The sequence below is a fragment of the Rattus norvegicus genome, chromosome 13 (assembly GCF_021556685.1).
Source record: "Rattus norvegicus strain SHRSP/BbbUtx chromosome 13, alternate assembly SHRSP_T2T, whole genome shotgun sequence".
Classification (NCBI taxonomy): domain Eukaryota; kingdom Metazoa; phylum Chordata; class Mammalia; order Rodentia; family Muridae; genus Rattus; species Rattus norvegicus.
The window spans coordinates 27,280,910-27,352,998 of record NC_141546.1 but is presented as its reverse complement, the minus strand read 5'-3'; the positions used below and the strand labels follow the sequence as shown (position 1 = coordinate 27,352,998).

At 38.5% G+C, this 72,089-nt stretch overlaps 1 pseudogene; it reads right to left on the bottom strand.

The window, feature by feature from the left end:
- Positions 1-39,289: 39,289 nt before the first annotated feature.
- LOC108352615 (40S ribosomal protein S28 pseudogene) lies at positions 39,290-69,290 on the bottom strand (annotated as a pseudogene).
- Positions 69,291-72,089: the final 2,799 nt, after the last annotated feature.

Below are 72,089 nucleotides of genomic sequence, written 5' to 3'. Positions count from 1 at the left end.
CACCTAGAAAATACAACAAATTCAACATAGATAGGAAATATTTTCTCTAGTTTTAGGCAGTCTCTGAGGGAGAAACTGTTTTTGCTTTGGTAGCAGAGATTAGATTTGAAATGTACAACCTAGCTTTTAGAAACAGAGCTTATTCTGGGAAAGATAAACATTAGCCTCTGTTCTTGTCAGTAATAGTTGTTGAAAAAAAATTTACAAATGATGCAATATACTGGGTATTGGCATTACTATACACTTATTGATGTGAGCTAACAGATGTATGGCAAATTATTTCCCACAAACATTATCATAGATTCGGGGAATAAAATGAAGGAAACAACTTTTACTTGTGTTTCTGCTTTATGAGATATGGTTAATCTGCGTATCAGACTATCCTGGATCTTACATTGTAGAACAGGCTTGTCATAAACTGACAGAGATCTTCAAGCAAACAACATCCCAAGTGCTGTGATTACATGTGTGTTTCATCATGTCCACCAAGGAAACTTGCCCTAGAAGTCAAGGTATAATGAAAATTCAACTATATATAAATAAAATTAAAAATGGGAAAAATTCAAGGTAAAATAAAAATATATAAGTGGTCTTCCAGACAAAAAATAAACTAAAAAAATAAAACAATAAAGGAAATACTCAATAAAATGATTCCTAATGATAGCCTTACATACCGATAGATTAGTTACTTGTCCTGTCTTCATCAAAGACGTTTACTCTGGCAGCAGAGGAGAATGGACCCAAAGACCACAATCAGATATTATATAGATACAGTGTAAATGGGAGGTCTCCATTGGCTCCCTTCCCTTGGAGATTGGGAACCCTGATGGGGACAGGATGGAATGGTTGAAGGAAACAGAGGGGATGGAGGACACCATGAAAAGATGGCCCACCTAATCAACTATGCAAAACTCACATGAGTTCACATGGACTGAAGTGGAAACTACAGGGCCTGCAGAATCTGTTCCAGGTCCTCACATATATGTTATGAATATACACTTGGTGTTTGTGGAATTATTAACAATGGGAACAAATGTATTTCAATTCTTTTTCTTGCTCTTGAGACTCTTTCCTATTGAATTTCCTACTTCAGCCTAAATAAAATCATTTCACCTAATCTTATTGTATATGGTTTTGTCATTTTTGGAATCTCTCTTCAGGTTTGGAATACCTCCTCTTATCTAGAATGAAAAAGAATGGAAAATGGATCTGGGGAATAGTGTTGGTAAGGAATATAAGGTAAGCAGAGAGATGAGAATATGGGTTGGGAGGTATTGTATGAGAGAAATATATATATATATATATATATATATATATATATATATATATATATTTAATATTGCAATATAAGTAATAACAATTTTAATGCTGATAATACTAAAATTCATCCCATAACCTAGTTTGATTTTGATGCTATCTTTATCTTTTTTTGTTTTTTGTTTTTTTGTTTATTTTCTTTATTAACTTGAGTATTTCTTATTTACATTTCTTTTTTTTTAATAACTTGGGTATTTCTTATATACATTTCAAGTGTTATTCCCTTTCCCGTTTTCCGGGCAAACATCACCCTCCCCCTTCCCATTCCTTATAGTTGTTCCCCTCCCAACCCTCCCCCCATTGCAGCCCTCCCCCCAACAGTCTAGTTCACTGGGGGTTCAGTCTTAGCAGGACCCAGGGCTTCCCTTTCCACTGGTGCTCTTACTAGGATATTCATTGCTACCTATGAGGTCAGAGTCCAGGGTCAGTCCATGTATAGTCTTTAGGTAGTGGATTAGTCCCTGGAAGTTCTGGTTGCTTGGCATTGTTGTACATATGGGGTCTCGAGCCCCTTCAAGCTCTTCCAGTTCTTTCTCTGATTCCTTCAACGGGGGTCCTATTCTCAGTTCAGTGGTTTGTGCTGGCATTCGCCTATGTATTTGCTGTATTCTGGCTGTGTCTCTCAGGAGCGATCTACATCCAGCTCCTGTCAGTCTGCACTTCTTTGCTTCATCCGTCTTGTCTAATTGGGTGGCTCTATATGTATGGGCCACATGTGGGGCAGGCTCTGAATGGGTGTTCCTTCTGTCTCTGTTTTAATCTTTGCCTCTCTATTCCCTGCCAAGGGTATTCTTGTTCCCCTTTTAAAGAAGGAGTGAAGCATTCACATTTTGATCATCCGTCTTGAGTTTCATTTGTTCTAGGCATCTAGGGTAATTCAAACATTTGGGCTAGTAGCCACTTATCAATGAGTCCATACCATGTGTGTTTTTCTTTGATTGGGGTACCTCACTCAGGATGACATTTTCAGTTCCAACCATTTGCCTATGAATTTCATAAAGTCATTGTTTTTGATAGCTGAGTAATATTCCATTGTGTAGATGTACCACATTTTTCTTTATTGATTCCTCTGTTGAAGGAATCTAGGTTCTTTCCAGTTTCTAGCTATTATAAATAAGGCTGCGATGAACATAGTGGAGCACGTGTCTTTTTTATATGTTGGGGCATCTTTTGGGTATATGCCCAAGAGCGGTATAGCTGGATGCTCAGGCAGTTCAATGTCCAATTTTCTGAGGAACCTCCAGACTGACTTCCAGAATGGTTGTACCAGTCTGCAACCCCATCAACAATGGAGGAGTGTTCCTCTTTCTCCGCATCCTCGCCAGCATTTGCTGTCACCTGAGTTTTTGATCTTAGCTATTCTCACTGTTGTGAGGTGAAATCTCAGGGTCATTTTGATTTGCATTTCCCTTATGATTAAAGATGTTGAACATTTCTTTAGGAGTTTCTCAGCCATTCAGCATTCCTCAGCTGTGAATTGTTTGTTTAGCTCTGAACCCCATTTTTGATAGGGTTATTTGACTCCCTGCAGTCTAAGTTCTTGAGTTCTTTGTATATTTTGGATAAAAGGCCTCTATCTGTTGTAGGATTGGTAAAGATCTTTTGCCAATCTGTTGGTTGCCATTTTGTCCTAAACACAGTGTCCTTTGCCTTATAGAAGCTTTGCAGTTTTATGAGATCCCATTTGTCGATTCTTGATCTTAGAGCATAAGCCATTGGTCTTTTGTTCAGGAAATTTTTTCCAGTGCCCATGTGTTCCAGATACTTCCCTAGTTTTTCTTCTATTAGTTTGAGTGTGTCTCGTTTGATGTGGAGGTCCTTGATACACTTGGACTTAAGCTTTGTAGAGGGTGATAAGGATGGATCGATCTGCATTCTTCTATATGTTGACCTCCAGTTGAACCAGCACCATTTGCTGAAAATGCTATCTTTTTTCCATTGGATGGTTTTGGCTCCTTTGTCAAAAATCAAGTGCCCATAGGTGTGTGGGTTCATTTCTGGGTCTTCAATTCTATTCCATTGGTCTATCTGTCTGTCTCTGTACCAATATCATGCAGTTTTTATCACTATTGCTCTGTAATACTGCTTGAGTTCAGGGATAGTGATTCCCCCTGAACTCCTTTTATGGTTGAGGATAGTTTTAGCTATCCTGTGTTTTTTGTTATTCCAGAAGTATTTGCATATTGTTCTGTCTAACTCTTTGAAAAATTGGATTGGTATTTTGATGGGGATTGCATTGAATCTGTAGATCGATTTTGGTAAAATGGCCATTTATACTATATTAATCCTGCCTATCCATGAGCATGGGAGATCTTTCCATTTCCAGAGGTTTTCTTCTTTCATTGTGTCCCATAAGTTTGGGTATGTTGTACCTTAATTTTCATTAAATTCTAAAAAGTCTTTAATTTCTTTCTTTATTTCTTCCTTGACCAGGTTATCATTGAGTAGAGCATTGTTCAATTGCCACGTACATGTGGGCATTCTTCCCTTATTGTTATTGAAAACCAGTTTTAGGCTGTGGCGGTCTGATAGCACGCATGGTATAATTTCTATCTTTCTGTACCTTTTGAGGCCCGTTTTTTGACCAATTATATGGTCAGTTTTGGAGAAAGTACCATGAGGAGCTGAGAAGAAGGTATATCCTTTTGCTTTAGGATAGAATGTTCTATAAATATCTGTTAAGTCCATTTGGCTCATGACTTCTCTTAGTGTGTCTACGTCTCTGTTTAATTTCTGTTTCCATGATCTGTCCATTGATGAGAGTGGGGTGTTGAAATCTCCTACTATTATTGTGTTAGGTGCAATGTGTATTTTGAGCTTTATTAAGGTTTCTTTTACGTATGTAGGCGCCCTTGTATTTGGGGCATACATATTTAGGATTGAGAGTTCATCTTGGTGGATTTTTCCTTTGATGAATATGAAGTGTCTTTCCTTATCTTTTTTGATGACTTTTAGTTGAAAATTGATTTTATTTGATATTAGAATGGCTACTTCAGCTTGCTTCTTCTGACCATTTGCTTAGAAAGTTGTTTTCCAGCCTTTCACTCTGAGGTAGTGTCTGTCTTTTTCTCTGAGGTGTGTTTCCTGTAGGCAGCAGAATGCAAGGTCCTCACTATGTATCCAGTTTGTTAATCTAAGTCTTTTTATTGGGGAGTTGAGGCCATTGGTGTTGAGAGATATTAAGGAATAGTGATTATTGCTTCCTGTTATATTCATATTTGGATGTGAGGTTATGTTTGTGTGCTTTTCTTCTCTTTGTTTTGTTGCCAAGACGATTACTTTCTTGCTTCTTCTGGGGTATAGCTTGCCTCCTTATGTTGGGCTTTACCATTTATTATGCTTTGTAGTGCTGGATTTTTAGAAAGATATTGTGTAAATTTGGTTTTGTCATGGAATACCTTGGTTTCTCCATCTATGTTAATTGAGAGTTTTGCAGGATACAGTAACCTGGGCTGGCATTTGTGTTCTCTTAGGCTCTGTATGACATCAGTCCTGGATCTTGTGGCCTTCATACTTTCTGGCGAAAAGTCTGGTGTGATTCTCATAGGTCTGCCTTTATATGTTACTTGACCTTTTTCCCTTACTGCTTTTAATATTTTTTCTTTATTTTTTGCGTTTGGTGTTTTGATTATTATGTGACGGGAGGTGTTTCTTTTCTGGTCCAATCTATTTGGAGTTCTGTAGGCTTCTTGTATGCCTATGGGTATCTCTTTTTTTAGGTTAGGGAAGTTTTCTTCTATGATTTTGTTGAAGATATTTACTGGTCCTTTGAGCTGGGAGTCGTCACTCTCTTCTATACCTATTATCCTTAGGTTTGATCTTCTCATTGAGTCCTGGATTTCCTGTATGTTTTGGACCAGCAGCTTTTTCCGCTTTACATTATACTTGACAGTTGAGTCAATGATTTCTATGGAATCTTCTGCTCCTGAGATTCTCTCTTCCATCTCTTGTATTCTGTTGGTGAAGCTCGTATCTACAGCTCCTTGTCTCTTCTTTTGGTTTTCTATATCCAGGGTTGTTTCCGTGTGTTCTTTCTTGATTGCTTCTATTTCCATTTTTAATTCCTTCAACTGTTTGATTGTGTTTTCCTGGAATTATTTCAGGGACTTTTGTGATTCCTCTCTATGGGCTTCTACTTGTTTATTTATATTTTCATGGAATTCTCTTAGGGATTTTTGTGATTCCTCTCTGTAGGCTTCTACTTGTTCTCTAAGGGAGTTCTTCACGTCTTTCTTGAAGTCCTCCAGCATCATGATCAAATATGATTTTGAAACTAAATCTTGCTTTTCTGGTGTGTTTGGATATTCCATGTTTGTTTTGATGGGAGAATTGGGCTCCGATGGTGCTATGTACTCTTGGTTTCTGTAGCTTGGGTTCCTATGCTTGCCTCTCGCCATCAGAATATCTCTAGTGTTACTTTGTTCTGCTATTTCTGACAGTGGCTAGACTGTCTTATTAGCCTGTGTGTCAGGAGTGCTGTAGACCTGTTTTCCTGTTTTCTTACAGTCAGTTATGCGGACAGAGTGTTCTGCCTTCGGCTGTGTAGTTTTTCCTCTCTACAGGTCTTCAGCTGTTTCTGTGGGCCTGTTTCTTGTGTTCACCAGGAAGGTCACTTGCAGCACAATAGTTGGTCTTACCTGTGGTCCCGAGGCTCAAGTTCGCTCTCGGGGTGCTGCCCTCGAGCTCTCTGTGGTGGCAGCAACCAGGAAGATCTGTGCCGCCGTTTCTGGGAGCTTCAGTGCACCAGGGATCCAGATGGCGTTTGGTGTTTTCCTCTGTGGTCCGAGATGTGTGCAGAGTGCAGTCTCTTCTGTTTTCCCAGGCCTGTCTGCCTCTCTGAAGGTTTAGCTCTCCCTCCCACGGGATTTGGGTGCAGAGAACTGTTTAACCAGTCTGTTCCTTCAGGTTCCGTTGGTATCTCAGGCACATGGGTCCTGCCGCTCCTGGGCCCTCCCCCAGGGGAACCCAGAGGCCTTATACAGTTTCCTCTTGGGCCAGGGATGTGGGCAAGGGTGGGCAGTGTTGGTTGTCTCTTCCGCTCTGCAGCCTCAGGAGTGCCCACCTGACCAGGCTGTGAGGTCTCTCTCCCATGGGGTCTGGGAGCAGAGAGCTGCGGAGGGCCGAGATCCGCGGGTGTGGGTCTTATTTCCATTTCAATTGTTATTCCTTTTCCCAGTTTCCAGGCAAACATCCCCTTAACCCCTCCCCCTCCCTTCGTTATAGGTGTTCCCTTCCCCATCCTTCCCCCATTACCGGCCTCCCGCCAATAGTCATCTTTACTGGTGGTTCAGACTTAGCAGGACCAAGGGCTTCCCCTTCCACTGGTGCTCTTACTAGGCTATTCATTGCTACCTATGAGGATGGAGTTCAGGGTCAATGCATGTACAGTCTTTGGGTAGTGGCTTAGTCCCTGGAAGTTCTGGTTGTTTGGCATTTTTGTTCATATGGGTCTCAAGCCCCTTAAAGCTCTTCCAGCCCTTTCTCTGATTCCTTCAATGGGGGTCCTGTTCTCAGTTCAGTGGTTTGCTGCTGGCATTCACCAATGTATTTGCGGTATTCTGGCTGTGTCTCTCAGGAGAGATCTACATCCGGTTCCTGTCTGCCTGCACGTCTTTGCTTCATCCATCTTGTCTAATTGGGTGGCTGTATATGTATGGGTCACATTTGGGGCAGGCTCTGAATGGGTGTTCCCTCAGCCTCTGTTTTAATCTTTGCCAACCTATTCCCTGCCAAGGGTAGTCTTCTTCTCTATTTAAAGAAGGAGTGAAGCGTTCACATTTTGGTCATACTTCTTGAGGGTCATGTGTTCTGTGGATCTAAGTTAATTCAAGAATTTGGACTAATAGCCACTTATCAATGAGTGCATATCAACTCTGTTTCCTGTGATTGGGTTACCTCACTTAGGATGATATTTTCCAGTTCTATCCATTCGCCTATGAATTTCATAAAGTCATTGTTTTTGATAGCTGATTAATATTCCGTTGTGTAGATGTACCACATTCTCTGTATCCATTCCTCTGTTGAATGGCATCTGGGTTCTTTCCAGTTTCTGGCTATTATAAATAAGGCTGTGATGAACATACTGGGATCTGTGTCCTTGTTATATGTTGGGTCATCAATTGGGTATGAGCAAGAGAGGTATAGCTGGGTCCTCAGGTAGTTAAATGTCCAATTTTCTGAGGAAACTCTAGACTGATTTCCAGAATGGTTGTACCAGTCTGCATTCCTACCAACAATGGAGGAGTGTTCCTCTTTCTCCACATCCCCAACAGCATTTGCTGTCACCTGAGTTTTTGATCTTAACCATTCTCACTTGTGTGAGGTCAAATCTCAGGGTTGGTTTGATTTGCATTTCCCTTATGACTTAAGATGTTGAACATTTCTTTAGGTGTTTCTCAGCCATTCGACATTCCTCAGCTGTGAATTCTTTGTTTAGCTCTGAACCACATTTTTTTTTGGGTCTCTTTTTTTCGGAGCTGGGGACCGAACCCAGGGCCTTGTGCTTCCTAGGTAAGCGCTAAACCACTGAGCTAAATCCCCAGCCCCTGAACCACATTTTTTAATAGGGTTATTTGTCTCCCTGTGGTCTAACTTCCTGTGTTCTTGGTATATTTTGGACATAAGCCCTCTATCTGTTGCAGGATTGGTAAAGATCTTTTACCAATCTATTGGTTGCCGTTTTGTCTGAACAACAATGTCCTTTGCCTTACAGGAACTTTGCAGTTTTATGAGATCCCATTTGTCGATTCTTGATCTTAGACCATAAGCCATTGGTGCTTTGTTGAGGAAATTTTCTCCAGTGCTCATGTGTTCCAGATGCTTCCCCAGTTTTTCTTCTATTAGTTTGAGTGTATCTGGTTTGATGTGGGGGTCCTTGATACACTTGGACTTAAGCTTTGTACAGGGTGATAAGCATGGATCGATCTGCATTCTTCTACATGTTGCCCTCCAGTTGAACCAGCACCATTTGCTGAAAATGCTATCTTTTTTCCATTGGATGGTTTTGGCTCCTTTGTCAAAAATCAAGTGACCATAGGTGTGTGCGTTCATTTCTGTGTCTTCAATTCTATTCCACTGGTCTATCTGTCTGTCTCTGTACCAATACCATGCAGTTTTTATCACTATTGCTCTGTAATACTGCTTGAGTTCAGAGATATTGATTCCCCCAGAAGTCCTTTTATCGTTGAGGATATTTTTAGGTATCCTGGGTTTTTTGTTATTCCAGATGAATTTGCAAATTGTTCTGTCTAACTCTTTGAAGAATTGGATTGGTATTTTGATGGGGGATTGCATTGAATCTGTAGATCATTTTGGTAAAATGGCCATTTTTACTATATTAATCCTGCCAATCCATGAGCATGGGAGATCTTTCCATCTTATGAAGTCTTCTTCAATTTCTTTCTTCAGAGGCTTGAAGTTCTTATTGTACAAATCTTTTACTTGCTTGGTTAAAGTCACACCGAGTTACTTTATATTATTTCGGTCTATTATGAAGGGTGTCGTTTCCCTAATTTCTTTCTCCGCTTGTTTCTCTTTTGTGTAGAGGAAGGCTACTGATTTATTTGAGTTAATTTTATACCCAGCCACTTTGCTGAAGTTGTTTATCAGCTTTAGTAGTTCTCTGGTGGAACTCTTGGGATCACTTAAATATACGATCATATCATCTGCAAATAGTGATACTTTGACTTCTTCCTTTCTGATCTGTATCCCCTTGACCTCCTTTTGTTGTCTGATTGCTCTGGCTAGAACTTCAAGAACTATATTGAATAAGTAGGGAGAGAGTGGGCAGTCTTGTCTAGTCCCTGATTTTAGTGGGATTGCTTCAAGTTTCTCTCCATTTAGTTTAATGTTAGCAACTGGTTTGCTGTATATGGCTTTTACTATGTTTAGGTATGGGTCTTGAATTCCTATTCTTTTCAGGACTTTAATCTTGAAGGGGTGTTGATTTTTGTCAAATGCTTTCTCAGCATCTAATGAAATGATCATGTGGTTTTGTTCTTTCAATTTGTTTATATAATGGATTCCTTTGATGATTTACCATATATTAAACCATCCTTGCATGCTAGTGATGAAGCCTACTTGATCATGGTGTATGATAGTTTTGATGTGCTCTGGATTCGGTGTGCCAGAATTTTATTGAGTTTTCTGCATCAATACTCCTAAGGGAAATTGGACTGAAGTTCTCTTTCTTTGTTGGTTCTTTGTGTGGTTTAGGTATAAGAGTAATTGTGGCTTCATAGAAGGAATTCGGTAGTGCTCCATCTGTTTCAATTTTCTAGAATAATTTGGATAGTATTGGTTTGAGATCTTCTGGGAAGGTGTGATAGAATTCTGCACTAAACCCCTCTGAACCTGGGCTTTTTTTGATTGGGAGATCTTTAATGACTGATTCTAATTCATTAGGAATTATGGGGTTGTTTAAATGGTTTATCTGTTCTTGATTTAACTTCGGTACCTGGTATATGTCTAGGAAATTGTCCATTTCCTGCAGATTTTTAAGTTTTGTTGAATATAGGCTTGTGTAGTAGCATCTGATGATGTTTTTAATTTCCTCTGATTCTGTAGTTATGTCTCCCTTTTCATTTCTGACTTTGTTAATTTGTCCATACTCTCTGTGTCCTCTCGTTACTCTAAGGGTTTATCTATCTCGTTGATTTTCTCAAAGAATCAACTTTTTGTTCTGTTGATTCTTTCTATGGTCCTTTTTGTTTCTATTTGGTTGATTTCAGCTCTGAGTTTGATTATTTCCTGCCTTCTACTCCTCCTGGGTGTATTTTCCTCTTTTTGTTCTACCACTTTTAGGAGTGCTGTCAAGCTGCTGACATATGCTCTTTCCTGTTTCTTTCTGCTGGACCCTCAGAGCTATTTGTTTTCCTCTTAGCACAGCTTACATTGTGTCTCATAAGTTTGGATATGTTGTACCATCATTTTCATTAAATTCTAAGGAGTCTTTAATTTCTTTCTTTATTTCTTCCTCGACCATATTATCATTGAGTAGAGCATTGTTCAACTTCCATGTATATGTTGGCATTCTTCCCTTATTGTTGTTGAAGACCAGCTTTAGCCCATCGTGGTCTGATAGGATGCATGGGATTATTTCTATCTTTCTGTATCTGTTAAGGTCTGTTTTATGACTAATTATATTCAATTATTGAGAAAGTTCGTGAGGTGCTGAGAAATATGTATATCCTTTTGCTTTAGGATAGAATGTTCTATAAATATCTGTTAAGTCTATTTGGTTTATGGCTTCTCTTAATCTGTCTACGTCTCTGTTTAATTTCTGTTTCCATGACCTGTCCATTGATGAGAGTGGAATGTTGAAATCTCCCACTATTATTGTGTGAGGTGCAATGTGTAATTTGAGCTTTAGTAAGGTTTCTTTTATGTATGTATGTGCCCTTTTATTTGGAGCATAGATATTTAGGTTGAGAGTTCATCTTGGTGCATTTATCCTTTGATGAATATGAATTGTCCTTCCTTATCTTTTTTGATGACTTTTAAAAGAAAATCAATTGTATTCAATATTGGAATGGCTAATACAGCTTTCTTCTTCTGACCATTTGCTTGGAATATTGTTTTCTAGCATTTCACTCTGAGGCAGTGTCTGTCTTTGTCTCTGAGGTTTGTTTCCTGTAGGCAGCAGAATTCAGGGTCCTCACTATGTATCCAATTTGTTAATCTAAGTCTTTTTATTGGGGAGTGGAGACCATTGGTGTTGAGAGATATTAAGGAATAGTGATTATTGCTTCCTGTTATATTCATATTTGGATGTGAGGTTATGTTTGTGTGCTTTTCTTCTCTTAGTTTTCTTGCCGAGAGAATTACTTTCTTGCTTTTTCTAGGGTGTAGCTTCCCTCCTTATGTTGGGCTTTAACATTTATTATCCTTTGTTGCGCTGGATTTGTAGAAAACGATTGTGTAAATTTGTTTGTATCATGGTATATCTTGGTTTCTCCATCTATGTTAATTGAGAGTTTTGCAGGATACAGTAACCTGGGCTGCCATTTGTGTTCTCTAAGGGTCTGTATGACATCTTTCCAGGATCTTCTGGCTCTCATAGTCTCTGGTGAGAAGTCTAGTGTGATTCTGATAGGTCTGCCTTTATATGTTACTTGACCTTTTTCCCTTACTGCTTTTAATATTCTTTCTTTATTGTGTGCATTTGGGGTTTGACTATTATGTGATGGGAGGAGTTTCTTTTCTGCTCCAATATATTTGGAGTTCTGTAGGCTTCTTGTATGTTTATGGGCATCTCTTTCTTTAGGTTAGGGAAGTTTTCTTTTGTTAATTTGTTTTAGATATTTACTGGTCCTTTGAGCTGGGAGTCTTCATTCTCTTCAATAACTAATATTCTTAGGTTTGATCTTCTCATTGAGTCCTGGATTTCCTGTATGTTTGGACCAGTAGCTTGTTCCGTTTTACATTATCTTTGTCAGCTGTATTGATGATATCTATGGAATTTTCTGCTTCTGAGATTCTGTCTTCTAACTCTTGTATTCTGTTGGTGATGCTTTTATCTACAGATCCATGTCTCTTCCTTTGGTTTTCTGTATTCAGGGTTGTTTCCCTGTGTTCTTTCTTCATTACTCCTATTTCCATTTTTAATTCCTTCATCTCTTTGATTGTGGTTTCCTGGAATTCTTTGAGGGATTTTTGTAATTCCTCTCTATATGCTTCCACTTGTTTTTTATGTTTTCCTGCGTTTCTCTAAAGGAGTTCTTCATGTCTTTTTTGAAGTCCTCCAGCATCATGTTCAAACATGATTTTAAATCTAAATCTTGCTTTTCTTGTGTGTTTGGATATTCATTGTTTGCTTTGGTGGGAGAATTGTGCTCTGATGATGACATGTAGTCTTGGTTTCTGTTGCTTGAGTTCCTGTGCTTGCCTCTTGCCATCAGATTATCTGACAGTGGCTAGACTGTCCTATAGGCCTGTGTGTCTGGAGTGCTGTAGACCTGTTTTCCTGTTTTCTTTCAGCCAGTTATGGGAACAGAGTGTTCTGCTTTTGGGCGTGTAGTTTTTTCTGTCTACTGGTCTTCAGCTTTTCCTGTTGGCCTGTGTCCTGAGTTCACCAGGCAGGTTGCTTGGAGCAGAAAAGTTGGTCTTACCTCTGGTCCTTCTGCTCATTTGCTCATGGGGTGTTGCTTTTGAGCTCTCTCCGAGGGCAGAAACCAGGAGGTCCTGTGCTGCCTTTTCTGGGTGTCCCCGTGCCCCTGTGTCCCAGATGGCATTAAATGTTTTCCTCTGGAGTTAGAAATGTGGGCAGAGTTTAGCCTCTTCAGCCTTCACAGTTGTGTCTGCCTCTCTGAAGGTTTATCTCCCTCTCCCACGGGATTTGGATGCAGAGAACTGTTGATCTGGTCCCTTCATGTCCCAGCAGTGACTCTAAGGATACTTTCAATAGGACAAATCAACAACCTGTCATCACTTCTCACCCTCTCCACGTCCTCTCTCCACTGTCTTTATCTTTTAACACTATATTTTTATTGCTTGTCAACATGACTTCTTAATAGGCAGATGTCTTATACCAGGAAGTATGTGTATCTTAATGTCTTCATCTACCTCCACCTACATCTATCTAGAAATTTTATTATATTTGTATTTATACCTATACCTATATGTATATTTCACCATGAATCACTTCTTTTTTTCATGTTTTATGATTTTTATGATATTGAAAATTAGAATCCAGTGGGGAAGAAAGTGGACCACCCAGGAGTGCAGACATCCCAAGGCCGTAGGACAGACTGCTACCTCTGCACATCTCGACCCACATCCCTGGTTCAAGGGGAAGCTACATGGTGCCTCTGGACAGAGGGATATAGGAACAGACAACCACATGTACCTGCAGTTCTGGTCTGCACCCAGGACTGAACTGATCCCGCCAAACAGCTCCCTGCACCCAAATCCCATGGGGGAGAGTGCTGGAACCTCAGAAGTGTGGATATGCCTGAGAAGTCAGTGGAGAATACCCTCTGCCCACAGTCCAGACATAAGAGGGACTTGCATAGTGCTAACTGTGCCTGCTGGGTGCAAAGACTTACACTAGCAATGTGGAGCAGGACCCTTTGTCTCATGCCTGCGCCTAGAGCTGGAACACAGTCTCTAGGAGTACTGCCACAGCTGAGAGCAGAGCACCTGCTCTCAGGAAAGGGTGAAAGAAAACAGGAAAACAGGTCTACATGAGTGCTGACACAGAGGCCTAGAGCAGGGCCAAGCTACTCCCAGAAATAGAAAGACAAGCAAATACCAGAGACAACCCAAAGGCTAGAGTAGAGGCAACCATAGGAACCTAATCAACAGAAACCAAGACTACTTGACATCATCAGAGCCCAGTTCTCCCACCAAAGAAAATAATGAATATCCAAACACACCAGAAGAGCAAGATTTAAATTTGAAATCACATTTTTTGATAATGATGGAGGACATTAAAGAAGACATAAAGAACTCCCTTAGAGAAATGCAGGAAAGCACAAGTAAACCAGTAGCAGCCCTTAGGAAACACAAAAATCACTGAAAGAATTACAGGAAAACACAAACAAACAGGTGAAGGAATTGAAAGCGGAAATAGAAACAATAAAAAAACACAAAGGAGATAACCCTGGATATAGAAAACCAGAGGAAGAGACAAGAAGCAATAGAAACAAGCATCACCAACAGAACACAAAAGATAGAAGAGAGAATCTCATAGGCAGAAGATACCATAGAAAACATCGACACAACTGTCAAAGATAATGTAAAACGCAAAAAGCTCCTAGCTCAAAACGTTCAGGAAATCCAGGACACAATGTGAAGATCACATCTAAGGATAATGGGTATAGAAGAAAGTGAAGACTCACAACTTAAAGGACTAGTAAATATATTCAACAAAATAATAGAAGAAAAGTTCCCTAATCTAAAGAAAGAGATACCCATAAACATACAAATGCCTACAGAACTCCAAGTAGATTGGACCAGAAGAGAAATTCCTCCCATCACATAATAGTTAAAACAGAAAATGCAAAAAACAAAGAAAGAATATTAAAAGCAGTAAGGGAAAAAGGTCAATTAACATATAAAGGCCAACCTAGAAGAATTACACCAGACTTCTCACTGGAGACTATGAAAGCCATAAGATCCTGGAGAGATGTCACACAGACAAAAGAGAACATAAATGCCAGCCCAAATTACTGTATCCAGCAAAACTTTCAATTAACATAGATGGAGACACCAAAATATTCCATGACAAAACCAAATTTATACAATATCTTCCTAAAAATCCAGCCCTATGAAGGATAATATGGAAAACTCAAACAAAAGGAGAGACAATATACCATATAGAAAGCAAGAATATAATTTCCTAGCAATTAAACCAAAAGAGAGACAAGCAAACATAATTGCACCTCTAACAATGAAAATAACAGGAAGTGAAATCACTATTCCTTAATATCTCTCAATGTCAACGGACTCATTTCCCCAATAAAAAGATATAGACTAACGGACTGGATACATACATAGGACCCAGCATTTTGCTGCATGCAGGAAACACACCTGAGAGACAAAGATAGAGACTACCTCTGAGCAAATGGCTGGAAAACAATTTTCCAAGCAAATGGCCTGAAGAAAAAAGCTGGAGTTGCCATTCTAATATCAAATAAAATTGACTTTCAACTAAGAGTCATTAAAAAGATAAGGAAGGGCACATTATATTCATCAAAGGAAAAATCCAAATGCAAGGGCACCTACATTCATAAGAGCTCAGAGCACACATTGCACCTCACTGAATAATAGGAGAAGATTTCAACATCCCACTCTCATCACTGGACAGAACATGGAAACAGAAATTAAACAGAGGTGTAGAGAAACTAACTGATGTAATGAACCAATTGGATTTAAGAAATATTTATAGAACATTCCATCCTAAATCAAAAGGATATACCTCCTTCTCAGCACTTCATGGAACCTTCTCCAAAATTGACCATATAATCAGTCACAAAACAGGTCTCAAAAGATACAGGAAGATAGAAATAATACCATACATCCTATCAGATCATCACGCACTAAGACTAGTCTTGAATAACAAAATAATGACAGAAACCAGACATATACATGGAAGTAGAACAATGCTCTACTCAATGACAACTTGGTCAAGGAAGAAATAAAGAAAGAAATTAAAGACTTCTCAGAATTTAATGAAAATGAAGATACAACATTCCCAAACTTATGGGACACAATGAAAGCAATACTAAGAGGAAAACTCATAGCTCTGAATGCCTGCAAAAGAAATAGGAGAGAGCCTATGTCAGCAGCTTGACAGCAAACCTTTAAGCTCTAGAACAAAAAGAAAGAAATAGACCCAAGAGAAGTAGAAGGCAGGAAATAATCAAACTCAAAGCTGAAATCAACCAAGTAGTAACGGAAAGGACTATACAAAGAATCACCAAAAACAGGAGCTGGCTCTTTGAGAAAATCAACAAGATAGAAAAACCTTTAGCCAGACTAACCAGAGGTCAAAGAGAGTGTATCCAAATTAAGAAAATAAGAAATGAAAAGGGAGACATAACAACAGAATCTGAAGAAATTAAAAAAAAATCAACAGATCATACTACAAAAGACAGGAAAATCTGGAGGAAATGGATGATATTCTAGACAGATACCAGGTATCAATGTTGAATTAGGAAAAAAATAAATCATCTAAACAATACAATAAAGAAATAGAAGCAGTTATTAAAAGTCTCCAAAAAAAAAAAAAAAAAGATCCCAGGTCCAGATGGGTTCAGTGAAGAATTCTATCAGACCGTCATAGAAAACCTCATACCAATACTGTCCAAACTATTCCACAAATTTGAAACAGACAGAGCTCTACCAAATTCTTTCTATGAAGCAACAATTACTCTTAAACCAAAACCACACAAAGACTCAACAAAGAAATAGAATTTCAGACCGATTTCCCTTATGAATATTGATGTAAAAATAATCAATTAAATTCTTCCAAACCGAATCAAGAACACATCAAAATGACTATCCATCATGACCAAGTAGGCTTCATCCCAGGGATGCAGGTATGGTTTAATATACAATAATCCATCAATGTAATCCACTATATGAACAAACTCCACATGGTCATTTCATTAGATGCTGAGAAAGCATTTGACAAAATTCAACACTCCTTCATGATAAAAGTCCAGGAAACAATAGGAATTCAAGGCCCATACTTAAATATAGTAAAAGCCATATACAGCAAATCAGTCGCTAACATTATACTAAATGTAGAGAAACTTGAAGCAATCCCACTAAATCAGGGACTAGACAAGGCTGCCCAATCCCTACTTATTCAATATAGTATTTAAAGCCCTAGCCAGAGCAATCAGACAGCGAAAGGAGGTCAAAGGGATACAAACTGGAAGAGAAGAAATCAAATTATGACTAGTTGCAGATAATATTATACTGTACTTAAGCGACCCCAAAAGTTCCACCAGAGAACTCTTAAACCTGATAAACAACTTCAGCAAAGTGTCCAGGTATAAAATTAACTCAAACAAATCAGTAGCCTTCTTCTACTCAAAGGATAAACAGGCTGAGAAAGAAATTAAGGAAATGACACCCTTCACAATAGTCCCAAATAACATAAAATATATGGTGTGAATTTAATCAAGCAAGTGAAAGATCTATATAAAAACTTCAGGCCACTGAAGAAAGAAATTAAGGAAGATCTCAGAAGGTGGATTTCATTGATTGGCAGGATTAATATAGTAAAAATGCCCATTTTACCTAAAGAAATTTACAGATTCAATGCAATCCCCATCAAAATTCCTACTCCATTATTTATAGAGATAGAAAGAGCAACTCGCAATTCATTTGGAATAACAAAGAAACCCAGGATAGCATAAAGTATCATCAACAATAAAAGAACTTCTGGGGTAATCACCATCCCTGACTTCAAGCAGTATTACAGAGGAATAGTCGTAAAAACTGGATGGTATTTGGTATAGAGAGAGGCAGGTAGATAAGTGGAACAGAATTGTAGACCCAGAAATGAACCCACACACCTATAGCCACTTGATCTTTGACAAACTAGCTAAAACCACCCAATGAAAGAAAGATAGCATTTTCAACAAATGGTGCTGGTTTAACTGGAGGTCAGAATGTAGAAGAATGCAAATCAATCCATTCTTATCACCATGTACAAACTTAAGTCCAACTGGATCAAAGACATACACATTAGACCAGATACACTCAAACTAATAGAAGAAAAATTGGGGAAGAGTCTCAAACACATGGGCAGGGGGGGGGAATTTTCTGAACAAAAAAACAATGGCTCATGCTATAAGATCAAGAATCGACAAATGGGACCTCAGAAAATTGTAGAGCAAAAGACACTGTCATTAGAAACAAAATAGCAACCGACAGATTGTGAAAAGATATTTACCAATCCTATATCTGATAGAGGGCTAATACCCAAAATATACAAAGAACTCAAGAAGTTAGACCCAAGAGAGCCAAATAGCCCTATTCAAAATGGTGTACACACATGTGGCTCATACATATACAGCCACCAAACTAGATATGATGGATGAAGTAAAGAAGTGCAGGCCGACAGGAACGGGATGTAGAACTCTCCTGAGAGACACAGTCAGAATACAGCAAATACATAGGCAAATGCCATCATTAAAACACTGAAGTGAGAACAGGACCCCAATGAAGGAACCTTAGAAAGGACTGAAAGAACTTGAAGGGGCTTGAGACCCCATATGAACAACAATGCCAACCAACCAGAGCTTCCAGGGACTAAGCCACTACCCAAAGACTACACATGGACTGACCCTGGGCTCCAACCTCATAGGTAGCAGGGAATAGCCTAGTAAGAGCACCAGTGGAAGGGTCCTGCCACTACTGAACCCCCAGTGAACGTGATTGTTGGGGGGAGGGTGATAATGGGGGGAGGATGGGGAGGGGAACACCCATAAAGAAAGGAGACGGTGTTAGGGGGATGTTAGCCCAGAAACCCGGAAAGGAATAACAATCGAAATGTAAATAAGAAATACCCAAGTTAATAAAGATGGAAAAAAAAAACAAAAAAACGCAGATGTTTTTAATCAGCCGGTGGGTGAAGTCAAGGGCAGTACCACACGATGATCCCTGTGCACCAATTTTCATTCTGCTAGAGAACTCTGCATGGACACAGACTCAGGCAAGCAATCAACACCGCTTACATATTGGACATACTTGCCCTCTTTTTCATCCCATGAGTTGGCCAATGTCTTATAAGCAGTAGCACTTGGGAAAGAGGACCCTGAACTTCGATTGGGCAGCACAATGGTGCTCACCTTACACCTGGGTGCAGGTGAGCAGGCCCTGAGCAAAGGAGAGCAGGAAAGTTATCCCTGACTCTTGTTGATGGCAACACTGGGTGGCCTACTCAGAGCAGTGCTGGAGAGCTGACCCTGGTGGTTTGGATAAGGGAGAGCCTATGGCTGATCCATTCAGCTACCAGCCAGACACAGATCTATGTCTCTGAATTGGCCCACACCCAAAACTACACCACCTGTGAATCGTTGGGTCTTGTGAAAGGAACAGCTCTGCTCTTCCGGACCTGCAGAATCTCCATGACACAGGACAGCAAAAGGATAAAAGCAAAGGAGTGTCACTGAAGGCAGAGAATGTCTCATTGCAATGAACATTTGCAAGTGAAGATGTGTGGACAGAGAGCTATCCTGTGGGACTCACTGTGACACACTACAGATTCTATAATGAAATGTTTTTTATGGATTTTTGTTTTGACTTGTATGATGGCTTATATGTTTTATTTGTAGAGGAAGTTGAAAGGGACAAGGGCAGATATGAAGAAATGAGTCAATGAGTGCGACTGGGGTGCATGATATAAAACTCAAAGAATCAATAAAAAGTTAAAAAAATGGGGTATGGAGCTAAACAAAACATTCTCAGCTGAGGATTTTCAAATGGCCAAAAAGTACCTAAGGAAATGTACAACATCAGGGAAATGCAAATCAAAACAATTCTGAGATTCCACCTCATACCAGTCCGAATAGTTAAGATAAAAATCTCAGGTGACAGCAGATGCTGGTGAGGATGTCGAGAAAGAGGAACACTCCTCCATTTTTGGTAGGAATGCAGACTGGTACAACCATTCTGGAAATCAGTCTGGAGTTTCCTCAGAAAATTGGACATTCCACTACCTGAGGACCCAGCTTGGGACCTCTCTTGGGCACATACCTAAAAGATGCTCCAACATACAACAAAGACCCATGCTCCACTATGTTCATTGCAGCCTTATTTATAATAGTCAGAAGCTATAAAGAACCCAGATGCCCTTCAACAGAAGAATGGATTCAAAAAATGTGGGACATCAACACAATGGAATACTACTCAGCTATAAAAAAACAATGACTTTATGAAATTAATAGGCAATTGGAATGAACAAATAAATATCATCCTTAGTGAGGTTCCTCAATCACAGAAAAACATACTCAGTATTCACTCATTGGTAAGTAGATATTAGCCAAAAAGCTCAAATTACCCAAGATGTAATCTGCAGACCACAGGAGGCTCCAGAAAAAGGATTGCCAGAGTGCAGATGCTCCCATTCCTTCTTAAAAGGGGGAAAGTATTCAGAAGACGGGGTATGGAATCAAAATTTAGAGCAGTGATTAAATGAATGGCCATTCAGAGCCTGACACACATATGGCCCATGTAGATATATACAGCCACCTAAACTAGATAAGATTGATACAACTATAAATGCATGTGGAAAGGGACTGAATATAAATCTCTCCTGAGAGACACATCCAGAGCATGTCCAATACAGAGGTCAATGCTAGCAGCAAACCACCAAACTGAGAATAGGACCCGATTGGGGGTAACTAGAGGAAGTATTGAAAGAGTTGAAGGTGCTTGCAACCCCCATAAAAACAACAATGCCAACTAACCAGAGCTTCCAGGGACTAAACCAGTACTGAAAGACTATACATGGACTGACCCAGGGCTCCAACTGAATATAGCAGAGAATAGCCTTGTTGTTGCACCAGTGGAAGGGAAAGCCCTTGGTCTTGCCAAGGTTGGAACCCCAATGCAGGGGAATATGGGGGAAGGCAATAAGGAGGATTTATATGTGGAATACCCATGAGTGAGGGGTAGGGGAGGACATGTGCGCTTATGGACAGGAAACCGGGAAGGGGAATAACCTTTGAAATGTAATTAAAGAAATTTATAATAAAAAATTAATAAAAAAGAAAACATTAGTCCTGAGTAAAATAAATAAAAATATATCTGCTATAAGACATATTGAAATTTCATAGTGTTCAAAATAAAAGTCTCTGTTAAGTAACTTCTTCCACATAGCTATCATTCAGGATTCAAATTTGGTTATTTTGTTTTGAGAAGGCCTTGCTATGTAGCATATGATAGCTTTAAACTTTTAATCTTTTTTCTACCTCAGCCTCACTGGTGGTTTAATAAACATGCTCTACTATGTGTAGCAAATTTAATCCTTTTAATTAGTATTACCATATCAACTAACTCTGATAACTCATTTACAGATAGAGCAATTGATGGCAGAGATTTTCTTTAGAATTTTATGAATGACCTCTTTACCTAAGAGATGGCAGAGTCCCACTGTTATAATAATAGAAGCCATGATGTATTTTAAAAAAGTAATTCCTGGATTGTGGACTGTTTCTAGAATTGTCAGTGAGTAGTTAACAAGAACATACACTTACACAGTGCTTATTTTCTCAAATATACTGCTCTAAGTTCATTTTGTTCATAACCATTTAATTCTTGGGCTAACTCAATGAGTAAATTACTTGTACTTTAGCTTTTCAGATGAAGAGTTTAAGATACCCAAAGAATGTAAATGGTTTGACAAAGTTATAAAGCTAGCAATAGAAGAGCCACAATTTGTACAGTATATAGTTTGAAGGCAGAGACTTTCATATTTACACTGCAATATCTGACATCGATACTAAATAAACACAACAAAAAAGAAAGAAAATTAGAGATAAAGCAAAATAAGACATAAAAATAAGGAAAGAGGAAGAAAAAAATATATTAAAAGATGAAGAAAGTAAAATAAATTCAAGAATTAGAAAATTATTGATGCATTTTTCAAGGATTATTATTATTTCTTATTCAGTATCTAAAGAACTCCTCCATGAAAGTATATGTGTTGGCCTGTGCTTGGAGCTGAACCTGTGCCACAGCTCTCTGTACCTAGAGCCCATTGGTAGAGAGCTATATTGTCAGAAGTGCTGATACACCTGAGAGCACATGTAAGACTACTATTTCTTTTTTTAATTTTTTTATTTTTTATTTTTATTCTTTTTTTTATATTTATTAACTTGAGTATTTCTTATTTACATTTCGATTGTTATTCTCCTTCCCGGTTTCCAGACCAACATCCCCCTAAACCCTACACTCCCCTTCTATATGGGCTTCCCCTCCCCATCCTCCCCCCATTACCACCCTCCCCCCAACAATCACGTTCACTGGGGGTTCAGTCTTGGCAGGACCAAAGGCTTCCCCTTCCACTGGTGCTCTTACTAGGCTATTCATTGCTACCTATGAGGTTGGAGCCCAGGGTCAATCCATGTATAGTCTTTGGGTAGTGGCTTAGTTAAAGGAAGCTCCGGTTGCTTGGCATTGTCTTTCATATGGGGTCTCAAGCCCCTTCAAGCTCTTCCAGTCCTTTCTCTGATTCCTTCAATGGGGGTGGGGGGGTCCCGTTTTCAGTTCAGTGGTTTGCTGCTGGCATTCACCTATGTATTTGCTGTACTCTGGCTGTGTCTCTCAGGAGAGATCTACATCCGGTTCCTGTCAGCCTGCACTTCTTTGCTTCATTCATCTTATCTAATTTGGTGGCTGTATATGTATGGGCCACATAAGACCACCATTTTTACTCACATTCCTGATTCAAGAGAAACCTGACAAGAGCTCTCAGAAGACAGGAACTGAGGAGCAGTTTGGGATAAGATTCTTCTGGTTTCTGCCTACGCTGGGAGCTGACCCTGTGCTCTCTGTACCCAGATCCCACTGGGAGAAAGCTAGACTCCCAGGAGTGCTGACACAACTGATAGCACAGGTAAAAACTCTACTTCTGAGTTGAGGAACCTTCCCAGATCACTCAGAACACAGGAAACAAGGAGCAATCTGGGACAGGATCCTTCCAATTTCCACCTGCACCCAGAGATGACCCACAGCTCTCTATACTCAGATCCTGCTGGCAGAGAGCTGGATTCTCAGAGTGCTAACAATCCTGAGAGCACAGGTGAGACCACAACATTTGCTCACATTCCTGGTCCAAGATGAACATGATTAGGGCCCTCAAGAAACAGGATCTGAGGAACAGTCTGGGAGAGAATACTTCCAGTTTCTATCTGAACTCTGAGCTGACCATGTGCCACAGCTCTATGTACCCAAATCTCCCAGGTAGAGAGGTGGTCTCTCAGCAGTGTTGACATACTGGAACATCAAGCATCTGTCAGAGACAGTAAGACCACCTGACATCAGACAAATGCAGATGGATAGAAACAAGGGCAAGAACCTAAGCCACAAAAACCAGTGCCACTTAGCATCATCAGAATCCAGATCCCCTACCAGAAAAAGCCCTGGAAATCCCAACACACAAGAAAAGCAAGATTTTGATTTAAAATCACTACTCATGATGATGTTAGAGGACTTTAAGAAGGACATAAACAACTCCCTTAAAGAAATACAGGACAACACAAGTAAATGGGTAGAAGCCATTAAAGAGGAAACACAAAGTCTTTTAAGAATTAAATAAAAATATGACCAAACACATGAAGGAATTGAACAAAGCCATCCAGGATATAAAAATGTAAATAGAAACAAAAAAGAAATTACAAAACAAGATAACCCTGGAGATAGAAAACCTAGGGAAGAGATCAGGAGTCATTGATTCGAGCACTACCATCAGAATACAAGACATAGAAGAGAGAATCTCAGGGGCAGAGATACCATAGAAAACATTGAGAGAACAGTCAAACAAAATAAAAAACACAAAAAGCTCCTGACCCAAAACATATAGAAGAGGGCTAAGATAGCCAACTTAAAGGGCCGGTAAATAACTTCAACAAAATTATTAGAAAAAATCACACCTAACTTAAAGAAATAGATGTCCATAAACATACAAGAAACCTACAGAACTTCAAAGAGATTGGACTAGAAATGAAAGTCCTGTCACATGATAATCAAAACACCAAATCCACAAAACAAAGACAGAATGTTAAAAGCAGTGAGGAAAAGAGAATAAGTAACAGATAAAATCAAACCTATCAGAATTACACCAGACTTCTCACCTGAGACTATGAAAGCCAGAAGATCCTGGAAAGATGTCATATAGATCCTAAGACAACATAAATGACAGCCCAGGGTATTATATTCAGCAAAACACTCAGTTAAAATAGATGGAGAAACCAAGATATTCCATGACAAAACCAAATTTACAGAACTTCTTTTTATGAATCCAGCCCTACGAAGGATAAGAAATGGAAAACTCCAATACAAGGAGGGAAACTACACCCTAGATAAAGGAAGAAAGGAAAACCATTTAAAAGTCCTATAACTCCTGAAGAAATAGAAGTAGTCATTACAACAAAAGGAGATCAAAGTGATACAGATTGGAAAGGAAGAAGTCAAAATATCACTATTTGCAGAGGATATGATAGTATATTTAAGGGATCCCAAAAGTTCCATCAGAGAAATACTAAACCTCATAAACACCTTCAGCAAAGTGGCTGGGTATAAAATTAACTCAAATAAATCAGTAGCCTTCCTCTACACAAAACAGAAACAAGCAGAGATAGAGATTAGGGAAAAGACATCCTTCATAATAGTCCCAAATAATATAAAATACCTCAGTGTGACTTTAACCAAGCAACTGAAAGATCTGTATGATAAGAACTTCAGGCCTCTGAAGAAAGAAATTGAAGAAGATCTCAGAACATGGAAAGATCTCCCATGCTCATGGATTGGCAGGATTAATATAGTAAAAATGACCATTTTACCAAAAGTGATCTATAGTTTCAGTGCAATCCCCATCAAAATACCAATCCAATTCTTCAGAGAGTTAGACAGAACAACTTGCAAATTCATCTGGAAAAACAAAAATTCCAGGATAGCTAAAACTATCCTCAACAATAAAAGGACTTCTGGGAGAATCATTATCCCTGAACTCAAGCAATAGTGATAAAAACTGCATGGCATTGGTACAGAGACAGACAGATAGACCAATGGAATAGAATTGAACACTCAGAAATGAACCAACACACTTAAGGTCACTTGATTTTTGACAAAGGAGCCAAAACCATCCAATGGAAAAAAGATAGCAATTTCAGCAAATGGTGCTGGTTCATCTGGAGGTCAGCATTAGAATAATGCAGATCGATCCATGCTTATCACCCTGTACAAAGCTTAAGTCCAAGTGGATCAAGGACCTCCACATACTCAACCTAAGAGAAGAAAAATTGGGGGAAGAATGTCGAACACATGGGCACTGGAGAAAATTTCCTGAACAAAACACCAATGGCTTATGCTCTAAGATCAAGAATCGACAAATGGGATCTCATAAAACTACAAAGCTTCTGTAAGGCAAAGGACACTGTTGTTAGGAGGAAACGGCAACCAACAGATTGGAAAAATATCTTTACCAATCCTACAACAGATAGAGGACTAATATCCAAAATATGAAAAGAACTCAAGGAGTTAAACTGCAAGGATACAATTAACCCGACTAAAGAATGGGGTTCAGAGCTAAACATAGAATTCACAGCTGAGGAATGCCAAATGGCTGAGAAACACCTAAAGAAACATTCAACATCTTTAGTCATGAGGGAAATGCAAATCAAAACAACCCTGTGATTTCACCTCACACCAGTGAGAATGGCTAAGGTCAAAAACTCAGGTGACAGCAAATGCTGGCAAGGATGTGGAGAAAGAAGAACACTCCTCCATTGTTGGTGGGATTGCAGACTGGTACAACCATTCTGGAAATCAGTAAGGAGGTTCCTCAGAAAGTTGGACATTGAACTACCAGAGGACCCAGCTATACCTCTCTTGGGCATATGCCCACAAGATGCCCCAACATATAACAAAGACACACATTCCACTATGTTCATAGAAGCCTTATTTATAATAGTCAGAGGCTGGAAAGTACCCAGATGCCGTTCAACAGAAGAATGGATACAGGAGTACATCTGCACAATGGAATATTACTCAGCTATCAAAAACAATGACCTTATGAAATTCATAGGCAAATGGATGGAACAGGAAAATATCATCCTGAGTGAGGTAACCCAATCACAGAAAACACACATGGTATGCACTGATTAATAAGTGGATATTAGCCCAAATGCTAATTAGTCTAGGTGCACAGAACACATGAAACTCAAGAAGAATGACCAAAATGCGAATGCTTCACTCCTTCTTTAAAAAAAGAACAAGAATACCTTTGGGAGATTGTAGGGTGGCAAAATTTAAAACAGAGGCAGAAGGAACACCCATTCAGAGCCTTGCCCACATGTGGCTCATACATATACAGCCACCAAACTAGATAAGATGGATGAAGCAAAGAAGTGCAGGCCGACAGGAACTGGAAGTAGATCTCTTCTTAGAGACACAGCCTGAATATAGCAAATACATATGTGAATGCCATCATTAAAACACCGAACTGAGAACAGGACCCCCATTGAAGGAATCAGAGAAAGGACTGAAAGAGCATGAAGGGGTTTGAGACCCCATATGAACAACAATGCCAAGCAACCAGAGCTTCCAGGGACTAAGCCACTCCTCAAAGGCTATACATGGACTGACCCTGGGCTCCATCCTCATAGGTAGCAATGGATAGCCTAGTAAGAGTACCACTGGAAGGGGAAGCCCTTGGTCCTGCCAAGTCTGAACCCCAGTGAACGTTGCTGGGAGGGTGGTAATGGGGGTAAGATGGGGAGGGGAACACCCATAGATAAGAGGAGGGGCCGGGGTTAGGGGGATTTTGGCCTGGAAACCGGGAAAGGGAATAGCAATCGAAATGTAAATTGGAAGTACCAATTTAATGAAGATGGAAAAAAAATAAAAAAGAAAAGAAATTGTCATTAAAAGACATGTAAACAAAAAAAAACCCCAGGACCAGATAGGTTTATTGCGGAATTCTATCATACCTTTACAGAAGATCTAATACCAATACTGTCTAAAATATACCAAAAGTAGAAACATAAGGAACACTACCCAATCCTTCTAATAAGTCACAGGCATGCTCATAACTAATCCACACAAAAACCCAACAAATAAAGATTACTTGAGAGCAATTTCATGTACTAATATCAATGCAAAAATACTCTATAAAATTCTCACAAACTATTAAAGAACTAAAGAACACATCAAAACGATCATCCATCATTTTCAAGTAGACTTCATCCCAGGGATTCAGGATTGGTTCGATATATGGATATCCATCAATGTAATCCAATATATAAACAAACTGAAAGAAAAAAAAACTATATAACCATCTCATTAGATGTTGAGAAAGAATTTGATAAAAAATCAACAACCTTATATGTTAATTAATTTGGAAGATTGGGAATTCATGTCCCATACCTAAACAAATTAAGAGCAATATACAATAAAGCAAGAGTCAACATCAAACTAAATGGAGAGAAACATAAATCAGTCCCACTAAAATCAGGGACTAGACAAGCCTACCCACACTCCCCCTACCTGTTCAATTTAATACTCAAAGTCCTAGTCAGAGCATTCAGACAACAAACAGACGTCAAATGGATACAAATTGGGGAAAAAGAAATCAAAATATTTTGCCTTTTGCAGCTGATATGACAGTACACTTAAGTGACCCCATAAATTTCACCAGAGACCTCCTAAACCTAATAAACAATTTCATCAAAGTGTCTGGATATAAGTTTAACACAACCAAATCAATAGCCTTCCTCTACTCAAAGTATCAACAGGCTAAGAAAGACATTAGGGAAATGTCACACTTATCAATACTCATAGTTAATATCATGTTCCTTGTTATTAGTATAACCAGGCAAGTAAAAGATCAGAGTGAAAAAAAATGTCAAGACTCTGAAGATAGAGATAAATAAAATGGAAAGATGTACGATGCTCATGGGTTGAAAAGATTAATATTGTAAAAATGTCCATCTTGCCAAATGCAATCTACAGATGCAATTCAAACCCCATCAAAATTCCAACTTATTTCCTCATAGATTAAGAAAGAGCAATCTGCAACCTCATTGGGAATAACAAAAAACCCAGGATAGCAAAAACTATCCTCAACAACTCAAGAATGTCAGGAGGAACCACCATCCCTGACCTCAAACTGCATTAGAGAGCAATAAGGGTAAAATTGCATAGGATTGGTACACAAACAGCAGATAGATCAACAGAATAGAAACAAATACCCAGAAATGAACCCACACACCTATGGTCACTTGATTTTTGACAAAGAAATTAAAACCATCCAGTGGAAAAAAGATAGCATTTTCAAAAAATGGTGCTGGTTTAACTGGTGGTCAGCATGTATAAGAATGCAAATTGATACTTTCTTATTGCCCTGTAGAAAGCTCAAGTCCAAATGGATCATGGACCTCCACATAACACCAGGTACCTTGAACACATGGGCACTGGGGAATTTTTCCTGAATAGAACACCAATGGCTTATGCTCTGAGATCAAGAATCAACAAATGTGACTTCATTAAATTGCAAATCTTCTGTAATGCAAAAGACATTGTCAGTCCAAAACTGCAACCAATAGATTGGGAAAAGATTTTTACTAATACTATATCCTGTAGAGGGATAGTACCCAATATATACTAAGAACTCAATAAGTTCTAGAAAAATGGGGTGCAGAGCTAAAGAATTCTCAACTGTGGAATATCAATGGCTGAAAGAACCTAAAGAAATGTTCAACATCCTCAGTCATCAGGAAAATGTTAATAAAAACATTCCTGAGATTCCACCTCACATCAGTCAGAAGGTCATGATTAAAAACAAAACAAAACAAAACAACAAAACAAAACAAAACAAAACAAAAAAAAATCTCATGTGACAACAGGTGCTGGTTAGGATCTGGAGAAATGGGGACACTCCTCCATTGTTGGTGGAATTGCAAGCTGGTATAGCCACTCTGGAAATCAGTCTGGAGTTTCCTCGGAAAATTGGGCATTGCGCTACCTGAGGACCCAGCTATAACATTCCTGAGTATATACCCAAATAATGCTTCAACAAGGACACATGTTCTACTATGTTCCTAGCAGCCTTACTTATACTAGCCAGACCATGGAAAGAACCCAGATTTCCCTCAACAGAGGAATAGATACAGAAAATGTGTTGTGTTTACACAATGGAGTACTACTCAGCTATTAAAATCAATGACTATGAAATTCATAGGCAAATGGATGGAACTAGAAAATATCATCCTGAGTGAGGAAAGCCAATCACTGATATATGGATAGAGCCAAAAGGCTCAGATTATCCAAGAAACAATCCACAGATCACATGAAGCTCAAGAAGGACAACCAAGAGGTGGGCATTTGGTTATTGTTAGAAGGGGGAAGAAAAATATTCATAGGAGGAAATATGGAGACAATGTTTAGGACAAAGACTAAAGAAAAGGACATCTAGTAACTCTCCCACCTTTGGATCCAGGTCACATCCATACAACCACTGAACACAGACAATATTGCTGATGTCAAGAAGTGCATGTTGAGAGGAGCATGATGCAGTTGTCTCTTGGTAGGCTCTGCCAGAGCATGACAAATACAGAGTGGATGCTAGCAGCCTCCTATTGAATTGAGGAAGGGGTCACCAATGATGAATTTAGAGAAATGATTTAAAGAGCGTTGCCGTTCCATAAGAACAACAATGCCAGTCATCCAGAGCTTCCAAGGACTAATCCACTGTCCAGTGTACAAGTAGACCAACCATGGCTCCACCTGTACAGACAGCATAGGATGGCATTATTGGGTATCAATGAGAGGATTTGGTCCTGCCAAGGCTTGATGCCCCAGTGAAGGGGAATGTCAGAGCAGGATGGTAGGAAGGGGCAGGTGAGTGGGTGGGAGACTACCCTCATAGAAGTAGCAAGAGGGTGGTGGTATAGGGGGCTTGTCTTATGGACAGGAACCCAGGAAAGGGGATAACATTAGAAATGTAAATAAAAAATCCAATAATAAAAAGAAAGTATATGTGTCAAAAGTCAGATTTCGGTACATCACAGGATGAGTTGAAGTCACAAAATGGAGATGCAGTCATGAGCTAACAGAGAGGAAAATAGGTCAAAGGAAAAGAAAACTTTATGCATGAAGTTTTCAAAGGAAAATAGAAATCCTTAAATACCTTTCTTCCTGCTTTCATGTTTGGTGACCATGCCACTACAGTCACCATTTTTTTTTTCTCTGTGAAAATAAGGTGTCTCAGTACCTTTCAGGCAGAATGCAAGATAACATATTTGGTATTCTGTATCTTAATCTTTTAGGCTGACGTGACGTTTTGCTGATATTTTTTTCTCACCTCCATCCACAAATCTTTCTGCAACTAGGGTTTGATGCACAGTACAAAATATTTCACCGACTCTTTTCAACTACAAGCAATTACATTGCTTTCCTCTTTAGCTTTCGTACTTATGATTTGCTTCTTTTATATCATTTTAAATTGCTCTGCAGTTCTAGGAAGTTTTTTGTACAACTTTTGTGCTTGTGTTTTAGGTGGCCTTTCAGGTTGGCTGATTTCTCTGTTCGTTTCTTTAAACACACTTGACATTTCATGACTGTGCAACACATTCTTAAGAGAACAGTGAACTCAAACTCATTCTTTGTTGCAGCATATATTCAGGTTCTAAATATCGCATTAATTTTTTTCACCTACTGATTATTTAGGATTTTATGCTGCCTTTATCTCTTACAACTATATTTTTTTCTTGCTTGTGACACGTATCTTATTAAAAGTCAAATATAGTATAATGGAAACTAAATAGGTCAAGTGGCTCTTCGTATGAGTTTCTGTTAGAGTTATTTGGATATATTTAATATTAAAAATTTCTGGGGGTTGGGGATTTAGCTCAGTGGTAGAACGCTTGCCTAGGAAGTGCAAGGCCCTGGGTTCGGTCCCCAGCTCTGAAAAAAAGAACCAAAAAAAATTTTTTTCTGCTGATTATGTCCTTCTGAAAATCCTCTATCATCATCATAAATTGTGATTTTAAACTAAAATCTTGCTTTCCTGATGTGTTGGAGTATCCCCTATTTGCTACGGTGGGAACCTGGGTTCTGGTCCAAGCCCCTACTGTATGTGAATGTCAGGACAGGGAGGCAGGAAGGGGTGGGTGGGGAAACATCCACATAGAAGAAGGGAGAGAAGGGATGTGATGGGTGTTTATGGACAGGAAACAGGGATAAAATTTAAAATGCAAATAAAAATGAAAGAAATTTCTGTTGAGTCAGTCTACAATTTCTTATTCTTTGTTTTCTATTACTTCTGTTAATAATTGTCACATTAAGAGAAGTGCAAAAATTATGAGATTCTCCATTAGGTACAGCACTATATCTTCTACAAATTTCTCAAACTTTTGGACACCCACAGTCACCTCTCAAAATTACTTTGTAGAGTGTTTTTATTTATTCTGCAGGGGCTTCTGAGTCAGGTAAACTTACTTTATCTGTGACTCTTTCATCTGCTTGCCTTTGAATGTTCAGGGGGGTACCCTGTGACATCATGCTATTGATTTTTCTGAGAAAAATCATTGATTTTCTGCATATTGTGTTGTGGTCTTTCTTTCATTTCTAGTAAGAAGAGCATCAAAGACCACAGCTATTACACTTCTATTCATTAGAGAGACCTGTGTGGCACTGAAAAACAAACTGATTTCATAAAATATAACAGAACCATCTGATACTCCCACATACACACTTTTGAGATCTGAAGATTATTAACTGTCTTACTTTTCTATTGCTGGGAAAAGACATTCTAATCAAGATAACATACAAAAATAATTTAATTTGTAGGTATTTTTCCATTTTGAGAGGATTAGTTCATGGCCTTCACAGCTGGAGCAAACAGTCATGGGACGGGACCAGCAGATAGAACTTTTTTTTTTTAATCACAAGCAAGAGATATAGAGTCACTGGGCTTCGAGTGGAATTTGAAAACCTTAAAGAAACCCCCAGTGAAAGAATTTTTTCAATAAGACCACACCTGATAATCTTTCCTAATATAATATTATCAATAAAGGACATTCAAATATATAAACTTACTTTGGTAAAATAACTAAAAGTCAAATAGGTACATGGAATTATCTTTATGAGGGAGCACTGAAAGGAAAATTTTATTAAAATTCTACTAAAGTTCTAACAATTAAAATACTGGTATTTTATGATGAAAACCAGAAAGACCATGTGTAGGATGATTTCATAATGCAGCAATGCAGGTCCAGGATAAGGTGAAGCCTATCATTGGATGAGAAGGAAAGTTAGGTGGGGAAAAATTCTCAGAAGGAGAAAGGAGGAAGAGAAATGAAAATAATCAAGATGGAGACAGAGAAGGATGACCCAGATCTGGGTGGTCTAGAATTAACAAGATAACTGGGATGGATTTCTGTAGGAAAATTTGTCTTATCTAGGTGGGCAGTTTATATCCTTATCAACTGGTTGTAAGTTCATTGTGTGGTTGTATTATGGACTGATAATTTAACATATAAATCTGATCCTTGGGTTTCAGTTTGTTGAGTTTTGATTTTACCGGGTAGTTGGGAATTTATACTTTAACTAGCAGGGGATGGTTGCTGGGAGTCTGGGCAGAGTACATGGCAGGAAACTGTGGTAGGTTATAAAATGCCTGGGATTAGCATGTCCTGTTGCCACAATAGAACTGCTCGCGGAATGCAGTGTATTGTCGTGCCCTCCTCCTCAGGCAAGGAAGACACAACACGGATGGATTCTTCTCAACAGCCTTTACTGCAGGACACCTTCTTTGTTGATACAGGGAGGCGGCGGCAGCCAGCCCTAAGTGTTACAGCTCCAAGTGTTACAGCTCCAAGTGTTACAGCTTTAAGTGTTACCGCGCCGAGCGAGTGTTATATACACAACAGCATGCTAATCTTCTTTCAGGGATTGGTGGGGCACGAGTCACCCCACTGCCATCCCAGCTACTTGTCCTCCAGAGATTGGCGCAGCATGAAATCCCATTTAGCATAGTACCGCCCCAGCCAGACTGACGTCAGGTGCAAAACCCCACACATGCTCAGTACTGTTGTTAGGAGGGCGCCAGATTCACCTCATTATCATACAGCTGCCGCGCCGCTCCCTACATCTCCCCCTTTTTTGTTTAATAAAATGAGTGGTCTAGATCTGGGTGTCACGTCAATCTTGTCATTGCTCCTGTCTTAGGTCGTTCCTGACGATGACTCGGCCTTATCCGTCGTTGGGTCACCCTATCGCCACCGGGCCCCGTGTCTTAGGTTGGTCCGAGCTCGAGGAAAGTTGCCCGTCCCTGGATACAATGACCCCACATGACTGTGACAAAAATGATCTAGGGCGAACTGTTAATCTTTCAAAGAGGCCAGCCATATATTGGGAGAAGCACCATTGTCAACAGCGGTCATAGCCTGGTAAACAGCCGCTTTGTGTCTGGCATGTTCTCTTTTTAAACGGCCAATAAGCCAGAGACATACTCCGCATCCCAGGAGGACAATAGCTCCCCAGGCAAACATGCCCCCCACTCCTTAAAAAAGAAGAAAGCATTGGTAACCCATGAGGTAAAGTCTTCAATTTTGATGGGGTCCAGCCTAGTGCTGTTGAGGACAGCAATCTGCATCAGCAATTGTCTGGATAGTTGCTCTGCTTTCATGGACCAGTTTCCTTTCAGATAATTTTAGATTTCTTTGCTCTGTTGAGAATGCTGAGAAAAGTTGGCTTGCAAAGGAGTAATGCATAAACCTCTTAGGGAGGAAACGCAAGACAGCTGTGTCATATGTTACAGTGCTTCAATTTGTTCTTGAACTAAATCTATCCTTTGATTGGCTAATAGAAGGCCAGATGCCTAATGAGTATTAAATTCTTCTTGTATCTCCAGCGCCATTGCAGTTCTTTCTACAATCTGATTGACAGTCTCAGCCGTCTGTATTTGATTGGTCATAGCGATTTCAGCTGTGGTAGCTGTGGCAGCAGACAGCACAATGGCTGAAATTATGGCTGCCGTAATTCCAAAATCTCTTTTGTTTCTCAGCAAATTGAGAATAGGAAAACTATCTGGGTTTGCCTCTACTGGGATTGGCACAAAGGAGGGAATCTTGACCATCACTGCGGTGTCATTGTTGCCATCCCAGCATTCAGCTAAATAGCAGACTACATCAGAGCTATTACAATTTAAAACACCATTACTGATATTAGTGCTTATCAGAAAGAAAAAAGGTGATCTAACACATACTGAAGTACTAGTGGCAGTATTATGTTCCAAGAGGTTATTATATTGAATATTGGTCAACCTGGTATCATTTTTTCTGGTAGCCGAAACATTATACAGCATGAAGTTCTCACCCATCAACCTAGCAAAGGGGGTCAGGGATGTATATGCCCCTTGCTCATTGGACAGCACCCACTGAAACCAAGGCCAGAGATTATGCTTGCCAGTCTTATTCTCCCCCCAATCATACTGTACATGGCCAAGAGGAGGGGAAAATTCAAATCCCGGTAGGAATTGTTTTGTTCTATGGAATGGATTCTGACATGGGGTAAAATTAGGTGGAAACTCTTGATGCGGGGGGCAAGCGGGTAAGACTCTATGACTGGTAGAGCTATTCTGTGCATAGTTACCTTGCCCTGGGCGTGATGGAACACTACAATTATGCATCACAATTAGTGTTGTAATGTTCAGATCAGCAGAACTATCGACTGACATGTCCTCACTGGGTGAAGAGACTCCCTGGGCGATTTGACTCAAAGCAGCCAGGATGATCCCGGTGTTCATTGCGCTGTCACTTATAGGATTCAACCAATTAGCTAATGTGGCTCTAGGTAGCCAAATACAGGGCAGGGAAGAGTCTTTAATGGTAAAACATAAAGTATGCAACAGAGAAACATTAGTGGCAGCATACTGTTGGGGCATTTCTCCAGTTGGCACTATACAGGGAACATCACGCAAACAGGAGGTAGAGAAAAAGGTTGACAAAACAGTAGAATTGCTATGAACTGGCATGGGTATTGGCCAGGATCTGGCAATAGCCCACAGCGTGATTGAATTAACCTGTATTACCATTCCCAGTATCAATAGTAGGGTTCGTAGTCTCACCTTCAGGAAGACCAGAAGGCAATTTTCGAGTCAAGCGCTCAGGTACCCAAATTGGATTTTCTTGATTCTGCGGAAAAACACAAATCGCTCCCCTAGATCTCGAAATCACGGGATCTGGGCCACGCCATTCATCAGTTAAGACATCCTTCCACTTTACTTCTGCATTAGTTATAGGTGTAGTAGCAGCATGGCGATCCGAGGCAGAGTGGCCATGCACATCCGAAATTAAGAAATTTAGAGTAAAAAGAGCTAAAGGAAGTTGTTCTTTTGGTGTTCAGCTGCTGGCAATTCCCTCTTTTTGTTTTTTTATCAGCTCTTTTAAGGTACGATGTACTCTTTCCACAATTCCTTGACCTTGGGCATTGTATGGCAATCCTGTAGTATGTTTGACCTGCATTGTCTGGCAAAATGCCTGAAAGGACTTTGCAGTGTAGGCAGGCCCGTTGTCTGTCTTGAGACTATCAGGCTTTCCCCGGGCTGTCCATGCCTCTAAGCAATGGCTAATGGCATTACGAGCTTTTTCACCAGTCATCAGAGTAGCATGTATAATACCAGAACATGTATCAACAGAAACATGAGCATATTTTAAATTTCCAAATTGAGATATGTGTGTGACATCCATCTGCCAAAGTTTTAGCGGGATCAGACCACGAGTGTTAATCCCCACATGAGGAGGGTGGTGAAATTGAATACAATTCTGGCAACTAAACACCACATCATGAGCTGCAGCTCTAGAGATTTTAAATTTTTGTTGAAGAGTAAAGGCAGGTACATGAAACTTTTGATGAAATTCTCTAGCGAGATCAACCGGAGCAGCATGAAAAATAAACTCTCTACGAGTACTAACATCCACCAGGGCGTTATTACTGGTCATGGGACCAGGCAAATTAGTATGGGCTCGAATAGGCTGTATGAAAAATTTATTTTTTCTGACCCAAATCAAATTTTGTAATTCTAAAAGAATTTGACATACAGTGCTAGTCGACCGAATTGGCCCTGCAATTTCAAGTGAGCACACCGCATTAACCACATAAGCAGAGTCAGAAATTAAATTAAAAGAATCATGAAATCTTTTGAAAACTTCCAATACAATTTGACATTCTGTAATTTGGGGGGTATCTGGACTATATTGAATTAATACTGGTTCTTGAGAATCAACCATATAGGCACCTACACCTGTTTTGGAGCCATCTGTATAAATATATATATCTAACGCTCCAGACAAAGGCTCTAAGGCAGTGATCTTAGGAAAGATCACTGGATGTTCAGTAAAAGTTGTAGCAACGGATCCTTAGGATAATGATTGTCAAACTCTCCATCAAAACTACAGCGCAATATGGCCCAATCATCTATCAATGCACACAATGTTTCTACCTGAGCAGTTGTATATGGTATAATAATTTTCTTTGGTAAAATACCAAAATGCTGAATGCAAGATTTAACGCCTAATACAGCTAGCTGTGCAACAGCAGAAGGGTAATATTCAAGGGTTGTATTAGGAGAAATATGGGGATATATCCAAAGAAGTGGACCTTGTTGCCATAATACTCCTGTAGGCTGACCAAAAGTTTTCAGTATACACAAAAGCAGATCTTCCTCTTCCTTGTACCTTTTTAGTATTGCCTTTTCTAGTCTTTCTTCTACTTTCCTCAAAGATAATCTTGCTTCCTTGGTTAAAACACGGGGTGAAGTAAGCTGAGAATCCCCTTTCAGGATCTCATAAAGTGGTTGTAAATCCACATTGGACATTTTAATATAGGGTCGAATCCAATTTATGCTTCCTAGTAATTTTTGAAAATCATTTAATGTTTTTAAATGGTCTTTTCGTAATTCAATTTTTTGAGGAGAAATACTATGAGGAGTGATTTTTGTTCCTAAATATTCTCCCATTTGGCCCATTTGAACCTTTTCAGGTGCTATGAACAATTGATTGTTTTCAAGCACCTTAACCACTTTTGTATAGGCCGCTTCTAGGGCGGCTAGTATAAACATTTAGCCAGCCCCCCTGGGGAGCTTGCCCAGCCGACTTAGCCTTCTAGCTACAGATGCAGTCTCCAAAAGCCAATTGACACTTTTTATTTATTTGTACCTTTCTTGAAAGGAGTTAAAGCTACATCAATGGGTGAATCAACCAGCATTTTAAGTTTTAACCAATTTTTTTTTTCTTTTAAACATGAAACACAAAACATTCAAGAAACGAGAAGCAAAACCCAGACATAAATTGACATACATCCACAGCTTGGTGCACCAAGGACAAACAATAGACACAGAAAGAACTCGATGGTGTTCCACCAAAGGGACCCAGACATCCTACCTAAAGAACCCAGAACCAGAAATAAGCACTTCTCCAATAGGAGCCAGCAAGGAGGCAAGACGTCTCCCACCTCCTTCTGGTTCCAGGAGAGCTTCAAAAAACTTAAGCTCATTTCCTTCTTTTGCCAAAGCATCTGTGGAGAGTTCGGGAGCACTGTTTTTCTCAACCCCATTCTCTCTCTTGTCTAGGGTGTAAATTGTCTCTAGTCAGGGTCCAAAGACTAAAAGCATCTATGAGAATCGACTTTGCTTCTCTAGATTTTAACATAACTCTAAAAGAACACGTACACAAAAAAACATTTTCCCATTATTACCTTGTCCCCTTTTGACCACTACCACTACCCCAAATCTTAATCTTTGCACATGCTTTCAATTTCTGTGATCCTTCTGAATTCTGCTTACTGGGGCCTTTAAAATCTGTATCCACCACCTGAGTTCCCATTCGAGGGGTCAATTTGAGTCTGGTGGTGGAACTGAGGTCGAGTCCTGCGCTTACTTTTGTTGCTCTGCGGGAGGCCCCGGACCCGATGGTTCTACCTTTAGTTTTACTTTCTCTAAGCTGTCGGTGATGCTTTCTAGATTGTCTGACATTTCTAAGGTCAAGGCTTTTAAAGAAGAATATATCTTATTTGTTTCCTGGTTCTGATTATCCTCTTTTTTTATCTCTGCCTTCTCTCTGTTCCTTTTATCTCCTTTTTTTTTCCCCGAGACCTTTTCTCCCTCTGACATACTTTCTTTTTGCTCTGCAAGGACCCTCTGACCTGTCCAAACAGCTTCCTCACATCGTTTATCCTCTAAGCAGGCAGGGACCATTCGCCAAAGAGGTTTTGGTCCGGGCTTAAGCTTGCTGTCTGTGGCTTCTCTATCCCACACAAAGAAAAAAAGAAACAAAATTATAAATCCTGCCCACAAAGGATCAACTTGAAACAACATTGCTCCAGACTGCAGACCTTTTAACCTCTAACCCAAGGCTCCCATCGTCTCTGCTCACCACCAGAGAACTTTATTGTCCCTTACCGGGAACATTTCCGAAGTCGCTCGTCCTGAAGCTGAAGAGTTCTGAGATCCACGAGGATGTCCTCGTCCCCGTACGGGCCACCACTTTGTCGAGCCCACCTCGTCCGGCAAGGAAGACACAACATGGTTGGATTCTTCTCAACAGCCTTTACTGCAGGACACCTTCTTTGTTGATACAGGGACGCGGTGGCAGCCAGCCCTAAGTGTTACAGCTCCAAGTGTTACAGCTCCAAGTGTTACAGCTTTAAGTTTTACTGACGCTCAGCTTATATACACAACAGTATGCTAATCTTCTTTCAGGGATTGGTGGGGCACGAGTCACCCCACTGCCATTCCAGCTACTTGTCCTCCAGAGATTGGCGCAGCATGAACTCCCATTTAGCATAGTACCGCCCCAGCCAGACTGACGTCAGGTGCAAAACCCCACACATGCTCAGTACTGTTGTTAGGAGGGCGCAAGATTCACCTCATTATCATACAGCTGCCGCGCCGCTCCCTACAGTGTGTGTCAGGCATAGTAACAACCCGCCTGGGGGATAGTGTGAGAAAGCAGCTGGCAGAGAGACAGCCAGAGCATGTCGCTCCCGCAGTTCCATGTGGAGTGGGAATGCATGGGTACTGGTAGCCTCCGACCCATTTTTTTTTATTTTTATTTTTACTGCAATAACAGTGAGAGTAGGCACTTGAAATGCACATGAGATGATACTGCACAAAAGACAAAACCTCTTCATAGAACTTGCATTATTATAAAAAGTTAGAAAACTGAGAAAAATGAATAGTATATACATTACATTAGAAAGTAAATCCTTTTATTTTTTAAAATTAAAAAAAAAAAACTCACAAAACAGTGATTTTTAAGTAACATGGCCACAAATGAAAAGGTTTCTTTTAAAGTTAATTGTGGTTAAAGATTTATAAAGTTTAGAGAATGAAACACATAAAAACTAACGACATCTTTCCTAAAGAAAGGAGTGCATTGCAAAAGTCTATTGTAGACATGTCCCACAACCTAAACACCATTCCTAGTAGATGGGCAATGTTTACTTTGAGGTAGAGAAATCTTTGCCATCTAAAAGTGCAGTGGCTAGAAAAAGATTTATACAGCACATTATACAGTACTTAATAAGTACTTCAATATTGCAAAGAAAATCATATTGAATATGAGCAGGATGGGAACTGACAGGAAAGCTTTCAGAAAGAAAATGCCATACTTATTTTTGCTAATAAACTATTCCAGGCAGTTGTAAATGAATGCAAAGCAAAGGTCTTAGGGTGTTGGAAAGATATACCTTATCTATTTGTTCTTACTGATTAGAAAGAGGATAGTGTTGTTCATCAGGAGCCATCATTGCTGTAGTACAGGCTGAGATTGTTTACCTAGAGATTAAGAGAATTTTAGTGTAATAAAATTAAGAGGGTAAAGGTTAGAGTATAATTCCGATACAGGGCTCTCACATCGGGTTTCCTTGTGATCCAAAGTGCATCGAACAATAATGAAGCTGTCATAAGAGATCTGCATAGAAGATGAAGTGCCACATAAGAGGGAAGTTGGAAGTCTCAATGAGAGAAAGCAGTACACTTCAAATTTCCCGACATTAAGTTTGTCAACAATTTAATTTTGACTGGTTTTAATTCTTTCTCAAGAATCCTGACACATTTGTAGATTATTGTTCTTACTATGTTTGCCTACTGCCTAAGGTATGATGACCTTCTTATTTTTATCTTCTTCATCTACTGCCTAAGACATAGTTATACTGTGATGTTGTTTGAAAGCTATTAAAATTATTTATTTCACCAACAGAGAATTTCTACAATTCCCTTATTCTTTTTCTCAATATCTTCTTAGAAATACTCACACACATTGGTGTTTGAGTACATTTCTGAATTACTAATTCTCATAAATAACAATAGAACAAATTGTTTAGTAAAGCAGAACTGGTGTATTTTATCATTACTGAAGAAAACTAATTTTCTATGGTGGTCAATAAAAACAATAAAAATTACTTTTGGAAATGTATCCTTGAGTAGAGGATAGATATGTAAGTGAAACATGAAACTGTTGAGAAATGAGAATACAATACATATTTATACAGTAACTTGAGAGCACTTTGTAGCCCATAGCTATATTTCACTAAATTAGTATTTGATATAGTGACCCTTTTTGAGAGATTTTTCTCCTGTATGGACATTATTTAAGTTATACACACTCCACCTGCTGTTTTAGATTATTTAGAATCGTTTTCCTGTCAAGGTAAGTTTCAACTAATTGGTTACAGGAAAATAAAAAGTGTGAAAAATATACCAAGTATTAGAGGTAATTTATTCTTTGAAACCAGTTGTTGACAACTTGGCACTACATGCAGTTAATACTTCCACTGACTTTAAAATGCTTTTTATTGTCAGAGAAGACAAAGTGTCTGAGCTTTCATAAAATTTATGAAAAGGCATTCCTTTCTGATTTTTACACACATTTGAGTTGAAAATGCAAAACACTGTTCACCATTATTGCCAGATGCTTTATCAACAATTTTAACAGCTGGAAAGTCTCTAGATACCCATTTCACACTTTTGCCTTTCAAACTGACAATTATTTTCAACATTTCAAGTTTCTCTTCGGTGAGTATAATCTAATACTAGGGTACAAATATAGCCAAAATAAATTCTAGAGAGAATAGTTTAATCAAAATTAATGAGGACTATAGTTATTGTTATACATAATGTTTTGTTTTCTCCAAACATTTGTTTAATTATAATTTCAACTGTTTCTATTCTGTGTGATAGTGAATTTTTGTTTTGTTAATGATTTCTGATTTTTGGTGGCTAATCAGACAAAAAATAGATTCCCAGTGTATTTAAAGACTTTTGTTTGTTTTTGTACTGTTTTGTTTGCATATATATTCATATTGTCCTGTATGAGAGCATTTATGTGTGTGTGTATGCATATAGATGACCATGGTTGAAGCTGAATTTCTTCTTGGCTTACTCAACCCCCCCATTATGTATTGATGTTGGAATTCCTGCTACATCTAGGATCCATCAATATGTCTAGTTTATCGATGTAGGTTGCTCTTAGAATCCTGCCTCCTTGGGGCTGGGGATTTAGCTCAGTGGTAGAGCGCTTACCTAGGAAGCGCAAGGCCCTGGGTTCGGTCCCCAGCTCCGAAAAAAAGAACCAAAAAAAAAAAAAAAGAATCCTGCCTCCACTTCTCCAGTCCTAGTATAAAAACAGAATGGCATGCCCATAAGCTTTAATGTGAATGATGGGCATCCACCCTAAGGTTAATCATCATGCTTAGGGTTCCCTATATGCTGATTTATCTATCCAACTCCTGAAAAATCTTCAATCAGGACACAAAACTTTTACCTCATTTTTCCCCAAAACCTACAGCAACCTGATGCACAGTATCTGAAATTACTTAATAATAAATTTCTCTTTTAAATTAACTTAAAAATCAAAAGAAATTTTATGGGCATTTTGTTTTACAGGAGCAATAATTCTACTTTTTCAAACAAATGGCACATATGAAATGGAATGTGAGATGAGAGATTAAAAGTAATCAGCACTGAAACGTTTTAGAAATGCAAAGGTGAAATGGAAGAGAAGAAATAAAGTGTGTTGAAGAAGTAAATTGTAAGAAATAAATTGGGAGGAAATAAAGTGTGGTGATGGTTAAAGATTTTCATTCGACAAATAACAGATTCTTACTGCTCTATCATACCTGCTACCTGTTGTGTATGCTACCAGCTCACCTCTACCCTGCCTCATCATTTCATGCCTCATCAAACTTTATGATGTTTGGTTAGATTAATCTTACTCGATGGAACATATGTGCTAAAGATATATATGTATAAAACATTATTTCAGAACAATGGTTTTATTTATTTTTTGAAAGTTTCATATAATGTCTTTTGTACCATTTTACAACTACTCTCCAATCCTCACCCACCATCCACCAACCCAATCAACCAAGCTTCAGGTCTTCTTTCTATATTGATCTATTAAAAAGAATAAATAAGCTTCCAGTTTCTGCCTGTACCCAGAGCTGACCTGGTCCCAGAGCTCTCTGTATCCAAATCCTGTTGGGGAGAAAGATGGATTTTCAGAAGTGCAGGCATTCCTGAGACCTCAGTGGAGGACACCACATCTGCTCACATTCCTGGCTCAAGAGGAACCCACCTAGAGCCCTGTAAACACAGGAAACTAGGAGCAGTCAGAGAGAGGATCCTTCCAGTCTCAGCCTGTGCCCAGAGCGGAAAGCCAGTTGCCAGGAATACTCACACACCTGAGAGCAGATGAAAGACCACCACTTCTGCTCCAAGGGACTTGCCGGGCTCCTTCAGGGCACAGAACTCAGGAGAAGTCTGGAATAGGACACTTCAAGTTTCCTCCTGTCCCCAGAGCTGACCCAATCTCAGAGTTCTCTGTACCCAAATCCCACTCAGAAAAAGCTAGTCTCCAGGAGTACTGACACACAGGCTTACAGGAGAGTCAAGCTACTGTCAGAGACAGCAAGACCACGCAACACCAAAGACAACCAGATGGCAAGAGCCAAGGTTAGGAACCTAAGCAACAGATACCAAGACTACTTGGCATCATCCGAGCCCAGTTCACCCACCAAAGCAAATATTGGACATCTGACCCCACTTGAAAAGCAAGGTTGGGGTTTAAAATCACATCTCATGATGGTGATAAAGGACTGTAAGAAGAACATAAATTAATCACTTAAAGGAATACAGGACAAAGCAAGTAAACAAGTAAAATCTCTTAAAGAGGATACACAATAATCCCTTAAAGAATTACAAGAAAACACAAACAAACCAGTAAAGGAATGGACCAAAACCATCCAGGTTCTAAAAATTGAAATACAAACAATATAGAAATCACAAAAAGAAACAACCCTGGAGATAAAAAAGTCCTAAGAAAGAGATCAAGAGTCATTGGCATAAGCATTACCATCAGAATACAAGAGATAGAAGAGGAAGTCTCATGGGCAGAAGATACCTAAAAAACATTAATACAACCCTCAAAGAAAATGTAAAACACTGCTACACCATACCTGTTACTCCAGCAAAGGGTGACATTTTCAGTCTCTAGACCAGCTGAATTATTCAAGGGGGTAAGTTAAAAGCAGTTATTGTGCACTCGAACACCAGGTTCCCTGTGGTCCAGACACTGCCTGGCACTGAAGGGACCAGGCCAACAGTTTTTGCACCCAAATCCCATGGGAGGGAGAGCTAAAACTTCAGAGGGGCAGACATGACTGGGAGCAAGAAGAGACTACACTCTGTCCACATTTCTGACTCAAGAGGAAAACACCTACGCCATCTTGGACCCTGGTACACTGGGGGCCCCAGGAAAAGGCAGTTTAGGCCCTCCTGGTTGCCGCCCTCACTGAGAGCTCAAAAGCAGCCCCCCACGGGCAAATTCAGACTCAGGACCACAGGTAAGACCAACTTTTCTGCTCCAAGTGACCTGCCTGGTGGACTCAGGACAGAGGCCAACAGGAACAGCTGAAGACCAGTAGAGAGGAAAGACTACATGCCCAAAATCAGAACACACTGTTCACATAACTGACTGAAAGAAAACAGGAAAACAGGAAAACAGATCTACAGCACTCCTGACACTCAGGCTTATACAACGGTCTAGCCACTGTCAGAAATAGCAGAACAAGGTAACACCAGAGACAAGCTGATGGCAAGAGGCAAACACAGGAACCCAAGAAAGAGAAACCAAGACTACATGGCATCATTGGAGCACAGTTCGCACACCAAAGCAAATACTGAATATCCAAAAACACCAGAAAAGCAAGATCTAGATTTAAAATCACATTTGATCGTTGATGATTGAGGACTTCAAGAAAGACGGAGGAAAATATAAATAAACAAGTAGAAGCCTATAGTGAAGAATTACAAAACTCCCTGAGAGAATTCTAGGAAAACACAAACCAACAGGCGAAGGAATTATAAATGGAAATAGAAGCAATAAACAAAGGAAAAAGGGAGACAACCCTGGATATAGAAAACTAAAGGAAGAGACAAGAAGCCATAGATACAAGCATCACCAACAGAATACAAGAGATAGAAGAGAGGATCTCAGAAGCAGAAGATTCCATAGAAACCATCGACAGTCAAAGATAATATAAAATAGAAAAAGCTACTGGTCCAAAATATACAGGAAACCCATGACACAATGAGAAGATCAAACCTAAGGATAATAGGTATAGAAGAGAGTGAAGACTCCCAGCTCAAAGGACCAGTAAATATCTTCAAAAAAAAAACATAGAAGAAAACTTCCCAAACCTAAAGAAAGAGATGCCCATAAACATACAAGAAGCCTATAGAACTCCAAATAGATTATACCAGAAAAGAAACTCCTCCTGTCACATAATAGTCAAAACACCAAGTGCACAAAAAGAAAGAATATTAAAAGCAGTAAGGGTAAAAGTTTAAGCATCATATAAAGGCAGACCTATCAGAATCACACCAGATTTCTCACCAGTAACTATGAAAGCCAGAAGACCCTGGACAGATGTCATACAGAACATAAGAGAACACAAATGCCAGCCCAGGTTACTGTATCCAGCAAAACTCTCAGTCAACATAGATGGAGAAACCAAGATATTCCATGACAAAAGCAAATTTACACTATATTTTTCTACAAATCCAGCGCTACAAAGGTTAATAAATGGTAAAGCCCAATATAAGGAGGCAAGATACACCAAAGAAAAAGCAAGAAAGTAATTTTCTGGGCAACAAAACAAAGAGAAGAAAAGCACACAAACATAAATTCACATCCAAATATTAATATAACAGGAAGCAATAATCACAATTCCTTAATGTCTTTGAACATCAATGGTCTCAACTCCCCAAAAAAAGACATAGATTAACAAACTGGATATGCAGTGAGGACCCTGCATTCTCCTGCTTACAGGAAACACACCTCAGAGACAATGACAGACACTACCTCAGAGTGAAAGGCTGGAAAACAACTTTCCAAGTAAAATGTCTGAGAAGCAAGCTAGAGTAGCTCTTCTAATATCAAATAAATTCGATTTTCAACTAAAAGTCATCAAAAAAGTTAAGGAAGGACGCTTCATATTCATCAAAGGAAAAATCCACTAGGATGAACTCTCAATTCTAAGTAACTATGTTCCAAATGCAAGGACAACTACATATATAATAGAAACCTTACTAAAACTCAAAGCACAAATTGTACCTCACACAATAAGAGTAGGAGATTTCAACATCCAATTCTCATCAATGGACAGATCATGGAAACAGAAATTAAACAGAGACATAGACAGACTAAGAGAAGTCATGAAATAAATTAACTGAACATATTTATAGAATTTTCTATCCTAAAACAAAAGGATATACCTTCTTAACACCACCTCACAGTGCTTTCTCCAAAATTGACCATATAGTTGGTCATAAGACAAGCCTCAACAGATGCAGAAAGATAGAAATAATCCCATGCATCCTATCAGACCACCATGGGCTAAAGCTGGTCTTCAATAACAATAAGGGAAGAACGCCCACAAATACATGGAAATTGAGCAATGCTCAACTCAATGATAACCTGGTCAATGAAGAAATAAAGAAAGAAATTAAAGAATTCTTAGAATTTAATGAAAATGAAGGTAAAATATACCCAAACTTATGGAACACTCTGAAAGCTGTGCTAAGAGGAAGACTCATAGCTCTGAGTGCCTGCAGAAACAGGAGAGAGCATATGTCAGCAGCTTGACAGCACACCTAAAAGTTCTAGAACAAAATGAAGCAAACACACCCAGGAGGAGTAGAAGGCAGGAAATAATCAAACTCAGAGCTGAAATCAACCAAGTAGAAAGAAAAAGGGCCATACAAAGAATCAACAGAACCAAAAGTTGGTTCTTTGAGAAAATCAACGAGATAGATAAACCCTTAGCCAGACTAACAAGAGGACACAGAGAGTGTGTCCAAATTAACAAAATCAGAAATGAAAAGGGAGACATAGCTACAGAATCTGAGGAAATTCAAAAAAAGCATCTGATCCTACTACAAAAGCCTACATTCAACAAAACTTGAAAATCTGGAGGAAATGGACAATTTTCTAGACAGATAGCAGGTACCGAATTTAAATCAGGAACAGATAAACCAGTTACATAATTCCATAACCCCTAAAGAAATAGTACCAGTCATTAAAGGTCTCCCAACCAAAAAGAGCATAGGTCCAGATGGGTTCAGTGCAGAATGTTATCATACCTTCATAGAAGAACTCATACCAATACTATCCAAACTATTCCACAAAATTGAAACAGATGGAGTGCTACCAAATTTTTTCTATGAAGCCACAATCACTCTTATTCCTAAACCGCACAAAGACCCAAAAAAGAAAAAGAACTTCGGACCAATTTCCCTTATGAATATCGACGCAAAAATACTCAATAAAATTCTGGCAAACCGAATCCAAGAGCACATCAAAACAATCATCCACCATGATCAAGTAGGCTTCATCCCAAGCATGCAGGGATGGTTTAATATACAGAAACCCTCAACATAATCCATTATATAAACAAACTGAAAGAAGTAAACCACATGATCATTTTATTAGATGCTGAGAAAGCATTTTACAAAATTCAACACCCCATCATCCTGGAAAGATTAGGAATTCTAGGCCCATACATAAACATAGTAAAGGCCATATACAGCAAATCAATAGCTAATATTAAACTAAAGGGAGAGAAACTTGAAGCAATCCCACTAAAATCAGGGACTAAACAAGGCTGCCCACTCTCTCCCTACTTATTCAATATAGTTCTTGAAGTTCTAGTCAGAGCAATCAGACAACAAAAGGAGATCAAAGGGATACAGATTGGAAAGGAAGAAGGCAAAATATCACTATTGGCAGATGATATGATAGTATATTTAAGTGATCCAAAAAGTTCCACTGGAGAACTAGTAAAGCTTCAGCAAGCCTAAAAGTGGCTTGGTATAAAATTAACTCAAATAAATCAGGAGCCTCCCTCTACACAAAAGAGAAACAAGTCGAGAAAGAAATTAAGGAAATGACACCCTTCATAATAGTACCAAATAATATAAAATACCTCGATGTGAGTTTAATCAAGCAAGTAAAAGATCTGTATGATAATAACTTCAAGCCCCTGAGGAAAGAAATTGAAGAAGACCTCAGAAGATGGGAAGATGTCCCATCCTCATGGATTGGCAGGATTAATATAGTAAAAATGGCCATTTACCAAAAGCCATCTACAGATTCAGTGCAATCCCCATCAAAATACCAATACAATTCTTCAGATAGTTAAGCAGAACAATTTGCAAATTCATCTGGAATTAATAAAAAACCCAGTATAGCTAAAACTATCCTCAACAATAAAAGGACTTCCGGGGGAATCACTGTCACTGAATTCAAGCAATATTACAGAACAATAGTGATAAAAGCTACATGGTACTGGGACAGAGAAAGAGAGATAGACCAATGGAATAGAATTGAAGACCAAGAAATGAACCCACACACCTATGGTCACTTAATTTTTGATAAAGGAACCAAAACCATCTCATGGGAAAAAAGATAGCATTTTCAGCAAATCGTGCTGGTTCAACTGGAGTTCACATGTAGAACAATGCAGATCGATCCATGCTTATCACCCTGTACAAAGCTTAAGTCAAAGTGGATAAAGGACCTCCACATCAAACCAGATACATTCAAACTAATAGAAGAAAAATGGGGAAGCATCTCGAACACATGGGCACTGGAGAAAATTTCCTGAACAAAGCACCAATTGCTTATGCTCTAAGATCAAGAATCGACAAATGGGATCTCATAAAACTGCAAAGTTTCTGTAAGACAAAGGATACTATTGTTTGGACAAAACGACAACCAAAAGATTGGGAAAAGATCTTGACCAATCCTACAACTGATAGAGGGCTTATATCCGAAATATACAAAGAACTGAAGAAAAGTTAGACTATAGGAGATAAGTAACCCTATTAAAAAATGGGGTTCAATGATAAAAATTCACAGTGGAGGAATGCCAAATGACTGACAAACACCTAAAGAAATGTTCAACATCTTTAGCCATAAGGGAAAGGCAAGTCACACAACTCTGATATTTTACCTCACACCTGTCAGAATGGCTAAGTTCAAAAACTCTGGTAACAGCAAATGCTGGTGAGGATGTGGAGAAAGAGGAACACTCCTCCCTTGTTGGTGGGATTGCAGACTGGTAAAACGATTCTGGATATCAGCCTAGAGTTTCCTCAGAAATTGTACTTTGAATTCCTGAGGACCCAGCTATACCTCTCTTGGGCATATATCCAAAAGATACCCCAACACATAACAAAGAAACATGCTCCACTATGTCCATAGCAGCCTTATTTCTAATAGCCAGAAGGTGGAAAGAACCCAGATGCCCTTCAACAGAGGAATGGATACAGAAAATGTGGTACATCTACACAATGGAATATTATTCAGCGATCAAAAACAATGACTTTATGAAATTCATAGGCAAATGGATGGAAATGGAAAATATCATCCTGAGTGAGGTAACTCAATCACAGAAAAACACACATGGTATACACTCACTGATAAGTGGATATTAGCCCAAATGCTAGAATTACCCTAGTTACACAGAACATATGAAACTCAAGAATGATAACAAAAATGTGAATGCTTCACTCCTTCTTTAAACGGGGAACAAGAATACCCTTGGGAGGGAATAGGGAGGTGAAGTTTAGAACAGAGGCAGAAGGAACACCCATTCAGAACATTCCCACATGTGGCCCATACATATACAGCCACCCAATATGATAAGATGGGTGAAGCAAAGAAGTGCAGGTCGCAAGGAACCAGATGTATATCTCTTCTGAGAGACATACCCAGAATACAGCAAATACATAGGCGAATGCCAGCAGCAAACCACTGAACTGAGAACGTGAACCCTGTTGAAGGAATTAGAGAAAAGACTGGAAGAGCTTGAAGGGGCTGGAGACCCCATATTAATAACAATGCCATGCAACCAGAGCTTCCAGGGACTAAGCCACTACCCAAAGACTATACATGGACTGACCCTGGGCTCCAACCTCATAGGTAGCAGTGAATAGCCTAGTAAGAGCACCAGTGGAAGGGGAAGCCCTTGGCCCTGCCAAGACTGAACCCCAGTGAATGTGATTCTTGGGAGAGGGTGGTAATGGGGGGAAGATGGGGAGGGGAAGCCCATACACAAGGGGTGGGAATGGGTGGGGGATGTTGGTCTGTAAACCGGAAAGGGGAGTAACAATCAAAATGTAAATAAGAAACATTCAAGTTGATAAAGATGAAAAAAAAAAGCAAGAAAATGTAAAACACAAAATGCTACTGAACAAAACTTCCAGAAAATTCAAAAAAAAATGAGAAGTTAAAACCTGAGGATAATATGTATAGAAGAGATGGAATAATCCAAAATTAGAAAGCCAGCCAATATCTTTAACAAATTATAGATGAAAACTTCTCTAACTTAAAGAAAGAGATGCCAATAAACATACAAAAAGCCAACAGAACTCCAAAAGTGATTTAACTGAAAAAAAAAAGTTACTCTCTTCACATAATAGTCAAAATAGCAAATGCACAAGACAAGAAAAGAATATTAAAAGCCATAAGGGAAAAAGGTCAAGTCACTTTTACAGGCAGAACTATCAAAATTATAGCTAACTCCTCACTAGATACTATGAAAGCTAGAAGATCCTAGACAGATGTCATACAGACCCTAAAAGAACAAAAATGCCACCCAAGGCTAATATATCCAGCAAAATTCTCAACTAATATAGATGAAGAAATATTCTATGACAAAACCAAATTAATACAATATCGTTCAACAAATCCATCCCAACAAAGGATAATATATAGAAAACGCCAACACAAGGAAAGAAACTATACCTTAGAAAAAGCAAGAACATAATCTTCTTTCAACAATCCCAAAAGAAGAGAGAGTCATACAAACATAACTCCACATCTAACAACAAAATACCAAGAAACAACAATCACTTTTGCTTAGTATCTCTTAACATCAATTGACTCAACTCCTCAATAAAAATACATAGACAAACAGGCTGGACACAGAGAGGATCACGTATTTTGCAACACATGAAACACATCTCAGTGACAAAGACAGATACTACCTTAGAGTAAAAGGCTGGAAAACCAATTTCCAACCAAATGGTCTGAAGATGGAAGTTGGAATAGCCATTCTAATATCAAATAAAATCGACTTTTGACCAAAAGTCATCAGAGTAGAAGGCTGGAAAACAATTTTCCAAGCAAATGTTCCGAATGAACAAGCTGGGGTAGACATTCTAAATATCAAATAAAATTAATTTCCAGTTATCAAAATTGATAAGGAAGGACACTTGATATTCATCAAAGGAAAAACCCTCCAAGATAAACTCTCAATCTTGAATATTTATGCTTCAAATGCAAGGGCATCTACATTCATAAAAAACTTTATTAAATCTCAAAGTACACATTGTACCTCATACAATTTTCAACAAAACTGCAAAATCTGGGTCAAATGGACATCTTTCTATACAGATACAAGGTACCAGAGTTAAATCAGGATCAGATAAACATTCATAACAGTTCTATAACTCCAAAAGGAATAGACACAGTTATTAAAATTCTCCTAATAAAAAAAAAGTCCAGGACCATATGGGTTTAATGGTGAATTCTATCAGATCTTCATAGAAGACCTAAAACCAACACTGTCCAAACAGTACTACAAAATATAGAACGTACACTACCCAATTCCTACTATGAAGCCACAATTTTGCTTATACCTAAACCACACAAAGACCCAAAAATGAAAGAGAAGTTCAGATCAATTTCCCTTGTGAATATCAATGCAAAAATAATCAGTAAAATTTTTGGAAACTTAATCCAAGAACACAACAAAACAATTATCCATCATGATCAAATAGGTTTCACCCTAGGACTGAAGGGATGGTTCAATATATGGAAATCAATCAATGTAATGCACTATATAAACAAAGTTAAAGGAAAAAATCCACATAATTATTTCACATGGTATTATGCTAATAAAGCATTTAACAAACTTCAACACCCCTTCATGTTAAAAGTCTTGGAAAGATTAGGAATTCAAGGCCTGCTCCTAAACATAGTAAAAGCAACATACAGCAATCCAGTAGCCAGTATCAAACTAAATGGAGAGAAACTTGAAGCAATCCAACTAAAATCAGTGACTAGACAAGGCTGTTCACTCTCTTTCTACTTATTCAGTATCATATTCTAAGTCCAAACCAGAGCAATCAGATAAAAAAAAAAAAGAAGACAAGGGGATACAAATTGAAAGTCAGAAGTCAAAATATCACTTTTTGCAGATAATATAATAGTATACTTAAGTGACTCCAAAAGTTTCACGAGAGAAATCCTAAAGCTTGTAAACAACTTCAGTAAACAACTGGATATATAATTATATCATTAGGGCAAAACAACAACCAACTGATTGGAAAAGGGGTTTATATTCAATATATACAAAGGATTCAAAAAGTTAGACTCTAGAGACTTAAATAGCCCAATTTAAATTTAGGGTACAGAGCTAAACAAAGAATTTTCAGCAGAGGAATAAGGAATGGCTAAGAAGTACCTAAAGAAATGATCAACATCCTTAGTCATCAGGGAAATGCAAATAAAAACAACACTGAGATTCCACCTCACACTAGTCAGGATGACTAAGTTAAAAAACTCAGGTAACAAGAGATTCTGGCAACAATGTTGAGAAAAAAGAATGCTCCTCCTTTGTTGGTGGGATTATAAGCTGGCACAACCACTCTGGAAATCATGCTGGAGGTTCCTCAGAAAATTGGACATTGTTCTACCTGAGGACCCAGCTATACCACTCATGGGCATAAACCCAAATAATGCTCCAATGTATAACAAGGACACATGCCCCACTATGTTCTTTGCAGCCTTATTTGTAATAGCCAGAAGCTGGAAAGAACCCAGATGCCCTTAAAGAGAAGAATGGATTAAAAAAATAAGTGGTACATCTACACATTGCTATTAAAAGCAATTACTTTAAGAAATTCATAGGCACATGGATGGAACTAGAAAATATCATCCTGAGTGAGATAACCCAATCACCAGAAAACACTCATCATATACACTCATTCATAAATGTATATTAGACCAAAAGTTCGAAGTACGTAAGATACCATCCACAGACCACTTGAAGCTCAAGAAGATGTATGACTAAAGTACTGATGCTTCAGTCATTCTTGAAGGGGAACAAAAATATTAATAGGAGGTGATATGGAGATAAAGTTGGAAGCAGAGACTGAAAGAATAACCATTCAGATTCTGCCTTACTGGGGTTCCAGCCCATATGCATACAACCACCAAACCCAGTCAATATTGCTGATCCCAAGAGGAGCATGCTGACAGGAATATGATACAGCTCTCTTCTGAGAGGCTCTGCTACAGCTTGACAAATACAGAGAATGCTAGCAGTTAACCATTGAACTGAGAATGGGGTCCCCATTGGAGGAGTTAGAGAAAGTATTGAAGGAGCTGAAGGGGCTTACAACCCTATAATAACAATAATACCAACCAATTAGTGCTCACAGGGACTAACTACCACCCAAAGAGTACATCTGGACAGACCCATAGGTCCAACTGTATATGTAGCACAGGATGGCCTGTCTGGGCACCAATGGGAGAAGCCCTTGGTCCTATCAAGTCTGGACCCACTAGTGTAGGGAAATGTCAGGGTGAAGTAGCAGGAAGGGGTGGGTGATTGTGTGCGGGAACAACCTCATACAAGAAGGGGAGATGGATGGGTGAAATGTAATTTTAAAATTATCCAATAAAAAAATCCAGTAAGTAAGTAAATAAATAAAATCCATGAAATAGTTTGAGCTAAATAAGGTGTGAGGCACATATACCATACATTGTGATTAATATACAAAGTACCACTTCCTTGACATAAAAAATGACTTTCTCTTACCTAACAGCAATCAAATGCCAATATTCCTTGGCTAGGAAAGGAAATCAGTACCATTTCTTTCTTCTCTGCTGGGATGTTTTCTGACCTGAACTTGTGTAGGTTTTCTTAATTTTAATCACTCTCTTTGTGAGTTCACATATGTATCTCACTTGTGTCTGGAAATATTTCCTCACAATCATCTAGACCTCAGGGTCTTAGAATTTTTTTCCACTCTCTTTTTTGGGTAGATCTTTGATCCTTGAAGAGTATGTGATATACCCATTTCATTTAGGAAGGAGTGATCCAGCTTCTTATTTTCTTCATATTGGTTGGTTATGTCTGGTTTTTATTTCCAGCTAATAAAAATAATGTCCTCTGATGATATTTTAATAATGTGATGGTATGTACATACAGCAATATGTTATTAGGAACCATTGTATGATTTTAGTAGAATAATAAAAGTAGCTTTTCCTATAGAACTCGTGATCTGTTTAGCCTCAGGTTGCTAACCCTACTGACACTGTCAGGGAGGGATTCCATCTTATGGTATCATCTCTTGCTCATTAGTGGCAAGGCAGAACTGAGGATTGAGACAACTTCTGCTAAAGAGAGTGGAACCAGTCCTGCTGGCTTCTTGTGTGAGTTTTCCTATCTTTTTGAGGCTATGCTTCAATGACTTTTGGCAAACTTGTGTCACACCTTGACAGTAACATGCAGCTTGATAGCTTATTTAGACAACTGCTATCAACATCCTCAGTCATAGTGAAGATTACCTATCTGGGTAATGAAACCGTACTATTGTCCAGCATCTGCTACTTCATTTTTTCAGGTGTCCACAGCCTAAGAAATCATGGCCTTATCTTTGTTATGGATCTTCCTTTTCCTCATCCTCCTCCCCCTCTGTCTTTGCCTTTTTTTTTCCTGCTTCTGTCTGGGAAACTTCTCTCAATCCTCTTTTAGGGGTGTTTCACGGTGTGATGGTGAAAATGGTGGAGGTGGTGGTTATATAAATGGCAGAATTGATTAGGTTCACATTTTTTGGTTTCTTGGACATTGTGGAAGTCAGGGGCTTCATCCCAGGACTTTATGGAGCTGAATGATTACAGAGATTCTCAAAGTAAGCTGTGTATTCTGTGTGATATATTTACATTGCAATCTGTCTACTGCCCAATAGCATGAGTACCTTTCTTTAAAAAAGAGTAATAAATGCCCAAATTATCTTCTAACAGCTCCTGCCACCAGGCATTCCAGAACACTCCCCAGAGACTAGCATGCATTGTACTGCTCTTTTGGCTGTGCATTTAGAATTCTTTCACAGTAGCCGCATGGGACATGATCTGATGGAAGAACAGGTGGCTATATAAGTACCTAAGTCCATTAGAACATAGATGAAAATGACCTAGGACTTCTGCCCATTGTCAGTCGTCTGAAACCACTTGGCATATGGGAGGGACTCCAAGGCAGCTAAGCTTTTCTTCCTGTATAGAATATCTAATGGGTCTTTGACTTATCTTATTTCTCTTGATAACGCTTTTGAAATTTCTTCTCTGATAGTACAGTATGTCTACAGGGTATGACACTAGAGAGTGGTCAAGTACAAGGGGTCTTTTTATCACTTTAATTACAATTACAACATTATCCACAGACTGAGATATTTCATACTCATCTCATGTTATACTAGTAAGCTGGATAGTCATCATGTCAACCATCTCATCTGAATGAGTAGGTGCGAGCTTTTACTCACAGAACAGAATCAGAGATCCTAGTTATTTTTGAGGAGATGAACTCTAGCATCCAACATCACTTCCTTCAAGGACTAATAAATTAAACTTTTGTTTCTCAGCCCTTCTTTGCTCTCTTTATTATGGTCACATTCATATTTTTCTTTTAAGCAAGCCTGCTGCTGCTGTTCTCTTTCTGCTCAGTAGAGTATGACACAGTCTTGAGGGCAGACTTGTTAGGGAACACTATGCTCCATATAACTTCTAGCTTCTCTCACATTGAAGGAGGTTTTGCAATCACATGGCAATCATCGTTCACAAAAATTCTCATAGGATGACAAAATGTCTGTGCTGGGGTGCAGATGTCACAATGCCATGTTTCTTCCTTTTCCTATAGTGTTGGGTAATCAACCTTGGCTTATGTTTAAATTGTGCAGCTTTCATAGGTGATACAAATTTTTACACTGCCCTCTCTGCATCCTGTTTTTATGCCCTTAGAGTGTATCACAGGATATGTCCTCCTGCCACCAGCCCACCAGGGCCTTCACTCCTCTGTCAAACCTACAATTCTGCAAGACATGCTCCAGGGCAGTTCTAGTCTCAACTGAAAAGATAAGAGAAGGAGGAGAAGCCCAGGATGAGAGGTGGACAGGCAGGCTGATATTTATATTCTGATGTCATGATTATCAGATAATTGAAGTACCATATAAAAGAATTCCTGCTTTGTATTCTATTAGTGTCATACATGCAATTCTATTCAATAATTATGGGAAAGATTGTTCTATCTGATGTCTTAAATTCAATCAAATCCTAGTACAGACACAAACATTTTATAGTATGGAATTATGATTGGCTTTTGCTAATAGAAACAATCTAGACATTTGAGTTTAATTTCTTTTTTTTATTATTAACTTGAGTATTTCTTTTTTTTAAATTTAGAGAATACTTTATTAGTTTTTGTAATCAAACCCACGTAGATAAGACCTTACATGTTTAATACAGTGCGTTACCCCTGTACAAATGGGAAAAAATTTAGTTCAACATTTCTAGACCAATATGGCTGTTAATTTCTGTACAGTGCCAACTCAACACAGTAAACGGGGATACTTTTTTCCAAAGTTGACAGCACAGCTAAAGTTTCCAAAAATTCAAATTATATATCTGTATATATATATTTATATTTATATAAAAAGACCAATAATAGCAGTGTGTTATGCATCAACAGCAGCAACAGCTTTTCCAGGTTCTGCAGTCATCTGAACAAAACTGTAGAGACATCCAGCACACTCCATTAAAAAAAAAAGTAAAAAAACAAAACCTGAGAAAACAGCACAGTTCTGTTACTCTTGTGGTACCTGGCACCATTTTTTTTTAAATTAGCTTCTCAATCATCATCTGGAAAGAAAACATTCTGAGCAACATCATTAAAAACAGCTCTGATAAAGCATGGTCACTACTACGTATCATAAAGCAGGTACAAGCTATTTTACATCCACAGAGGTATGATACAGTACTGTCCTACATCTATAATACTAGAGGATACAATTTAAAAGGCATTATTTGAGACTTGATTCTACTTTTCCAGCAGAGGGCCCAAAGGATGGTGTGACACAGCTATGTAAAGAAACATACTCTAGACAGGATTTCCTTTCACTAGTGGCACAGTTCTAAGGATTCATTCTCTCCAAGAATGTCAGCTAAAACCGTTATTAAAAAAATGAAATATCCCTAAAACAAAACCGTATAACCACCGGATTCACATGAAGATGACCTAGTGGAGACAAGCTGGACTTCACCTTACCAACAAGCTATCAACTCTGTTATGTTTAAACAGTGAGACCTCCAAGGAAGGAGATGCCAAGTAGTGTTTCAAAGCTTCAGACCACAATCAAACACAGCATCCTTTTCAACAGAAGCAGAAGCTCATCTGAATATGCTCAAGGATGCTGACATCAACATTTAATCATCTCCTCACTCATCCAGGAAGAAGGGGAGATCAGTTACTACTGTACTTTATTGTGTTCAACCAAATCACCATGTTACCAAAATAGCAAGCTGCCATAATAAAAAATAAGGCTCCTCTATCCAGCACCAGACAGCATCATTTTACTTTCAAGCCTAGAAATTGCACACTTGTATATAAACCAACCAAAGATGAGGATTGAGAGTTCATCTTGGTGGATTTTTCCTTTGATGAATATGAAGTGTCCTTCCTTATCTTTTTTGATGACTTTTAATTGAAAATTGATTTTATTTGATATTAGAATGGCTACTCCAGCTTGCTTCTTCTGACCCTTTGCTTGGAAAGTTGTTTTCCAGCCTTTCACCCTGAGGTAATGTCTGTCTTTGTCTCTGAGGTGTGTTTCCTGTAGGCAGCAGAATGCAGGGCCCTCATTGCGTATCCAGTTTGTTAATCTATGTCTTTTTATTGGGGAGTTGAGGCCATTGATGTTGAGAGATATTAAGGAATAGTGATTATTGCTTCCTGTTATATTCATATTTGGATGTGAGGTTATGTTTGTGTGCTTTTCTTCTCTTTGTTTTGTTGCCAAGACGATTAGTTTCTTGCTTCTTCTAGGGTATAGCTTGCCTCCTTATGTTGGGCTTTACCCTTTATTATCCTTTGTAGTGCTGGATTTGCAGAAAGATATTGTGTTAATTTGGTTTTGTCATGGAATATCTTGGTTTCTCCATCTATGTTAATTGAGAGTTTTGCAGGATACAGTAACCTGGACTGGCATTTGTGTTCTCTTAGGTTCTGTATGACATCTGTCCAGGATCTTCTGGCCTTCATAGTTTCTGGCGAAAAGTCTGGTGTGATTCTGATAGTTCTGCCTTTATATGTTACTTGACCTTTTTCCCTTACTGCTTTTAATATTCTTTCTTTATTTTGTGCGTTTGGTGTTTTGACTATTATGTGACGGGAGGTGTTTCTTTTCTGGTCCAATCTATTTGGAGTTCTGTAGGCTTCTTGTATACCTATGGGTATCTCTTTTTTTAGGTTAGGGAAGTTTTCTTCTACGATTTTGTTGAAGATATTTACTGGTCCTTTGAGCTGGGAGTCTTCACTCTCTTCTATACCTATTATCCTTAGGTTTGATCTTCTCATTGAGTCTTGGATTTCCTGTATGTTTTGGACCAGTAGCTTTTTCTGCTTTACATTTTCTTTGACAGTTGAGTCAATGATTTCTATGGAATCTTCTGCTCCCGAGATTCTCTCTTCCATCTCTTGTATTCTGTTGGTGAAGCTTGTATCTACAGCTCCTTGTCTTTTCTTTTGATTTTCTATGTCCGGGGTTCTTTCCATGTGTTCTTTCTTGATTGCTTCTATTTCCATTTTTAATTCCTTCAACTGTTTGATTGTGTTTTCCTGGAATTCTTTCAGGGATTTTTGTGTCTCCTCTCTCTGGGTTTCTACTTGTTTATTTGTGTTTTCCTGGAATTCTTTCAGGCATTTTTTCGATTCCTGTCTGTAGGCTTCTACTTGTTCTCTAAGGGAGTTCTCCATGTCTTTCTTGAAGTCCTCCAGCATCATGATCAAAAATGATTTTGAAACTAGATCTTGCTTTTCTGTTGTGTTTGGATATTCCACGTTTATTTTGGTGGGAGAATTGGGCTCCAATGATGCCATGTAGTCTTGGTTTCTGTTGCTTGGGTTCCTGCGCTTGCCTCTCGCCATCAGATTATCTCTAGTGTTACTTTGTTCTGCTATTTCTGACAGGGGCTAGACTGTCCTATAAGCCTGTGTGTCAGGAGTGCTGTAGACCTGTTTTCCTGTTTTCTTTCAGCCAGTTATGGGGACAGAGTGTTCTGCTTTCGGGTGTGTAGTTTTTCCTCTCTACAGGTCTTCAGCTGTTCCTGTGGGCCTGTGTCTTGAGTTCACCAGGCAGGTTTCTTGCAGGGGAAAAGTTGGTCCTACCTGTGGTTCCAAGGCTCAAGTTTGCTCGTGGGGTACTGCCTAAGTCCTCTCCGTGGCGGCAGCAACCGGGAAGATCTGCGCCGCTCTTTCCGGGAGCCTCCGTGCACCAGGGTTCCAGATGGCGTTTGGTGTTTTCTTCTCCCGTCTGGACGTGCACAGAGTGCAGTCTCTTCTGGTTTCCCAGGCGTGTCCGCCTCTCTGAAGGTTCAGCTCTCCCTCCCATGGGATTTGGGTGCAGAGAACTGTTTATCGGGTCTGTTTCCTTCAGGTTCCGGCGGTGTCTCAGGCGCAGGGGTCCTGCCGCTCCTGGGCCCTCCCCTACGGGAACCCAGAGGCCTTATACAGTTGCCTCTTGGGCCAGGGATGTGGGCAGGGGTGGGCAGTGTTGGTGGTCTCCTCCACTCTGCAGCCTCAGGAATGCCCACCTGACCAGGCGGTGAGGCCTCTCTCCCACGGGGTTTGGGAGCGGAGAGCTGCTGCGGGCCGGGATCCGCGGCTACTTGAGTATTTCTTATATACATTTCAAGTGTTATTCCCTTTCCCGGTTTCTGGGCAAACATCCCCCTAATCCCTCCCCCTCCCCTTCTTTATGGGTGTTCCCCTCCCCATCCTCCCCCCATTGCCGCCCTCCCCCCAACACTCTAGTTCACTGGGGTTTCAGTCTTAGCTGGACCCAGGGCTTCCCCTTCCACTGGTGCTCTTACTAGGATATTCATTGCTACCTATGAGGTCAGAGTCCAGGGTCAGTCCATGTATAGTCTTTGGGTAGTGGCTTAGTCCCTGGAAGCGCTGGTTGCTTGGCATTGTTATTCATATAGGGTCTCGAGCCCCTTCAAGCTCTTCCAGTTCTTTCTCTGATTCCTTCAACGGGGGTCCTCTTCTCAGTTCTGTGGTTTGCTGCTGGCATTCGCCTCTGTATTTGCTGTATTCTGGCTGTGTCTCTCAGGAGCGATCTACATCCGGCACCTGTCAGCCTGCACTTCGTTGCTTCATCCATCTTGTCTGATTAGATGGCTGTATATGTATGGGCCACATGTGGGGCAGGCTCTGAATGGGTGTTCCTTCTGTGTCTGTTTTAATCTTTGCCTTTGAGTTTAATTTCTATTGATCTGTGAATTTCCTAGAATATGGTTGTTTTGCTACTAGTGATATTAACATGTAAAGAAATGTCAAACATATACAAATGTCAAAATATATACATATTTCAGCAATAAATTAGTTTTTTTAATTGGGTATTTTCATTTACATTTCTAATGCTACCACCTTTCTCAGTTTCTCCTGAAGCAAACCCATATTCCATCCACCCTTCCCCAGCTTCTCTGAGTGTGCTCCATCACCCACCTACTTACTTTCTCATCCATTCCCTGGCATTTCCCTATATTGAGGCGTCAAGCCTTCACAGAACCAAGGGATTATCCACCTACAGATTGCCAAAAGATTACATCTGCTACATATGCAGCTGGAACCATCAGTCACTCCATGCCTACTCTTCTGTTGTTGGTTTTGTATACAGGAACTCTAGGATGTCTGGTTGGTTGAAATTGTAATTCTTCCTTTGGGTTTGCAATCATCTATGGCGGTCCTGTCTCTAACTTCTCCATTGGGGGCTCAATTCTCAGTTCAAAGTTGGGCTTTGAGCATCTGCCTCTGTATTTGGTAGGTTTTGGCAGAGACTCTCAGGTGGAAGCTATATCAGGCTCCTGTCAGCAGGCACTTTTGGCATTCACAATCGTGTCTGGATTTGATGATTGCATGTGAGAAGGATCTCTAGGTAAGGCAGTCACTTGATGGCCTTTCCTTCAGGCTCTGCACTACATTTTGTGTCTATGTATTTCTCTGTGCATATTTTTGTTCCCCCATTTAAAAGGGAGTGAAACATCCACATTTTGACAATTCTTCTAGAGCTTCATGTGGTCTGTGGATTGTAACTTGTATAAATAGAGCTTTTGGGCTAATATCCACTTATCAGTGAGTACATACCATATGTGTTTTTCTTTGATCGGGTTACCTCACTCAGTATGATATTTCCTAGTTCCATCCCTTTGACTATGAATTTCATGAAGTCATTGTTATTGATAGCTGAGTAGTACTCCACTGTGTAGATGTACCACATTTTCTGTATCTATTCCTCTGTTGAAGGGCATCTGGGTTCTTTCCAGCTTCTGCCTATTATAAACAAGGTTGCTATGAACATAGTAGAGCATGTGTCTTTGTTGTACGTTGGAGTATCTTTTGGGTATATGTTCAGGAGAGGTACAGCTGGGTCCTCAGGTTGTGTAATGTCCAGTTCTCTGAGGAACCTCCAGATTGATTTCCAGAATTGTTTTAACAGTTTGCAATCCCACCAAAAATGGAGGAGTGTTCCTCTTTCTCCACATCCTTGCCAGCATCTGTTGTCACCTGAGTTTTTATCTAAGCCATTCTGACTGGTGTGACGCAGAATCTCAGTGTTGTTTTGATTGGCATTTCCCTGATGACTAAGGATGTTGTGCATTTCATTAGGTACTTCTTAGCCATTTCATATTCCTCAGCTGAAAATTCTTTGTTTAGCTTCTAGGCCATTTTTAATAGGGTTATTTGGCTCTCTGGAGTCTAACTTCTTGAGTTCTTTGTATATTTTGGATATTAACCCTCTATCAGATATAGGATTGGTAAATATCTTTTCCCAATCTGTTGGTTGCCATTTTGCCCTAATGACAGAGTCCTTTGCCGTACCGAAGATTTGCAGTGTTATGAAATCCCATTTGTTGATTCTTGATCTTAGAGTATTAGCCTTTGGTGTTTTTTTAGGAAAATTTTCCCAGTGCCCCTGTGTTTGAGACCCTTCCCCATTTTTCTTCTACTAGTTTGAGTGTATCTGGTTTGTTGTGGAGGTCCTTGATCCATTTGGTCTTAAGCTTTTTACAGGTGGTAAGAATGGATCAATTTGCAATCTTCTACATTCTTCTATGTGCTGACCTTCAGTTGAACCTGCATCATTTATTGAAAATGCTAATTTTTCCCCAAAAGATACTTCTAGCTCCTTTGTCAAAGATCATTTGTTTAATTAAACATATATTTAAAAAGAACAAAAATGAAGAGGAGAAGGAAACTGATGGAGAAGTACAGAAAAAGTACCTTAGTAACTAAATAAGAACTAACTATTTTTACTCAATTAAAGATTCACTGGATCAATAAAAAATAAAGACAAATTTATTGAGCAGGTGCGGTATTTTTACCATTACTTTTTTTTTTCTTTTTTCTTTTTTCTTTTTTGGAGTTGGGGACTGAACCCAGGGCCTAGTGCTTGCTAGGCAAGCGTTACCATTACTTTGATATAAAGTTTCAGTGTATTTAAAGGCATTCATTAAATATATGAAATTGGTTAAATTTTAAATAAGTAAATAATTCTAGGAACACACAAGAGAGAGGTGCTGACATTGCTTCATGGAAGTCACTATAAGAATATTCATGAGAAGTTATTTATTAAACAAACTTAAGCGAAATTTTATTCTTTTGAATCATTATTCTGGACACATAACTACACAGTGTTCACAGTGAATAATGACCTCAGAGAACTCAGCAACAAGAAAAATAATTAAAAATTAGTTATTTAGATATTCCTCAAAATTAAACATACAAGATCCAGGTTATCCCTGAAAAGTGGTGACCATCACTAGTCATTAGGGAAATTCAAATTGAAGCATATGAAGGTATGATCTCATATTTCCCAGAGTAGTTGTAATTAAGAAGATAAAAGATAACACCATTGACAATGATGTGGAAAATAAAACAAGAAAAATGTTCTTCATACTTTGATAGAAGTGGTAAGTAGTATAGTTTGTATGGCAATTCTAGAAAAATAAAAGTAAATGAAACAGCATTCTCATTTATAGACATTTATTGAAATGATTTAGAAATCCATGTGTGCAAACATTTCCACATAGCTATGCTCCTTATAACTTTAGTATCCTCCCAAATAAGACTGACATAAATAATTTAGTATACATATATATAAGACTGACATAAATAATTTAATATATATATATATATATATATATATATATATGCACATATCTTAGTTCTTAAGACAGGGAAGTGATTATGGAATTCTGGAATGTTATGCTGAGACCTTTAAGAAATACAGAAAAAGATATGTATGTCACATTCTCACATGTTGAATATGTAGCACTCATGCAAGAGGTTAGGTTAAAAGATAAAATGATGGGCTTAAAGCACAATTTCTAAGGCAGAAAGAACATTTGATTTTTTTACAAGTGTGGTGAATAAAATTATCCACAGAATATTCAATATAGCAAGATTATTAAAAGCAACATTTTAATGTTCTCACTTAAAATTAAATATTTTAGGTGACAATAAATAAATGAATTTAATTATTGAGTATTACATTGATAAACTTCTAATACCATGTTTTGTTAAAAATGTGTATACTTATACAGTCAGTTTATAATTGTTGTGTGACTTTTTCTGAGAAGATATGAATAAATATTTAGTTACTTCAGATGGAATACCAATGACAAAAATCAGGTACCAGAGTGGAACGTGAAGAGAGGTAATGTCAAGAGCCATGACAGAAATACATGATTATAAGGATGTCAAACACCTAGAACACTTTAATGGTGTCTGTGAGAATAAAAACTTCTATAGATTCTTAATGTACTAGGAGGGTGGAATCTTCACTGGGGATATTGAGCATTCCGGACATTATTCATTTGGGGGCAGATGATATTCTGTTTCCTCATATTTTTGTGGTACTAAAACCTACTTTTAGAAAGTAAAGGGTATTTACATCTTACTAATTTATGAAAAGTGAAGCTGGAAAAATGGTTATGTAGGTAAAAGGAATGGCTCATCTTCCAGAGGACTGAGATTTAATTCCTTCACACATCCAGATGGTAACAACCGTGGATTACTTCAGCCTCAGGAGATTCAATGACCTTGCCCTCCATGAGCATCAGATACTCAACTGCTACATAGACATACATGAAGCCAAGAAGTACATATAAAATAAAAATAAATCTTAAATTATTTATAATGTAAAAGAGTGTGTGTGTGTGTGTGTGTGTGTGTGTGTGTGTGTTTGTGTGTGCATTATAGGACAAGATTATGGACCTGGTACAAATTGAAGGGAATTAAACTACAAAATTCCAATCTTTGCATCCCAATCCTTCTTTCAAATGCTATTATGTGTACACACACATAACGGAAAGATCATTTGGAAAATAAGGAGTTGTATTTATTTTGATTTTTTAAATTTGTAACTGAAAATACATAATGTCCTAGCTTCTACTCATTCTCTGGCCCATTCTGTTTTTACCTATGTCTAGTTTTTCTTTCCCTCTCTAAATACCCTAGCAAAACTGCCTCCCTTCTCTATCTTCAGTGCTTTATAAAATGGTTTCCTGTTCCTCTACTTTTGGAAAAAAGACTTGGAAAAATCCTATTCCATAAAATATTTCTCAGGTTTGCCACTTTGTCTGCCAGTCAGTGAGACATCAACTTAAAACATGGATGTTCCCTTATGTAAACTAATTTTATCCTTATTGTTTGGGATTAAAGGTTCATACTGAGAACATGTCTCTGTTCCAGCCAGGATGTTAAATAGTGTGTGCTAAGAGCTATATTAGAACTAGAATCAATGTTTTTTTTCACTTAAGTAACCAAATTTTAGAATTCATGGTATGATCAAATATTCTCCAGTGCAGTTTGATATAGAGAATCAAAAGAGGGAACATTTTGAGCATTGCAAAACTATAGTATAGCATTACATTGACTGAAATTTATGTAAGCAATTTTAGTGAAGAATTGCACTTAAAAAAATAAGAATAATCATTAGCACCTATTGTAAATGGTATTCTTAAAATATATCCTTACTTTTTTGAATTGTTCATTGTATCTGGAACTTGGCTATTTTAAATATGATCCTCAAATAATTGAGGCTCCTGGGCTTGCAACTCAAATATTCATCTAGCACCTCTAATTTATTTAAATATATAAAATGAATCTTATGGCTTTCTGCAGACAATCTTTTTACTTCATGAATGTAAACATTCTCATTATCCAAGATGGCCATAGGCAGAAAGCATCACCAGGTCTAAATGTGAATTGTAAATGCTTTAATAATCTTGCATTCCACTTGAGGATTTTAAAGTTTTCTATTAACTGTCATTCTAGAAATTAACCAGAGAAAAATAAAGAAAAGAATGTCACAGTCAAAGAAAGGAGGCAAAACTCAGAAATCCATGCTTTAATGCTGTCACCTAACTAGAGATTCTCTTTCAAAGTGTCTAAAGACATCTTAGAGAGGAATGAAAAGACAGTAGTTTTGAAGTACAATCTCTAAAGAAACTCTTGAATAAAAAAAATTAAAAAAATTCTAAGGGAAATAATGTTTTAAATGATAGAATTTTTCACCCACTCCCCATCTGACATAATATTTTATAATAACGTAATATAAATACTTTTCTCTAATTGAGAATTTATGATTGATAATAGAGCTCAGATACATTTTCTAGGATATAAAGGGGAAAATAAAACAGAAAATTTTAACTGAAATACAATCTGTAATATAATAAAAACTATTCATATATTCTATGTCATTAATAAATTTTCCATCAGATCACAGATAGTTATTAATATGTGTTTTATTATTTAGTAATTGTATTTTCTATTTCTATCTAATAATCTAAACCCTCTCTGTAATTATGTTTATGCCAAACACAGAGGATTTACTCCAAGATTTTTTCAAAGAGATGATTTGCCATCAGAAGTCATATTAGCCCATTTTATCTTCCTCTTAGGGTAAGAGACAAAACTTGTTTTGAACATTCTCAGTGAAGTTTTAGATTTCCATTGGAGAAGATGTTTCCTGTATCAACATGAGGTTTAAAAAAATCAGAGAACTAAAGCATATTTCTGATTCTGACATTCACTGAAATGTCCATAAACTATATATAATTATCAATTAACTAGTATTTTCACAATTACTGTAGTTTATTTTAAAATGTATAACACATGGAAAGCAAATGTTGAACTGAGGTCACTCATTCATTCAATCCAGTGTTAGACAGGTAAATTAGTGTTCTATTCTGTTGGTTGTTCTGTTAAAATGTGCCCCAAACCACCTTAGGAATGGAAATATTTAATTAGCCTACATTTATAAATCATAGTATATATATTGAGGGACTAAAATCATGGCAGAAATGCAAAGTTGAAAACAAGAACTATGAAGAACTGCTTTTTGTTGTCATGCTCAGCTTCATGCTTAACTAGCTTTCTTACATAACACAGAATCAATTGCCCAAGGATTGGGTCTGCCTACAGTGTGCTGTGCCCTCCTACAGAAATCACCAATCCAGATAGCCACCTAAAACCCTGCCCTTAGACCTTTCTGATCTAAGAAACCCTCAGCTAGGACACTCTTCTCCCCTTCTCAAATGATCCCAGGTCATGGAAAATAACATTTAAAATACTTATAATTTTGGTTGTGAGCCTAACCTTTAACAATTGAGCCATTGCTCTGACCAAAGTCACTATTGGGTATGTCAAGACATGCATGTTGACTGATGTGTGATATAACTGTCTCCTGAGATGCTCTGTCAGAGCCTGACAAATAAAGAGGTGGATGCTCACAGTCAACCATTGAAATAAGAACAGGGTTCCCAATGGAGGAGTTAGAGAAAGGACTAAGGCAGCTGAGGGGCTGTGAAACTCCATAATAAGAACAACAATATTAACCAAGCAGACACCTCAGAGCTCCCAGGAAATAAAACACCAACCAAAGAGTACACATGGAGCAATCCATGGCTCCAGCCATATATGTAGCAGAGGGAGGCCTTATTGGGCATCAAAGGGAGGAGAGGTCTTGCGATGGCTGGATATCCTACTATAGGGGAATGGCAGAACGTGGAGGCTGCAGGCAGTAGGTAGGTGGGTTGGAGAGCACCCTCATGGAGGCAGGGAGTGGGGGGGGGCAAAGGATAGAATGTTTGCGGAGGGGAAACTGGGAAGGGAGATAACATTTGAAATATAAATAAAGGAAATATTCAATAAAAATGAAAAAAAAAACTCAATAGGACAATTAAGTTTCTCCTTAACCAGTGAGTTCATTTCAATGGACCACTCTCATGTTCAACTATCTATGACCATTTGTCTGTCTTGTTTATGATTTCTTCTATTGATTAGCTAATGTTAAGGATACATTATCACATTAAAAACTATACTATTATTTCTCCTTTTTTGGTGACAGTGTGCATAAATTTTAGTACAATTCTATTCTTTATGTTAGCAGTAGCTTTCTTTATATAGGACATAGGAAATCTTGAACTTTCTCAGGTCTATGTCCTGAAAATAACTAGAAAGATTTAGATAAGATTGGTATCAATCACCCATGGCAATCTAACTAACTCTACTCATTAATTGGGAGATATCTGAACTCAGATCACCTTTTATTCTTTCAAATCATAATAATGTTACTCATTTCATATTTTTAAACCCAACAGCCAATGATGTCAAGCAACTACCTAAATCAAATTGGCTTATCCCAATTACTCAGTTTGTGTTTCATCTGTTCCCAGGAAACAAAGCAAAACAAAACAAAAAACAAAACAACAAAAAAGCCTCAAAAAAAAAAAAACAAAAACAAATGAAAAACAAAACATACAAAACCCAAACTAAATCAAACCAAACTAAATCCTAGCAAACAAAACAACAAAACACAAAATTCAACAAACAAAACCCAACAAAAACAACAATGACAAAACACACAAATACAAGCACAATAAAACAAATGAAACAAGTGTCTCACTCTACTCCAAGTTTCTGATTATAACACATACTCTTAGGATTAATGTGCTGTTTTCAAAACTAAAATGATTTGCTTTCTATCATCTACGTGCTTTCTTATTTGATATTCATAATAGATTTGAAAAGGCGGTTTGATTACTGAAATTAGCTCATTATGAAACATACTGGGGTAATAAATGACTCAACATTTAACAGTTATTCTTGTAGAGGTACAGAGTTAAATTCTATGCTCTGATGTCAAGTACTTCCCTATTGTTTGGGTGACAACTATTCTTTTCTAACCTCATCCAGGTAACCAAAAAGAAGAACACACACACACACACACACACACACACACACACACACACACAAAGAGGTGGAGAGAGAGAGAGAGAGAGAGAGAGAGAGAGAGAGAGAGAGAAATATAATTTTGTTTAAATCTCAAATGAGACTGAATTTGTGAAGTTAATTGGAGGAATTTTACTTCTATGTAGAAGAAATTAGAAGAAAATCTCCGAAAAGAATGTGTTCCCTCATTTATTTTATATTGCATTATTCCACTCAGTCATACAAAAATGTTGTATTAGTTCCTGTTAGAACTATTCCAATTATTATTAAAGGTCCTACATATAGATTTTTAATCAGGACAAATTCAAACTTAATTTCACATATCTTATACTCTAGAGAGAAACATAAGACAAAATTAAAAGTATTTCTGGTCAGTCTTCAATTAGGGGATGAAATGATTTCTTGGCTGGGAGAATTATTAGTACTAGCATCACACAAATTTGGGGGAACAAACCTAAAATGTCTTTTTGGATAACATCATCCAACATGATCAAGTAGGCTTCAACCTAGAGATAGAAAAAAAAAACATTAATGCAATCCACTATATAAATAAACTCAAAGAAAAAAATATTACATGACCACCTCATTAGATGCAGAAAAAGCATTTGACCAAGGTTCCATTATCCAGCTCTGGGCCTCATAGTAATCATCTTGTTTGTTTTCACACTAAAAACCTCAGAGCCTGTGAGCAGAGACTATGCCTGAGTTTCTTTGTTTCCAAGTTCCCACCCTTGAATACATATTATTCATTCCAGTGCCACCTTTCTCTCATTTAGAAAATAAAACTCTAGCTCTCAGGCTGATAATCTTAAATTTCTAGGGGATTCTTGCCCCAAGTTGGGCACCAGCTGTTTCATTAAATAATAAAAAGGAATCACCATCCCACACTAGCACCGGCTATTCTCTGGCCCCAGCAGCAGTCTCACCACCTCCATGGCTACTCCCATGCAGTAAATGTGGTTAGCTGACACAAATCTCTCTAACCTGGTAAAATCAAAACTCTAGAGCCTTGAAATTTATCAGATTTATATCACTAGATTCTTAACCCAAAAAATGGCCAAGCAAAAAAACTCAGAGCTAATTGATAGTGATATAAGATGCCCACGTAGATTGGACAAATTGTCCTGTAATTATCCATCCCTTATAATATATTCATAGTTACCTGTGGCTATTTAAAGCCAAACAGATCTGGATCATTCTACACTTTCTCAATCTTCCTTCCTTCCTTCCTTCCTTCCTTCCTTCCTTCCTTTCTTTGTTCTTTCTTTGTTTCTTTGTTTCTTTCTTACTTTCTTTCTTTTTGAAAACAAATGCTTTATTTGATAGTTGCAGGTCATTCCATGGGCTAAGTAGTGGATATCCAGAAACCAGCAACAAGGTCAGAGCAACCTCTGAGCTTCCCTTTTTGACTCCAATAGGGTGAGCACATCATACTCTCAAAGAGGGCCTTTGACATTTTAGATGATAGAACAGCTGGTGTCATCCATTAATTCCACTTGCACCTCCTGCATGACCTGTCCCTGCAATCTGGTCCTGCCCAGAACTTTGGTTACCCTAGCTAGCTTGATGGGCTGCACACACCTCATGTCCATGATGGCAGCGATGTGGCATACTCAAACTTCGTTTGTTCTCTCTTCTATCCTATCTCTCCCACCTCTCAAAAACTCTGTGTCCACCCTTCTTTTCTACTGTCCAATCACAGACTCTAGCCTTGTCTTTAAAGTGTCCTCACCTGCTTATAGACAACAATCAACATAACACCCCTTCAAGTTAAAACTGCTGGAGAGATAAGAAATTCAAGACCCATACCTAAACATAATATAAGCACTATACAGCAAAACAATATCAAATTAAATGGAGAGACACTATGCCATTCAACTCAGGAACAATACAAGGATGCCTACTCTCACAGAAGATATTCAATATAGTACTCAAATTTCTATCTAACATAATAATATAACAAAAAGAGATTAATGCAATGTAAAGTAGTATAGAGGAAGGAAAGGTATAACTATTTGCAGATGATATTATAGTTTACATCAGTGACCCCCAACAATTCTACAAGGGAAATTCTACAGCTGATAAACAACCTCAGCAAAGTAGCCAGATATAAAAATGGCCAGAACAAATCAATAGCCTTTATACAAATGATAAAAGAACTGAGAAAGAAAATAGGGAAACAGCATCCATCATAATGTTCATAAAAATATAAAATTGCTGGGGGGGTTACTGTAACCAAAGAAGTAAAAGACTTGTGTGACAAGAACTTCAAGTCTCTCAAGAAAGAAATTGAAGAAGACCTCAAAAAATTGAGTGATCTTCGATACTCGTGTATTTGTAGGATTAACATAGAAAAATGGCCGTCCTACAAAAGCAATCTACAGATGCAATGCACTACCCTAAAAATTACAACATAATTCTTCAAAGACATGGAAAGACTAATTTTTAATTTCATATAATAAAACAACAACAGCAGCAACAACAACAAAACAAGATAGCAACAACAATCCTTGATAATAAAATTATTTCTGGGGAAATCAACAGCCCTGACTTCAAGCTGCACTTCAGAGAAAACATGGTATTCAAACAGAGACAGAAAGGTTGATCAATAGAATAGAATTGAAGACAAAGAAATAAAACCACACACTTATGAACACTTGATTTTTGGAAAAAGAAGTTAAAATATACAATGGGAAAAAAGAAATAATCTTCAATAAATGGTGTTTCTCTAACACCATTTAATAATAATGATATTTAATAATGGTGTTTCTCATGCATTCTGTATGAAGGAAAATGAAAATAGATCAATATTTGTCACTTTGCAAAGAAGACAAGTCCAAATGGATCAAGGACCTCAACATGAAACCAGACACATTGAATCTAATAGAAGAGAAAGTGAAAAAGAGCCTCATACTCATTGACAAAAGGGTAATTTCCTAAACAGTACCCAACGGCTCAGCATCTAAGATCAAAATTAATAAATGGGGCCTCATGAAACTGAAAAGCTTCTGTAACGGGAAGGACATAGCATAGGACAAAAAGCACGTTGTATTATAGGGCTAAAATAATAAGAGCTGTATATTAATAATATATATCTACACTATATAAATAATAATTTAACCTCCAAGATATAGAACAACCCAATCAAAAAAGGGGGTTAGAGAGCTAAAGAGAAAATTCAAAACAGTGGAATTTTGAATGGCAGAAAGCACTTAAAAATGTTCAATGTCCTTAGTGATTGTGGTCAACATGCTTAGTCATCAGGGAAATGCAAATCGAAACAATGTTAAGATTCCACCTCACACCATACAGAATGGCTAATATCAAAATGGCAGGTGACAGCAGATGCTGATAAAGATATGGAGAAAGCAGAACACTCCTCCACTGTTAGTGGGATTGCAAGCAAGAACAATCACTCTGGAAATCAGTCTGGTGGTTGTTCAAGAATTAAACATAATACTAAGGACTCAGTCATACCACTCCTGGATATACACTCAAAATATGCTCCAAGATAAAACAAGGACACATGCTCCACTATATATCTGCCTTATTTATAATAGCCAGAAGCTCTAAAGAACCCAGATATCCTTCAATAGAGGAATGGATATAAAAATTGTGGTACATTTACACAATAGACTAATACTCAGTTATTAAAGTCATGCTTTTATGAAATCCTTAGTCGAACAGATAGAACTAGGGCATATCATCCTGAGTGAAGTAACCCAATCACAAAAGAAACCTCATGGTATGCACTGACTGATAAATGCATATTAGCCCAACAACTTGGAATACACAAGGCACAACTCAGAGAGCACATGAAGCACAAGAAGAAGGAAGACCAAAGTTTGGATGATTCAGTCCTTCTTAGAAGGGGGAAAATATTCATAGGAGAAAACATAAAGACAAAGTGTGGAGAAGAGAGTGAATGAAAGGTCATCCAGGGACTGCCCCACCTGGGTATCCAGTCCATATATAGTCATCAAACTCAGACACTATCGGTGATGCCAAATGGTGCACATTGACATGAGCCTGATATAACTGTCTCCTGAGATGCTCTGCCAGAGTCTAACAAATATAGAGGCAGATACTTGCAGCCAACTTCTGTACTGAGAATGGGGTCCCCAATGTAAGAATTAGGGAAAGGACTGAAGGAGTTAAAGGCGTTTGCAATTCCATAGGAAGACAAGAATATCAACCAACCAGAACCTCTGGAGCTCCCAGGGACTAAACCAACAACTAATGAGTACACATGGGGGACCCATTGATCCAGCCACATATGTAGCAGAGGATGGCATTGTCTGGGATGAAGAGGAGGAGAAGCCCTTGGTCCTGAGAAAGCTCTTTTCTCCAGTGTAGGGGAATGCCAGGGTGTTGAGGTGGCAGTAGGTGAG